Source organism: Lolium perenne, chromosome 1 (assembly GCF_019359855.2).
Source record: "Lolium perenne isolate Kyuss_39 chromosome 1, Kyuss_2.0, whole genome shotgun sequence".
Classification (NCBI taxonomy): domain Eukaryota; kingdom Viridiplantae; phylum Streptophyta; class Magnoliopsida; order Poales; family Poaceae; genus Lolium; species Lolium perenne.
This window is the reverse complement of record NC_067244.2, coordinates 24,706,795-24,778,883: the sequence shown is the minus strand read 5'-3', so window position 1 is coordinate 24,778,883 and position 72,089 is coordinate 24,706,795. Positions and strand designations below refer to the sequence as shown.

General features: G+C 44.0%; 2 protein-coding genes and 1 long non-coding RNA gene across 3 annotated transcripts in view; 2 read left to right on the top strand and 1 right to left on the bottom strand.

The window, feature by feature from the left end:
• The first annotated feature begins 47,398 nt into the window (after positions 1-47,398).
• Positions 47,399-47,905, top strand: LOC127330676 (uncharacterized). Its single transcript, XM_051356832.1, has one exon. The coding sequence runs from the start codon at positions 47,436-47,438 to the stop codon at positions 47,676-47,678; it is 243 nt and encodes an 80-aa protein (XP_051212792.1). The 5' UTR covers positions 47,399-47,435; the 3' UTR covers positions 47,679-47,905.
• A 2,297-nt stretch (positions 47,906-50,202) lies between these two features.
• On the bottom strand, positions 50,203-54,319 carry LOC127344564 (protein IQ-DOMAIN 2). The gene is made up of 6 exons (XM_051370866.2): positions 54,003-54,319; positions 53,760-53,870; positions 52,850-53,134; positions 51,823-52,038; positions 51,318-51,437; positions 50,203-51,215 (listed from the first exon to the last, which is right to left on the bottom strand). The coding sequence occupies exons 2-6, from the start codon at positions 53,832-53,834 to the stop codon at positions 50,493-50,495; spliced, it is 1,419 nt and encodes a 472-aa protein (XP_051226826.1). The 5' UTR covers positions 53,835-53,870; positions 54,003-54,319; the 3' UTR covers positions 50,203-50,492.
• A 17,639-nt stretch (positions 54,320-71,958) lies between these two features.
• LOC127330585 (uncharacterized) overlaps positions 71,959-72,089 on the top strand; it is a 1,153-nt gene continuing 1,022 nt past the window's right edge. Inside the window, exon 1 of the long non-coding RNA XR_011752247.1 lies at positions 71,959-72,089. This exon is cut by the window's right edge and continues 578 nt beyond it. This is a non-coding gene — a long non-coding RNA (uncharacterized lncRNA).

Sequence of the window (72,089 nt, the reverse complement as noted above, 5' to 3'; positions counted from 1 at the left end):
TCAAGTAATGAGATAACCAACTCCCAAAGAAAGCAAGGTTCCAAATAAACCAAACCCTCAACACTTTTCATGATGGCACAAAAGTACCGAAAAGAAAAGGTTTGTCTTCCAAAGTCAAATTCTTGAAACAAGAGAGTGTTCTAACAAACATAGGAGAGCTCCCGCAAGATTAGTGCACTATTTAGGATTTTGCATTTGAATACAAAATGCAAAAATGTGGGATCATCGCTCTACCGATATTTATCAAGACACTAAAAAGGTTAAAGTAAGATAAAGGTGTCCATAAGAAGCAAGGAAGACACATGGGAGTCTAGCCCACAAGGCAAATTCTCGTCAAGCAATAAATCAATAAAGCACATGAGCCAAGTGTGAGGATGATCCAAAGACATACCACATAATATGTTATCAATTGTCCAAGGACAGGAGATATATAGGAACTATTTCCTTATAGTGGTTTGAGGATATATCCAAGATAATATTCACAACTAAGGAAGCATATGGTAAAGGATAAGAGTTAACCATAATGCAAATGGAGATTCTTGAGAGCTTCAATTAGTTACACCAACATGCAAGGCAATGAATAGCATAACATGAAGCGCATGATTTTACAAAGAGTATATAGAGCTAGCAACACAAAGTGGAAAACCATGTCAAGAAAAACACTCACAAACAAAATCCAAGAGAATAGCAATAAGAGCATTTTAGGCAAAATGGGATTTGTTTGAGCACACATGTCACATAGGAACAAGATAATCTATAATATCAATTATATGTGACACAAACTCAAATGTTCACATTTTCTAAGTTTATAATATGCACAAGGAATAATACTCCCCCATAATGTGATAAAGGCATTTTTCATACAAGAGGCAAATAAGAACCACGTGAGATAATTAATGGATATTATAGAATTTTAATTCATCATGTCGCACATTTTAAGATTGTGAAATGCACAAAGCATATCACTCTCTCAAAATGGGATAGTCCATTAATTTCTCACACGAGCCAACAACTAAGATATCAATAAGATGCAATAGGCTCAACATAAGAACAATTGTACATGATGTGCCACCCAACATATATAAGCATGAAAGCAAGATAACCAAGTAGGAGGTGCAACATACACAACCACATGCAAGGTACAAAACCAACACATTTAAAGGGGGACGAGTAACTTTCAATGTAAAGGAGTTGAGAACTCGTTACCGCAAGGAGGAGCATGGGTAAAATATGAAAGGAATAATACTAGACTTGAGGAAATAAAAATAATGAAGATCCCCTAAGTCTTCATGAACTAGTCAAGTCTCCATGCCCTCCAATCATACCTATTGATCAAATTTTGGCTTGTTGGTCCCCAACCAAGTTGGGTCCTAAGAAGTTAGTCACAATAGGCTTTGCAACCCAAATGGTTCTTTTTACGAAACCACTTTGAGTGCCAACATATTTGGCAAACACATTGCCAACCTTATCCTTACAAAGAGAATAAGCACCATCGATCAAGATAGGGTTGGATGAGTTAGCAATAGTGCATAAGGAGGAGATGTGGCCCTTCTCACGGCATATTCTTATCTTCTCCTTCTTATCACTTGATTTCTCCACAACGGGAGCCTTGGCTTGATCATTCTTGGGTAGCGGCCTTTCTTCAAGTTGAGGTAGACCATGAGCTCCATATTGAGGTATAACTTGAGCTTAACCTTGAGGTAGACCATGAGCTCCATCTTGAGGCCGCTTCCCTTGTTTCTTCTCGCCAAGTGGCTTCTTCTTCAAGGGGAACGATCTAACAGGATTCCCTTGAATCTTGCACTTGAAGCACACAATCTCGGTGGGATCCTTCACATGCCCTTGGCCCTTCTTATGCTTGTGCATGGTGGACTTCTTCTTGTTGTTGGAGTTGAATCCAAGTCCACTCTTGTCATTGGGGGATTGCTTCCCTTCATGACCCTTTACCAAGTTCTTCTTCAAAGAAGTGACTTGGACCTCGAGCTCTTCGATTTCCTCTACATGGTTAGTAACAACACAAGTACTAGAGGAAGTGGAAGCTTCATTGTTAGAGCAACAAGGCAAGGTAGGTAATTCACCACAAGATATAGCAATAGCATGGGTGGGTGAATTACTAGCACTAGCACATGGATTGTTAGAGCAACAAGGCATAGAAGGTAGTTCACCCCAAGATATATCAATAGCATGAGTGGGTGAACTACAAGCACTAGCACATGGCAAAATAGAATTTTGAGAGGTGGTATTAGTACTCACATGAGGCTCACAAGATGTTACCTTTGACATGATAGCCTTATGAGCTAACTTTAGAAAATCATGAGAGACTAGAAGATCATCATGGGAGCTAGAAAGCTTTCCATGACTTTCTTCCAATTTCTCATAATTGCTTGTTGGCAAAGCAAGTTGAGCTCTTAGATCAAAATTCTCCTTTATGATGGATGCTTCACAAGAGGTAGAGTTAGTAGCACAAGAATCATCAATAATAGCACAAGGAGAAGGCAACTTAGAAAGATCTATTAGGTTGGAAGCCTTAAGTTGCTCATGTGACTCGGTGAGTTTGATGAGCTTACTCTCAATGGCCATAGAGCTATTTTTGAGAAGCTCAAAATCCTCAAGGAGTTTAGCATGAGCAACTACTAACTCATAATTTTTAGTTTCAAAATCATGTGCCACCTCTAAAGCTCCATCACAAGATTCCTTTACTTTAGATAGCTCTAGAGTAAATGTCTCCTCAAGAGATTCATTGGTGGTTTGTTGTTCTTCAATAGCTTCACTAAGAGTTGCAATCTCATTTGCATACTCGTGCTCATGCTCTTCCATTTTCTCAATAATTTTTGTGCTCTCAATGGCAAAAGCCAAGATTTTCATAAAGTTAGAGCAAGCAAATTTCTTCTTATGAAGAGCATGAAAAACCAACTCATCCATCATGTTTAAGGAAGCAACATTAAGTTCTTCCATATCATCATCCTCATCATCGTAAGATAAATAGGGTTCCAAGGAAGGAGATACCTTAGACGCCTTAGCCATAAGGCAAGTGTAAGAACCGTGAGATGATGAAGAGGATGAAGTAATTGAAGCTCCATCCAAGATCTTGTCTTGGACCATAGTATCTTCAGTTTCCTCTACATTGTTAGTCACACAAATACTAGAGGAAAGCAAAGTATTTTCATTATGACAACAAGACAAGGCAAACATATTATCATGGAATGAAGATATGCAAGGACTACCAACACTAGCATGTAAAGCATTTATAGTGCTATAAGCGTTCAGGTCCAAAGATGAAACATTGCAATGGGTGACAAGGTATTAACTTGTCAATGCCTACAAGTTGTAGACTAGGGTTTCGCGGAAAGTAGAGGGCAAGTAGATCTCGAAGGTTTCAGCCGAAAAGGTGCTCGACTGCTAAAAACTAGGGTTTGTGTTGACAATGAATTGATCCTCTCTTTCTCCCTCGAATCCCCTTTATATAGGAGGCGGAGCCGAGGGTTTCGTGCCGTACAAGTTACAAAAAGCGAGAGGCACTTTGAGTCCGTCTCGTACAATTACAAGTCTCTTTATTCCTAATCTATCTCCATCTTTCGTGTCGAAGCTTTATTGGGCTTCCGGCCTTTATAATATTTGGATCATGGGCCTTCAGTAAACCCCGGGTACCTTCTTTGGCAGGCCCATTCGGGATGCCTATGTCAGTAGCCCCCGAGATTTTGCTTGAATCGCAGAGTCGAGTAAAATCTCCACCGTACAGTTAATCCATAAATTCTTCGGATCGTGATGACAATTTTATTCGGGACATACATATTTTGTACATGGATAATGGTAAATGGGGCTGGTTCATTTGACGGATCAGGTACCTGTTAACTGCTCTCGTGGCAAACCCGCAAAAACCTACTTCAAGGTCAAGTCCCTGGACATGACCCCGGAATACTGGCGTAATTCGACATGTGCCGCTTCAGGACTTACTCATGAATCGAATTCCAATCGTTTTTATAAGATCCATAGCGCGTCCGCTAGGAATTTTTCTTCGCGTCTGTTGACACAGAAAAAAGTAGCAGAGCGCATTCGGGTGCGATACCATGCCACACAGAACAGAACCTGGGGACTTACCTTCGTAAAATATTACGGCATCCAAAGGTTTTACCGTGGCGGACGCGCTCTGGCAATATATTGTTGAGTACCTTTATCGGCTGTTGGAATTACCAATTTTCTCGAGTCATTCAATGATAATATCTTGTCTTCCCGATGGGAGCACATGACGAGTTATATGTAACTCGAAGATGTACGACGATAATTATTCGCCTCGTATTTTGTCTTGTCACTCTTTTCCTCCGTATATCTTATCGGGTGCGCGACCAGTGCTCCCGATGGGAGTAGCCCCCCGAGGCTACAGTCGAGTATTTATACTTGGTTGTAGGCTCAACTTTTAGTATTCTCGAACAATTTCATGTTTTGTCATCCACATTATTCTCTTATCAGAAGTGTTGATGATACTTCTGATAAGAGTAGCCCCCGAGCATATGAACAAATACTTGTATTTGAACATAGGCTCCCGAAGTTTCTTTATTGGGATACTCGATACTTTTCTGTCTCTATCTTTGATAAAACCACTCGAAATTCCTTGTCTGACGATGTCATTGCTGATGATGGCCACGACCCTTGCCTTGGAAAGCCGCGACTCCTGTCACTTCACTGTTCCGTGGGTCCAAGATCCTGCACCGTCGACACGTCGCGCAAGCTAGTGGGGTACACGTCCTCCGTAATTTCCGGCACGCGCTGATACGCGTACAGCACGCGTCCGTTGGGAACCCCAAGAGGAAGGTGTGATGCGTACAGTGGCAAGTTTTCCCTCAGTATGAAACCAAGGTTTATCGAACCAGTAGGAGCCAAGAAGCACGTTGAAGGTTGATGGCGGCGGGATGTAGTGCGGCGCAACACCAGAGATTCCGGCGCCAACGTGGAACCTGCACAACACAACCAAAGTACTTTGCCCCAACGAAACAGCGAGGTTGTCAATCTCACCGGCTTGCTGTAACAAAGGATTAGATGTATAGTGTGGATGATGATTGTTTGCAGAGAACAGTAGAACAAGATTGCAAGATGATTGTATTTCAGTATAGAGAATTGGACCGGGGTCCACAGTTCACTAGAGGTGTCTCTCCCATAAGATAAATAGCATGTTGGGTGAACAAATTACAGTTGGGCAATTGACAAATAAAGAGGGCATGACCATGCACATACATATTATGATGAGTATAGTGAGATTTAATTGGGCATTACGACAAAGTACATAGACCGCTATCCAGCATGCATCTATGCCTAAAAAGTCCACCTTCAGGTTATCATCCGAACCCCTTCCAGTATTAAGTTGCTAACAACAGACAATTGCATTAAGTATTGCGCGTAATGTAATCAGTAACTACATCCTTGAACATAGCACCAATGTTTTATCCCTAGTGGCAACAGCACATCCATAATCTTAGAGATTTCTGTCACTTCCCCAGATTCACGGAGACATGAACCCACTATCGAGCATAAATACTCCCTCTTGGAGTTACAAGCATCTACTTGGCTAGAGCATCTACTAGTAACGGAGAGCATGCAAGATCATAAACAACACATAGACATAACTTTGATAATCAACATAACAAGTATTCTCTATTCATCGGATCCCAACAAACGCAACATATAGAATTACAGATAGATGATCTTGATCATGTTATGCAGCTCACAAGACCCGACAATGAAGCACAATGGGGAGAAACCAACCATCTAGCTACTGCTATGGACCCATAGTCCAGGGGTAGACTACTCACACATCACTCCGGAGGCGACCATGGTGGCGTAGAGTCCTCCGGGAGATGAATCCCCTCTCCGGCAGGGTGCCGGAGGCGATCTCCTGAATCCCCCGAGATGGGATTGGCGGCGGCGGCGTCTCAGTAAGGTTTTCCATATCGTGGCTCTCGGTACTGGGGGTTTCGTGACGGAGGCTTTAAGTAGGCGGAAGGGCAGGTCAGGGGGCCACACGAGGGCCCCACACCACAGGTCGGCGCGGCCAAGGGGCAGGCCGCGCCGCCCTAGGGTTTGGGCACCTCGTGGCCCCACTTCGTCTCCTCTTCGGTCTTCTGGAAGCTTCGTGGCAAAATAGGACCCTGGGCGTTGATTTCGTCCAATTCCGAGAATATTTCTTTACTAGGATTTCTGAAACCAAAAACAGCAGAAAACAACAACTGGCACTTCGGCATCTTGTTAATAGGTTAGTTCCAGAAAATGCACGAATATGACATAAAGTGTGCATAAAACATGTAGATAACATCAATAATGTGGCATGGAACACAAGAAATTATCGATACGTCGGAGACGTATCAGCATCCCCAAGCTTAGTTCTGCTCGTCCCGAGCAGGTAAAACGATAACAAAGATAATTTCTGGAGTGACATGCCATCATAACCTTGATCATACTATTTGTAAAGCATATGTAGTGAATGCAGCGATCAAAACAATGTATATGACATGAGTAAACAAGTGAATCATAAAGCAAAGACTTTTCATGAATAGTACTTCAAGACAAGCATCAATAAGTCTTGCATAAGAGTTAACTCATAAAGCAATAATTCATAGTAAAAGCATTGAAGCAACACAAAGGAAGATTAAGTTTCAGCGGTTGCTTTCAACTTGTAACATGTATATCTCATGGATATTGTCAACATAGAGTAATATAATAAGTGCAATATGCAAGTATGTAGGAATCAATGCACAGTTCACAAGTGTTTGCTTCTTGAGGTGGAGAGAAATAGGTGAACTGACTCAACAATGAAAGTAAAAGAATGGTCCTCCATAGAGGAAAAGCATCGATTGCTATATTTGTGCTAAAGCTTTGATTTTGAAAACATGAAACAATTTTGTCAACGGTAGTAATAGAGCATATGTATCATGTAAATTATATCTTACAAGTTGCAAGCCTCATGCATAGCATACTAATAGTGCCCGCACCTTGTCCTAATTAGCTTGGACTACCGGATCATCGCAATGCACATGTTTTAACCAAGTGTCACAAAGGGGTACCTCTATGCCGCCTGTACAAAGGTCTAAGGAGAAAGCTCGCATTGGATTTCTCGCTATTGATTATTCTCAACTTAGACATCCATACCGGGACAACATAGACAACAGATAATGGACTCCTCTTTTATGCATAAACATGTAACAACAATTAATAATTTTCTCATATGAGATTGAGGATATTGTCCAAAACTGAAACTTCCACCATGGATCATGGCTTTAGTTAGCGGCCCAATGTTCTTCTCTAACAATATGCATGCTTAACCATAAGGTGGTAGATCTCCCTTACTTCAGACAAGACGAACATGCATAGCAACTCACATGATATTCAACAAAGAGTAGTTGATGGCGTCCCCAGTGAACATGGTTATCGCACAACAAGCAACTTAATAAGAGATAAAGTGCATAAGTACATATTCAATACCACAATAGTTTTTAAGCTATTTGTCCCATGAGCTATATATTGCAAAGGTGAATAATGGAATTTTAAAGGTAGCACTCAAGCAATTTACTTTGGAATGGCGGAGAAATACCATGTAGTAGGTAGGTATGGTGGACACAAATGGCATAGTGGTTGGCTCAAGGATTTTGGATGCATGAGAAGTATTCCCTCTCGATACAAGGTTTAGGCTAGCAAGGCTATTTGAAACAAACACAAGGATGAACCGGTGCAGCAAAACTCACATAAAAGACATATTGAAAACATTATAAGACTCTACACCGTCTTCCTTGTTGTTCAAACTCAATACTAGAAATTATCTAGACCTTAGAGAGACCAAATATGCAAACCAAATTTTAGCATGCTCTATGTATTTCTTCATTAATGGGTGCAAAGTATATGATGCAAGAGCTTAAACATGAGCACAACAATTGCCAAGTATCACATTACCCAAGACATTTTAGCAATTTACTACATGTATCATTTTCCAATTCCAACCATATAACAATTTAACGAAGAAGAAACTTCGCCATGAATACTATGAGTAGAGCCTAAGGACATACTTGTCCATATGCTACAGCGGAGCGTGTCTCTCTCCCACAAAGTGAATGCTAGGATCCATTTTATTCAAACAAAACAAAAAAACAAAAACAAACCGACGCTCCAAGAAAAGCACATAAGATGTGATGGAATAAAAATATAGTTTCAGGGGAGGAACCTGATAATGTTGTCGATGAAGAAGGGGATGCCTTGGGCATCCCCAAGCTTAGACGCTTGAGTCTTCTTAGAATATGCAGGGGTGAACCACCGGGGCATCCCCAAGCTTAGAGCTTTCACTCTCCTTGATCATGTTGCATCATACTCCTCTCTTGATCCTTGAAAACTTCCTCCACACCAAACTTAGAACAACTCATTAGAGGGTTAGTGCACAATAAAAATTAACATGTTCAGAGGTGACATAATCATTCTTAACACTTCTGGACATTGCATAAAGCTACTGGACATTAATGGATCAAAGAAATTCATCCAACATAGCAAAAGAGGCAATGCGAAATAAAAGGCAGAATCTGTCAAAACAGAACAGTTCGTATTGACGAATTTTATCGAGGCACCAGACTTGCTCAAATGAAAATGCTCAAATTAAATGAAAGTTGCGTACATATCTGAGGATTACTCACGTAAATTGGCATAATTTTCTGAGTTACCTACAGAGAATTTTGCCCAGATTCGTGACAGCAAAGAAATCTGAAACTGCGCAGTAATCCAAATCTAGTATGAATTTTACTATCAAAGACTTTACTTGGCACAACAAAACACTAAACTAAGATAAGGAGAGGTTGCTATAGTAGTAAACAACTTCCAAGACACAAAATAAAAACAAAGTATTGTAGTAAAAACATGGGTTGTCTCCCATAAGCGCTTTTCTTTAACGCCTTTCAGCTAGGCGCAGAAAGTGTGTATCAAGTGTTATCGAAGGGTGGTACTTCTACAGCGGGGTGTGAATTTTTCTCAACCAAGCATAGTATATTGGATACATAAGTTTTAGCGTCTCCCTTTTCATTAGTCTTGGGCTTGCTACTCTCATCAAACAAATTTTCGGGAACAAGCCAAGCATAGTTATTTTCTAGTGCATCATTCATAGCTAGGAGTTTACATGGTATTGGTGCTTCGATCTCCCCTCCATCATCAATATTATTAGTGTATCTTATTCTATCCATGTCCATCTTTTCAAGGAGACTAACAAAATTAGTATGAGAACCAAGCATATTAAATTTAGCAAAGACCTTTCTAGCTTCTCTTGCTAGACCATCAAATTCTCTAAGAAGGGTTTCTAAAACAAAATCTTTCTTTTCCCCCTCTTCCATATCACCAAGTGTAAGGAACATGTGTTGGATTATAGGATTGAGATTAACAAATTTAGTTTCCAACAGGCGAACTAAATGCGCAGCAGCAATTTCATAAGTGGGAGCAAGGTCTACCAAGTGTCTATCTTCAAAATCTTCAATGGTACTAACATGATTGAAAAATTCTTCTATATTATTTCTCCCAACTATAGACCCACGTCCTACCGGTATGTCTTTTGTGGTAAAATTAAAAGGAAGCATGATGAATCAAGTAAAGTAAATGCAAGTAACTAATTTTTTTTTGTGTTTTTGATATAGTAAACAAGATAGCAAATAAAGTAAAACTAGCAACTAATTTTTTTGTATTTTGATTTAGTGCAGCAAACAAAGTAGTAAATAAAACTAAGCAAGACAAAAACAAAGTAAAGAGATTGGGAAGTGGAGACTCCCCTTGCAGCGTGTCTTGATCTCCCCGGCAACGGCGCCAGAAAAAGAGCTTGATACGCGTACAGCACGCGTCCGTTGGGAACCCCAAGAGGAAGGTGTGATGCGTACAGCGGCAAGTTTTCTCTCAGTATGAAACCAAGGTTTATCGAACCAGTAGGAGCCAAGAAGCACGTTGAAGGTTGATGGCGGCAGGATGTAGTGCGGCGCAACACCAGAGATTCCGGCGCCAACGTGGAACCTGCACAACACAACCAAAGTACTTTGCCCCAACGAAACAGCGAGGTTGTCAATCTCACCGGCTTGCTGTAACAAAGGATTAGATGTATAGTGTGGATGATGATTGTTTACAGAGAACAGTAGAACAGTATTGCAGTAGATTGTATTTCAGTATAGAGAATTGGACCGGGGTCCACAGTTCACTAGAGGTGTCTCTCCCATAAGATAAACAGCATGTTGGGTGAACAAATTACAGTTGGGCAATTGACAAATAAAGAGGGCATGACCATGCACATACATATTATGATGAGTATAGTGAGATTTAATTGGGCATTACGACAAAGTACATAGACCGCTATCCAGCATGCATCTATGCCTAAAAAGTCCACCTTCAGGTTATCATCCGAACCCCTTCCAGTATTAAGTTGCTAACAACAGACAATTGCATTAAGTATTGCGCGTAATGTAATCAGTAACTACATCCTTGAACATAGCACCAATGTTTTATCCCTAGTGGTAACAGCACATTCATAATCTTAGAGATTTCTGTCACTTCCCCAGATTCACGGAGACATGAACCCACTATCGAGCATAAATACTCCCTCTTGGAGTTACAAGCATCTACTTGGCCAGAGCATCTACTAGTAACGGAGAGCATGCAAGATCATAAACAACACATAGACATAACTTTGATAATCAACATAACAAGTATTCTCTATTCATCGGATCCCAACAAACGCAACATATAGAATTACAGATAGATGATCTTGATCATGTTATGCAGCTCACAAGACCCGACAATGAAGCACAATGGGGAGAAAACAACCATCTAGCTACTGCTATGGACCCATAGTCCAGGGGTAGACTACTCACACATCACTCTGGAGGCGACCATGGCGGCGTAGAGTCCTCCGGGAGATGAATCCCCTCTCCGGCACGGTGCCGGAGGCGATCTCCTGAATCCCCCGAGATGGGATTGGCGGCGGCGGCGTCTCGATGGGTTTTCCGTATCGTGGCTCTCGATGCGGGGGTTTCGTGACGGAGGCTTTAAGTAGGCGGAAGGGCAGGTCAGGGGGCCACACGAGGGCCCCACACCACAGGTCGGCGCGGCCAAGGGGCAGGCCGCGCCGCCCTAGGGTTTGGGCGCCTCGTGGCCCCACTTCGTCTCCTCTTCGGTCTTCTGGAAGCTTCGTGGCAAAATAGGACCCTGGGCGTTGATTTCGTCCAATTCCGAGAATATTTCTTTACTAGGATTTCTGAAACCAAAAACAGCAGAAAACAGCAACTAGCACTTCGGCATCTTGTTAATAGGTTAGTTCCAGAAAATGCACGAATATGACATAAAGTGTGCATAAAACATGTAGATAACATCAATAATGTGGCATGGAACACAAGAAATTATCGATACGTCGGAGACGTATCACGCGCGTAGTAACTCCCACCAGTAATTTTGAAATGAAAATACTAGCTTACCCCTTGGAACACGTGTAAGGCTAAAACCCTTCATCTTTTCATCCAACGGCGCGGCGGGTCAGCTTCCTTCTATAAAATTACCTCATCGTCCTCATTCTCCCCCTTCGCCGCGCCTCACATCGTATTCCTCTCTATGCCTCTGCCATTGTCGTTCCTCTAAGCTCCTCAAACCCTTGCTCTCTTTCGCGTCATTGCTCCACCAAAACGCTCCCCTATGCCGCCGCGCACGAAGCTGACTAGGCACATAGCTCCATGCACCAACGCTCTGATGGACGAGGTCGAGGTCTCTGGGTGGGAGCGGTCCAAGATCTCCAACCAGGACACGAGGATGCTCAAGAAACTTGGCCTGCTGAAGAAGCAGGACTCGTTGATCTTCCCTGGCGACGAAAGCTTCCTGCGCCCTCCAATCGGATACCGGGTAACTTTCATTGACCATCTCATCCGCGGCCTTTCCACCCCTGTCCACGAATTTCTCCGTGGTCTTCTCTCTATCTACGGGATCTAGCTACACCAGCTGACCCCGAACTCCATCCTCCCCGAACTCCATCCTCCACATCTCCATTTTCATTACTTTGTGCGAGTGTTTCCTCGACACCCATCCTCATTGGGGCCTATGGAAACGCATTTTCTACCTCCAGTGCAACAACTCCCGAAACGTCGTCTACAACGTAGGTGGCGTTTGCATCTGTGTTCGTCCTGATGTCGACTACTTCGACGTCAAATTCCTCGACTCCGGCCAAGGGTGGCGCAAGAGATGGTTATACATCCAGGACGAGTACAAAAACTCCCAGGAGTATGTCATCACTCCCTTCGAAGCTGCCGAAGAAATTCTCAGGTGCCGATCTTGGGACGCAGAGGCCACTGCCGAAGGAAGGACGGCCACTGAAGCCCTGATGAAGCACATCCACCAGCTCTATAACACCAACGGAGAGGAACTTTCCGGTGTTCAGATAACTGCTTACTTCCTTAGGATCAGGGTGCAGCCTCTGCAGGCTCGCAAAAAACCCCTTTAGATGTACTCTGGCGAGAAAGATGTTGATCGTTTGTCCAAGGACCTCTCTGTGAAAGACTTGGAGAAACTCATCCGATGTTTTTCCTCCTTGAGCAAGAAACACGAAGTTCCATCCTCTTGCCGCGTGGAGCCATACAGTGCCTCCCACGCTCTTCCCAATGTAAGTATCTCTTTTTGGTTTAAACTAGCCATGTTTATTGACTGCTGTTGCATTTTCTCATGTCCTTACTCTCCTGCCTTTACTTAATGCTACACAGAACCACCCAATTATCTCTTCTCTTCCTCCACTCCCTCAAGGTGGAGAGGTAGATGAACGAGCCGTTGTTACTGACGACTCGCAAGAAACCTCTCATCCTGAGAGTGAAATCGCGGGTTCTCAAAAATCAGTGGCGTCCTTCGAAAAAGAGACTGATTCAGAACATTCTGACTCTGGCCGCTCCCTCTCTCCTCCTCTCGCTGTTTCTCCTGGGCGCAAGAGAAAGAGAGATGATGTCGAAGATTCCGGCACGTCCAAACCTACTGACTCGGCTGCCGAAGAAACTTCGCCTGAAGACGAGGGTGCCTTTGACACCTACGATGATGCTGGCGCCGTTAGCTCGTAAGTCCCTTTGTTTTCATGTTTTGTCTAACTTCTTGTTTCTTCGGAATGCTTATTTTTCTATATTGACAGCTCTCAAGAGGAAGAAGAAAAGGAAGAAACCGCGGTTCATGGTACGGCTCCGACAAGCACGTCCAATACCATGGTCCTTTCTGAAGAGCGCCGCACTGCTGCGGAATCTTCGCCTCCTCCTCAACAGAACGCGGAAACATCGACTCCTATGGCCAGCCCCTGTGCCCCTTCGCCGAAGAGATCAAGGGGTGGGGCTTGCGATAGTCATGAGATTATTGCGGGGAGTTCCTCGACTCCTTCTTTGGACGATGTAAGTCTTCTTTTTCGTGACTCGTTGTTTTGTATTACTCATCTATTTTTCTCTTGCTATCGATGTTTTTGACCGTTTGGCGAGTTCTACCTCTTCTGAACTTGCTTCCCTCCATTTACTCTTTATAGCCTCTGATGAAGCATCTCATCAAACTTGGAACCCAGTTTATTGGGTTCCGTGATGAAGCCGGCGATTTGAGAGGTAAAGCCTACCTTATCTTTGTTGACTCACTTTCTTCGCCTATCACATGTTACTGATTTTTTGATTATTGGTCTTTGCTCACTATCTTTTCAGTGGCGCTCCACCGAGCCGAAGAACGCGATGATGCTCTTGCGGCTAAGCTAGAGCTCAGTGAAAAGGATCGCGAGAAACCCGAAGAAGAGGCCGCTACAGTTGGGGACCTTCGCCAGAGACTTCAAAATGCTAAGCATGCTTTGATCGACAAGATTGCTCAGCAGATCGAGCGCGAGAACGCCATAGTAGATCGGTTCGACACCCAGAATCGGAGATTCGTTAGTAAGTATTTTTCCTTCGCCTGTATTTGTGTTTATGTTGATTTGCTTCTCTAAATATTGATGAACCCATTCTTTTCTCCAGCAGGAAGGATGGGTGAAGATTTTACCTTGCACGAGGGGATCAAGGATCGTCTTCTCGACACTCTTTCAATCCTCGAGTTGCATGGCGATCTGGCGTGCACTAATATTTCCAATGCCCGTGTTGCGTTTAAGCGACTCTTTCCACACTTCTTTCCTAAGGAAACGCAACCTGAGATTTTCTCTGAACTTGTCCATCCCTTCCTTGGTAAGGAAGATCATGCCTCGCTTTATCGGCAGGAAAACCTGAAGGTTGGAATCAAAGGAACCATCGCCTTGGTAGCCGACAGCTAGCAGGACGTTGATGCGTGCAGTTGACACACGTCCGTTGGGAACCCCAAGAGGAAGGTGTGATGCGCACAGTAGCAAGTTTTCCCTCAGTAAGAAACCAAGGTTATCGAACCAGTAGGACTCAAGGAACACGTGAAGGTTGTTGGTGACGGAGTGTAGTGCGGTGCAACACCAGGGATTCCGGCGCCAACGTGGAACCTGCACAACACAATCAAAGTACTTTGCCCCAACGTAACAGTGAGGTTGTCAATCTCACCGGCTTGCTGAAAACAAAGGATTAACCGTATAGTGTGGAAGATGATGTTTGTTTGCGAAGAACAGTAAAGAACAATTGCAGTAAATTGTATTTCAGATGTAAAGAATGGACCGGGGTCCACAGTTCACTAGTGGTGTCTCTCCCATAAGATAAATAGCATGTTGGGTGAACGAATTACAGTTGGGCAATTGACAAATAAAGAAGGCATAATAATGCACATACATATATCATGATGAGTACTATGAGATTTAATCAGGGCATTACGACAAAATACATAGACCGCTATCCAGCATGCATCTATGCCTAAAAAGTTCACTTTCAGGTTATCATCCGAACCCCTTCCAGTATTAAGTTGCAAACAACAGACAATTGCATTAAGTATGGTGCGTAATGTAATCAACACAAATATCCTTAGACAAAGCATTGATGTTTTATCCCTAGTGGCAACAACACATCCATAACCTTAGAACTTTCTGTCACTGTCCCAGATTCAATGGAGGCATGAACCCACTATCGAGCATAAATACTCCCTCTTGGAGTTACAAGTATTAACTTGGCCAGAGCCTCTACTAGCAACGGAGAGCATGCAAGAACATAAACAACATATATGATAGATTGATAATCAACTTGACATAGTATTCAATATTCATCGGATCCCAACAAACACAACACGTAGCATTACAAATAGATGATCTTGATCATGATAGGCAGCTCACAAGATCTAACATGATAGCACAATGAGGAGAAGACAACCATCTAGCTACTGCTATGGACCCATAGTCCAGGGGTGAACTACTCACACATCGATCCGGAGGCGATCATGGCGATGAAGAGCCCTCCGGGAGATGGTTCCCCTCTCCGGCAGGGTGCCGGAGGCGATCTCCTGAATCCCCCGATATGGGATTGGCGGCGGCTGCGTCTCTGGAAGGTTTTCCGTATCGTGGCTCTCGGTACTGGGGGTTTCGCAACGAAGGCTTTAAGTAGGCGGAAGGGTAGGTTTAGGGGCGACACGAGGGGGGCACACGCTAGGGCGGCGCGGGCCCACCCTGGCCGCGCGGCCCTGGCGTGGCGTCGCCTCGTCGCCCCACTTCGTAATCCTTTCGGTCTTCTGGAAGCTTCGTGGAAAAATAAGACCCTGGGCGTTGATTTCGTCCAATTCCGAGAATATTTCCTTTGTAGGATTTCTGAAACCAAAAACAATAAAAACAAGAAGCGGCTCTTCGGCATCTCGTCAATAGGTTAGTGCCGGAAAATGCATAATAATGACATAAAGTGTGTATAAAACATGTGAGTATCATCATAAAAGTAGCATGGAACATAAGAAATTATAGATACGTTTGAGACGTATCAAGCATCCCCATGCTTAGTTCCTACTCGCCCTCGAGTAGGTAAACGATAACAAGGATAATTTCTGAAGTGACATGCTATCATGATCTTGATCAATACTATTGTAAAGCACATGAGATGAATGCAGCGATTCAAAGCAATGGTAAAGACAATGAGTAAACAACTGAATCATATAGCAAAGCCTTTTCATGAATAGTACTTTCAAGACAAGCATCAATAAGACTTGCATAACAGTTAACTCATAAGCAATAAATTCTTAGTAGAAAGCTTTGAAGCAACACAAAGGTAGATATAAGTTTCAGCGGTTGCTTTCAACTTCAACATGTTTATCTCATGGATAATTGTCAACACCAAGTAATATAACAAGTGCAATAGGTAAACATGTAAGAATCAATGCACACAGTTGACAAAAGTGTTTGCTTCTAAGATAGAAAGAAGTGGGTGAACTGACTCAACATAAAGTAAAAGAATGGCCCTTCGCAGAGGGAAGCATGGATTACTATTTTTGTGCTAGAGCTTTTCATTTTGAAAACATAGAAACAATTTTGTCAACGGTAGTAATAAATCATATGTGTTATGTACAAGATATCCTATAAGTTGCAAGCCTCATGCATAGTATACCAATAGTGCTCGCACCTTGTCCTAATTAGCTTGGATTAACACGGATTATCATTGCATAACATATGTTTCAACCAAGTGTCACAAAGGGGTACCTCTATGCCGCCTGTACAGAGGGCTAAGGAGAAAGTTCGCATTGGATTTCTCGCTTTTGATTATTCTCAACTTAGACATCCATACCGGGACAACATAGACAACAGATAATGGACTCCTCTTTTAATGCTTAAGCATTCAACAACAGATAATATTCTCATAAGAGATTGAGGATGTGTGTCCAAACTGAAACTTCCACCATGATTCATGGCTTTAGTTAGCGGCCCAATGTTCTTCTCTAACAATATGCATACTCAAACCATTTGATCATGAAAATTGCCCTTACTTCAGACAAGATGAACATGAATAGCAACTCACATGATATTCAACAAAGGTGTAAAAGTTGATGGCGTCCCCAGAAACATGGTTACCGCTCAACAAGCAACTTATTAAGAAATAAGATACATAAGTACATATTCTTCACCACAATAGTTTTTAAGGCTATTTTCCCATGAGCTATGTATTGTAAAGGCAAAGAATAGAATTTTAAAGGTAGCACTCAAGTAATTTACTTATGAATGGCGGAGAAATACCATGTAGTAGGTAGGTATGGTGGACACAAATGGCATAGTTTTTGGCTCAAGGATTTGGATGCACGAGAAGAATTCCTCTCAATACAAGGCTAGGCTAGCAAGGTTGTTTGAAGCAAACTCAAGTATAAAACGGTACAGCAAGACTCACATATGAACATATTGTAAGCATTATAAGACTTTACGCTGTCTCCTTGTTGTTCAAACACCTTAACCAGAAAATATCTAGACTTAGAGAGACCAATCATGCAAACCAAATTTTAACAAGCTCTATGTAGTTCTTCATTAATAGGTGCAAAGTACATGATGCAAGAGCTTAAACATGATCTATATGAGCACAACAATTGCCAAGTATCAAATTATTCAAGACATTATACCAATTACCACATGTAGCATTTTCCGTTTCCAACCATATAACAATGAACGAAGTAGTTCAACCTTCGCCATGAACATTAAAAGTAGCACTAAGAACACATGTGTTCATATGCAACAGCGGAGCATGTCTCTCTCCCACATAAAGAATGCTAGGATCCGATTTTATTCAAACAAAAACGAAAATAAAAACAAACAGACGCTCCAAGTAAAGCACATAAGATGTGACTGAATAAAAATATAGTTTCACTAGAGGTGACCTGATAAGTTGTCGATGAAGAAGGGGATGCCTTGGGCATCCCCAAGCTTAGATGCTTGAGTCTTCTTAAAATATGCAGGGATGAACCACGGGGGCATCCCCAAGCTTAGACTTTTCACTCTTCTTGATCATATTGTATCATCCTCCTCTCTTGACCCTTGAAAACTTCCTCCACACCAAACTCAAAACAAACTCATTAGAGGGTTAGTGCATAATTGAAAATTCATATATTCAGAGGTGACACAATCATTCTTAACACTTCTGGACATTGCACAAAGCTACTGAAAGTTAATGGAACAAAGAAATCCATCAAACATAGCAAAACAGGCAATGCGAAATAAAAGGCAGAATCTGTCAAAACATAACAGTCCGTAAAGACGAATTTTTCTGGGGCACTTAACTTGCTCAGATGAAAATTCTTAAATTGAATGAAAGTTGCGTACATATCTGAGAATCACGCACGTAAATTGGCAGATTTTTCTAAATTCCCTACAGAAGGGGCTGCTCAATTTCGTGACAGTAAGAAATCTGTTTCTGCGCAGTAATCCAAATCTAGTATTGACTTTACTATCAAAGACTTTACTTGGCACAACAATGTAATAAAATAAAGATAAGGAGAGGTTGCTACAGTAGTAACAACTTCCAAGACTCAAATATAAAACAAAAGTGCAGAAGTAAAATAATGGGTTGTCTCCCATAAGCGCTTTTCTTTAACACCTTTCAGCTAGGCGCAGAAAGTGTGAATCAAGTATTGTCAAGAGACGAAGCATCAACATCATAATTTGTTCTAATAATAGAATCATAAGGTAAATTCATTCTCTTTCTAGGGAAGTGTTCCATACCTTTCTTGAGAGGAAATTGATATTTAATATTACCTTCCTTCATATCAATGGTAGCACCAACAGTTCGAAGAAAAGGTCTTCCCAATATAATGGGACAAGATGCATTGCATTTAATATCCAAGACAACAAAATCAACGGGGACAAGGTTATTGTTAACCGTAATGCGAACATTATCAATCCTCCCCAAAGGTTTCTTTATAGCATTATCAGCAAGATTAACATCCAAAATAACAATTTTTCAATGATGGCAAGTCAAGCATATCATAGATTTTCTTAGGCATAACAGAAATACTTCCACCAAGATCACATAAAGCATTACAATCAAAATCATTGACCCTCATCTTAATGATGGGCTCCCAACCATCTTCTAACTTCCTAGGAATATAAGTTTCAAGTTTTAGTTTATCTTCTCTAGCTTTTATGAGAGCATTTGTAATATGTTTTGTAAAGGCCAAATTTATAGCACTAGCATTGGGACTTTTAGCAAGTTTTTGTAAGAACTTTATAACTTCAGAGATGTGACAATCATCAAAATCTAAACCATTATGATCTACAGCAATGGGATCATTGTCCCCAATATTTTGAAAAATTTCAGCAGTTTTATCACAAACAGTTTCAGCAGTTTTAGCAGTTTCAGGCAGTTTTGCACGCTTTGCACTAGGAGTAGAAACATTGCCAACACCAATTATTTTACCATTGATAGTAGGAGGTGTAGCAACATGTGAAGCATTATCATTACTAGTGGTGGTAATAGTCCAAACTTTAGCTACATTATTCTCTTTAGCAAGTTTTTCGTTTTCTTCTCTTTCCCACCTAGCATGCAATTCAGCCATCAATCTAATATTCTCATTAATTCGAACTTGTATGGAGTTTGCTGTAGTAACAATTTTATTATCATTATCCTTATTAGACATAACTTTCAATTTAAAAGATCAACATTAGAGGCAAGTCTATCAACCTTACAAGCAAGAATATCAATTTTATCAAGCTTTTCCTCAACAGATTTGTTAAAAGCTGTTTGTGTACTAATAAATTCTTTAAGCATGGCTTCAAGACCAGAGGGTGCATTCCTATTATTGTTGTAAGAATTACCATAAGAATTACCATAACCATTACTATTATTAGAAGGATATGGCCTATAGTTGTTACCAGAATTATTCCTATAAGCATTGTTGTTGAAATTATTACTTTTAATGAAGTTCACATCAATATGTTCTTCTTGAGCAACCAATGAAGCTAAAGGAACATTATTTGGATCAACATTAGATCTACCATTCACAAGCATAGACATAATAGCATCAATCTTATCACTCAAGGAGGAGGTTTCTTCAACAGAATTTACCTTCTTACCTTGTGGAGCCCTTTCCGTGTGCCATTCAGAGTAATTTATCATCATATCATCAAGAAGCTTTGTTGCCGCCCCCAAAGTAATGGACATAAAGGTACCTCCAGCAGCTGAATCCAATAGGTTCCGCGAAGAAAAACTTAATCCTGCATAAAAGGTTTGGATGATCATCCAAGTAGTTAGTCCATGGGTAGGGCAATTCTTCACCAAAGATTTCATTCTCTCCCATGCTTGGGGAACATGCTCATTATCCAATTGCTTAAAATTCATTATGCTACTCCTCAAAGATATAATTTTAGCGGGAGGATAATATCTACCAATAAAAGCATCCTTACATTTAGTCCATGAATCAATACTATTCTTAGGCAAAGACTAGCAAAAGTGCCCGTGCGTTGCACCGGGAGAAATAAATACTCAAACTTTTCAGCAAACCTTCTGTGTTGACACTTTGTCTATTTATCACCACCGTCAATTGTGGTCATGCTTATAGCTATTCATCACAATCCTAAAAAGAGTAGATTGTGAACCCTCTCTCTACCAACCTGTAATACTGCAGACTTGTAATGATGGTGGGCATCACCTTTAATATTTCCTCAATTTGTTACGTGCCATCAGGTCAGCTTGGGTTGCTACGGATTAATATTTGATTGATAATTGTTAGGCCTTGGAAAATTTTCTCAATGAAAAATGACGGCGTAAGCAACTATTTGCGTAACTCAATCTTGTCAAGTATGAAGTTTTTATTCTTATAATTAAATCTGGCTTCCTTTGCACCTGTGTGGTGTTCCTTGATCCAATGCCATATTTATCCATGCACGTGCAACCAATGTCTCAGACATTGACCAATGAAATTTTATGCTATCAAAAAAAAATCTAAAAGAAATAGAAATTAGAAGTCAGAAATCATAATTTTCACGATTGCTGCAGAGAAAAAAATGTGTAGACAAAAACATAAAAATCAGTTACATCTGAAATTTAAAAATCAAGCAGTCTATCTTGGATGTGTACTATTGCCATTCGTAAATGTCGAGTAAACTGCACACACAAATGTAGGGTAATGCATTCACATTTATTGATGCATATACTTTCATTGCATGATGAACTCCTGATTTTTGCCATCTAGAATGTACCTACAATTTTCAGAGAACTTGTAAGAAGGATTTGACCTAGCTAACGTTAACGTGATCACATCTACCATACACATTCAGCAAATAATTGCATAGACCGAGAGCATGGAGATACCAAGATTTCAGAATTACGAAGTCTACATGCATTGCTTTAGACCAGCTATCCGCTCAGCAAAACCATTTAGGACAGTGGCGATGGTGGACGCATCAGGCCGAACCTCAACAGACTTCAAATATACCTTGGTCGACCAGGCCATTACACGGCATGAAATATCTGAGCGGCGTACAATCGTAACATCTTCTGGGTTTTCTCCATGACAACCATTCCTCCATGACACGCAGCTCTGCACACAGCCTGACGAAACCAGAAACAACGCATCAGGTGTCAGCGAACACCCCGGCCGGCCTTGATAATCGTAGCTCCTTGCATAGACCAGCCGCACCGATCACAGGTTGCCACCGCACGGGGGGTTGATGGAGTACACGAACACAACCGGCTCCAGTAAGAGCCACGGCGCAGCGCGTCATCTGCAGAACCTTCGCAGCCCTTCGGGTGTCTGGCTGGCGTGACCGGCCGAGTCCGTGGCTCCGCGCCACCCCATGGATGCAAATCCTGCACGACAGCCAGTCGACGGTGGCGGCCACGGAGAGGGGTGCACCATCACCTCTAGTGCAGCCTCGGTGAGAGCTCCAACACCGCGTCCATGGCTGCCACAGAAGCGGCCTCCCCTCCATGCTCTGCTGGTCTTCGTTCTTCAGCCCCACTTTCTCCATGGCGCGCAAGGAGGAGTGCAGGCAGCGGCAGAGCAGAATTTCTACACTGCCTGGTTGGGAGTCCATGATCGGGTGGCGAAATGGCGAAACCAGGATGAGCTCTTATTCATCGTGGTAGATCTTGTCTTCTCGTTTTCGGTTTCGTCGGCAGGCAAGGCATCCCGAAAGTTAAGCGTCCCCACCATCTAAAGTCGTAGTTAGTGGCGTCGGATCGGAAAGAGTCCATGGACACAACGAATCCACGACGCACTCCTTCTATTCTCTGTGGTCTTCGTCACCGGTGGCAACGTCCTTGCGCTCCATACCCATCCTCGGAGCCGGCGGTCTGGTGGCGATCGACCATGGCAGCGCAACCCCACGATTCTAGCGCCTCCCTGTTTTCCCTTGTTCACGCGAGCCGCGCCGCCACTCCGTCGTCAAGATCGATCAATTCCTTGAGGCTCAGGCGAGCCGCGCCGCCGCTCCGTCGTTAAGATCGATGGATTCCGTGAGGCTCGGTTGAGCGGTGTATTTATATAAGCGTTTACCGTAGGTCGATATCGACTCTTTTCCTGGCCGAGGATAGAGACCAAACCTTATACGGAGGTGAAGTATACGAAAGGGAAAGAAAGAAACGCGTACGTGACAACGGACGACGGAAACACGAACAATGGACGAAGGAAACACACGGACCAAACCGCGGAAACACTTCTCCCTTTATTATTCTTAGGCAAAGATCGCAACCAATGTTTAGCTCTTCCTCTTAAGGAGAAAGGAAACAATTTCAGTTTTATAATATAACCTTCTACATCCTAATACTTTTGCATTTCACAAAGTTCAACAAAATTATTAAGATGGGCAGCAGCATCATCAGAACTAACACCAGAAAATTGCTCTCTCATGACAAGATTTAGTAAAGCAGGTTTAATTTCAAAGAATTCTGCTGTAGTAGCAGGTGGAGCAATAGGTGTGCATAGAAAATCATTATTATTTGTGCTAGTGAAGTCACACAACTTAGTATTCTCAATAGTTCCCATTTTAGCAGTAGTAAATAAAGCAAACTAAATAAAGTAAATGCAAGTAGCTAATTTTTTTTTGTGTTTTTAATATGGAGAACAAGACAGTAAATAAAGTAAAGATAGCAACTAATTTTTTTGTGTTTTTGATATAAAGAGCAAACAAAGCAGTAAATAAAATAAAGTAAAGCAAGACAAAAACAAAGTAAAGAGATTGGAAGTGGGAGACTCCCCTTGCAGCGTGTCTTGATCTCCCCGGCAACGGCGCCAGAAAAAGAGCTTGATGCGTGCAGTTGACACACGTCCGTTGGGAACCCCAAGAGGAAGGTGTGATGCGCATAGTAGCAAGTTTTCCCTCAATAAGAAACCAAGGTTATCGAACCAGTAGGAGTCAAGGAACAAGTGAAGGTTGTTGGTGACGGAGTGTAGTGCGGCGCAACACCAGGGATTCCGGCGCCAACGTCGAACCTGCACAACACAATCAAAGTACTTTGCCCCAACGTAACAGTGAGGTTGTCAATCTCACCGGCTTGCTGAAAACAAAGGATTGACCGTATAGTGTGGAAGATGATGTTTGTTTGCGAATAACAGTAAAGAACAATTGCAGTAAATTGTATTTCAGATGTAAAGAATGGACCGGGGTCCACAGTTCACTAGTGGTGTCTCTCCCATAAGATAAATAGCATGTTGGGTGAACGAATTACAGTTGGGCAATTGACAAATAAAGAAGGCATAACAATGCACATACATATATCATGATGAGTACTACGAGATTTAATCAGGGCATTACGACAAAGTACTTAGACCGCTATCCAGCATGCATCTATGCCTAAAAAGTCCACTTTCAGGTTATCATCTGAACCCCTTCCAGTATTAAGTTGCAAACAAGAGACAATTGCATTAAGTATGGTGCGTAATGTAATCAACACAAATATCCTTAGACAAAGCATTGATGTTTTATCCCTAGTGGCAACATCACATCCACAACCTTAGAACTTTCTGTCACTGTCCCAGATTCATTGGAGGCATGAACCCACTATCGAGCATAAATACTCCCTCTTGGAGTTACAAGTATTAACTTGGCCAGAGCCTCTACTAGCAACGGAGAGCATGCAAGAACATAAACAACATATATGATAGATTGATAATCAACTTGACATAGTATTCAATATTCATCGGATCCCAACAAACACAACATGTAGCATTACAAATAGATGATCTTGATCATGATAGGCAGCTCACAAGATCTAACATGATAGCACAATGAGGAGAAGACAACCATCTAGCTACTGCTATGGACCCATAGTCCAGGGGTGAACTAATCACACATCGATCCGGAGGCGATCATGGCGATGAAGAGCCCTCCGGGATATGGTTCCCCTCTCCGGCAGGGTGCCGGAGGCGATCTCCTGAATCCCCCGAGATGGGATTGGCGGCGGCTGCGTCTCTGGAAGGTTTTCCGTATCGTGGCTCTCGGTACTGGGGGTTTCGCGACGAAGGCTTTAAGTAGGCGGAAGGGTAGGTTTAGGGGCGACACGAGGGGCCACACGCTAGGGCGGCGCGGGCCCAGCCCTGGCCGCGCGGCCCTGGCGTGGCGTCGCCTCGTCGCCCCACTTCGTAATCCTTTCGGTCTTCTGGAAGCTTCGTGGAAAAATAATACCCTGGGCGTTGATTTCGTCCAATTCCGAGAATATTTCCTTTGTAGGATTTCTGAAACCAAAAACAGCAGAAAACAAAGAATCGGCTCTTCGGCATCTCGTCAATAGGTTAGTGCCGGAAAATGCATAATAATGACATAAAGTGTGTATAAAACATGTGAGTATCATCATAAAAGTAGCATGGAACATAAGAAATTATAGATACGTTTGAGACGTATCAAACATCCCCAAGCTTAGTTCCTACTCGCCCTCGAGTAGGTAAACGATAACAAGGATAATTTCTCATGTGATAGAGCTTTTTATTTTGAAAACATGGAAACAATTGTGTCAACGGTAGTAATAATTCATATGTGTTATGCATAAAACCTCCTATAAGTTGCAAGCCTCATGCATCGAATACCAATAGTGCCCGCACCTTGTCCTAATTAGCTCGGACTTCCATGGATTATCATTGCATTTCATATGTTTCAACCAAGTGTCACAAAGGGGTACCTCTATGCCACCTGTACAAAGGTCCAAGGAGATAGATCGCATTTGATTTCTCAGTTTTGATAGATCTCAACTTGAGGACATCCATACCGGGACAACATAGAAAACAGATAATGGACTCCTCTTTTATGCTTTAAGCATTCAACAACAGATAATATTCTCATAAGAGATTTGAGGATTAATGTCCAAGCTGAAACTTCCACCATGATACATGGCTTTGGTTGGCGGCCCAATGTTCTTCTCTAACAATATGCATACTCAAACCATTTAATCATGAGAAATCTCCCTTACTTCAGACAAGACGAACATGCATAGCAACTCACATGATATTCAACAAAGGTGTAACAGGTTGATGGCGTCCCCAGAAACATGGTTACCACTCAACAAGCAACTTATAAGAACTAAGATACATAAGCGACATATTCATTACCACAATAGTTTTTAGGCTACTTTCCCATGAGCTATGTATTGCAAAGACAAGGAATGAATTTTTTTTAAAGGTAGCACGCAAGCAATTTACTTGGAATGGCAGAAAAATACCACATAGTAGGTAGTTATGGTGGACACAAATGGCATAGGCTTTGGCTCAAGGTTTTGGATGCACGAGAAGCATTCCCTCTCAGTACAAGGCTTAGGCTAGCAAGGTTGTTTGCAGCAAATACAAGTATGAACCGGTACAGCAAAACTTACATAAGAACATATTGCAAGCATTATAAGACTCTACACTGTCTTCCTTGTTGTTCAAACACTTTTACCAGAAAATATCTAGACTTTAGAGATACCAATCATGCAATCCAAATTTCAACAAGCTCTACGATAGTTCTCCACTAATAGATTTAAACTACATGATGCAAGAGCTTAAACATGATCTACTTGAGAGCTCAAAACAATTGCCAAGTATCAAATTATTCAAGACAATATATCAATTACCACATGAAGCATTTTCTGTTTCCAACCAAATAGCAATAAGTGAAGCGATCAACTTTCGCCATTGAACATTAAAAGTAAAAGCGAAGAACACTAGTGTTCATATGAAAAAGCGGAGCGTGTCTCTCTCCCACACAAGGATTGCTAGGATCCGAATTTATTCAAACACAAACACAAATAAAAGCACACAGACGCTCCAAGTAAAGCACATAAGATGTGATGGAATAAAAATATAGTTTCACTAGAGGTGACCTGATAAGTTGTTGATGAAGAAGGGGATGCCTTGGGCATCCCCAAGCTAGCTTAGACGCTTGAGTCTTCTTGAAATATGCAGGGATGAACCACATGGGCATCCCCAAGCTTAGACTTTTCACTCTTCTTGATCATATCATATCATCCTCCTCTCTTGCTCCTTGAAAACTTCCTTCACACCAGACTCAAAACAATCTCATTAGGGGGTTAGTGCATAATCAAAAATTCACATGTTCAGTGAGGACACAATCATTCTTAACACTTCTGGACATTACCCAAGGTTACTGAAGGTTAATGGAACAAAGAAGTCCACTCAACACAGTAAAAGAGGCAATGCGAAATAAAAGGCAGAATCTGTCAAAACAGAACAGTCCGTAAAGACGAATTTTTTCGAGGCACTTAACAAGCTCAGATGGAAAAGCTCAAATTTAATGAAAGTTGCATACATTCTGAGGATCACGAATAAATTTTTTCAGCATTTTACGAGTTTTCTGCAGAGAGATCTACTCAAATTCGTGACAGGTAAAAATCTGTTTCTGTGCAGAAATCTAAATCTAGTATCAACTTTACTATCAAAGACTTTAATTCGCACAACAATGAAATAAACATGATAAGGAGAGGTTTCTACAGTAGTAACAACTTCCAAGACACAACAAAACAGTAGAAAAATAAAAACATGGGTTATCTCCCAATAAGTGCTTTCTTTATAGCCATTAAGATGGGCTCAGTAATTTTAATGATGCTCGCGCAAGAAATAAGAGTTGAAGCAAAAGAGAGCATCAAAAGCAAATAAGAAACACTTTTAAGTCTAACCCACTTCCTATGAAAATGAATCTTGTAAATAAACAACTCATGTAAGCATAATGCAACAAGCATAGAAAGGCAACACAAGCGCAACTTCAAGATTCTCAACATAAAGAGGGGAAACTTAATATTATTAAGATGCATATAACCATGTTTCCCTCTCTCATAATAACTTTCAGTAGCATCATGAACAAACTCAACAATATAACTATCACATAAAGCATTCTTATTCACATGCATAAAAGTATCATTACTCTCCACATAAGCATAATCAATTTTATTAGTAATAGTGGGAGTAAAACTATCACAACCATCATTGTAATTATCATAAATTGCAGGCATGGTATAATCATAATAAACTTTATCCTTTATAGTAGGTGGCACCAAAATACCACTATCATTATAATCATCATAAATGGGGGCAAAGTATCATCAAAGAAAATTTTCTCCTCAAAACTTGGGGGACTAAAAATATCACAACCAGCTTCCCCAAGCTTAAATTCTTCCATAGCATTAGCAATAATAGTATTCAAAGAGTTCATGCTAATAACATTGCTACAACTATTTTGCAAACAAAGTTCCATGGGTTTTTTAATTCTCTCTTCAAACACATCATGTCCTAATTCAATATAAAGTTCATAAAGATCTCTAATTTTTTTGTTGTTTTCCATTCAGCCTAACTAGTGAAAATAAAAACAAGAAACAAAAAGATATAATTGCAGGATCTAAAGGAAATACCTTCGAGCACTCACACACCGGCAACAATGCTAGGAAATAGCTTAGTAGTCAGAGGATGTGAATACCTTTTACCTTACCTCCCCGGCAACGGCGCCAGAAAATAGCTTGTTGCCGTGGGAGTTGGAAATCCCTGGGGTGTGACTTTTCTTCAGATCCCCGGCAACGGCGCCAGAAAATAGCTTGATGTCTACGCACGCTTCTATTCCTGTAGACAGTGTTGGGCCTCCAAGAGCAGAGGTTTGTAGAACAGCAGCAAGTTTCCCTTAAGTGAATCACCCAAGGTTTATCGAACTCAGGGAGGTAGAGGTCAGAGATATCCCTCTCAAGCAACCCTGCAATTAAGATACAAGAAGTCTCTTGTGTCCCCAACACACCTAATACACTTGTCAGATGTATAGGTGCACTAGTTCGGCGAAGAGATAGTGAAATACAAGTAATATGGATGATTGTAAGTAGCAATTGCAATCTGAAATAAAAATGGCAGCAAGCGAACATGTAACAGAACTTGTTGGAAACGGTGTTTCAATGCTTAGAAACAAGGCCTAGGGATCATACTTTCACTAGTGGACACTCTCAACAATGATCACATAATTGGATAAATAAATGCTACTCTCAAACACTCTCTTGTTGGATAACAAACACCATTCATTGTGTAGGGCTACAAGAGCACCCTCAAGCCGGAGTAAACAAGCTCCACAAATTCATAAGGGAATCACACACGATGCGCACACTGTCACCGTCACACCGTGGAGAGTTGATACGTCTCCAATGTATCGATAATTTCTTATGTTCCATGCCACATTATTGATGTTATCTACATGTTTTATGCACACTTTATGTCATATTCGTGCATTTTCTGGAACTAACCTATTAACAAGATGCCGAAGTGCCAGTTGCTGTTTTCTGCTGTTTTTGGTTTCAGAAATCCTAGTAACGAAATATTCTCGGAATTGGACGAAATCAATGCCCAGGGTTCTATTTTGCCACGAAGCTTCCAGAAGACCGAAGAGGAGACGAAGTGGGGCCACGAGGTGGCGACACCATAGGGCGGCGCGGCCCCCCCTTGGCCGCGCGGCCCTGTGGTGTGGGCCCCTCGTGCCGCCTCCTGACCTGCCCTTCCGCCTACTTAAAGCCTCCGTCGCGAAACCCCCAGTACCGAGAGCCACGATACGGAAAACCTTACTGAGACGCCGCCGCCGCCAATCCCATCTCGGGGGATTCAGGAGATCGCCTCCGGCACCCTGCCGGAGAGGGGAATCATCTCCCGGAGGACTCTACGCCGCCATGGTCGCCTCCGGAGTGATGTGTGAGTAGTCTACCCCTGGACTATGGGTCCATAGCAGTAGCTAGATGGTTGTCTTCTCCCCATTGTGCTTCATTGTCGGATCTTGTGAGCTGCATAACATGATCAAGATCATCTATCTGTAATTCTATATGTTGCGTTTGTTGGGATCCGATGAATAGAGAATACTTGTTATGTTGATTATCAAAGTTATGTCTATGTGTTGTTTATGATCTTGCATGCTCTCCGTTACTAGTAGATGCTCTGGCCAAGTAGATGCTTGTAACTCCAAGAGGGAGTATTTATGCTCGATAGTGGGTTCATGTCTCCGTGAATCTGGGGAAGTGACAGAAATCTCTAAGATTATGGATGTGCTGTTGCCACTAGGGATAAAACATTGGTGCTATGTTCAAGGATGTAGTCACTGATTACATTACGCGCAATACTTAATGCAATTGTCTGTTGTTAGCAACTTAATACTGGAGGGGGTTCGGATGATAACCTGAAGGTGGACTTTTTAGGCATAGATGCATGCTGGATAGCGGTCTATGTACTTTGTCGTAATGCCCAATTAAATCTCACAATACTCATCATAATATGTATGTGCATGGTCATGCCCTCTTTATTTGTCAATTGCCCAACTGTAATTTGTTCACCCAACATGCTGTTTATCTTATGGGAGAGACACCTCTAGTGAACTGTGGACCCCGGTCCAATTCTCTATACTGAAATACAATCTACTACAATCTTGTTCTCTTGTTTTTCTGCAAACAATCATCATCCACACTATACATCTAATCCTTTGTTACAGCAAGCCGGTGAGATTGACAACCTCACTGTTTCGTTGGGGCAAAGTACTTTGGTTGTGTTGTGCAGGTTCCACGTTGGCGCCGGAATCCCTGGTGTTGCGCCGCACTACATCTCGCCGCCTTCAACCTTCAACGTGCTTCTTGGCTCCTACTGGTTCGATAAACCTTGGTTTCATACTAAGGGAAACCTTGCCGCTGTACGCATCACACCTTCCTCTTGGGGTTCCCAACGGACGCGTGTTGTACGCGTATCAAGAGTGAATCCGGAGTTCATATTAAAGTAACTTCTAGAGTGCATAATAGACCGTTGCAATTTAGACCGAGTACTAACATAGCATACACACTGTCAACAATAGCTATGAAAGGGGGAATAGATCACATCAATACTATCATAGTAATAGTTAACTTCATAATCTACAAGAGATTACAATCATAACCTACGCCCAAGTACTACATGATGCACACACTGTCAACTTTACATCATGGAGGAGGAATAGACTACTTTAATAACATCACTAGAGTAGCACATAGATTAATAGTGATACAAAGCTCATGATCACATAAAGATCACACCATGGGAGAGAGAGATGAACCACATAGCTACCGGTAGAGCCCTCAGCCTCGGGGGAGAACTACTCCCTCCTCATCATGGGAGACAGCAACGGCGATGAAGATGGCGGTGGTGTCGATGGAGATGACTCCGGGGGAAATTCCCCGTCCCGGAGGCGTGCCGGAACAGAGACTTCTGTCCCACGAAACTTGTCTTCGCGATGGCGGCGGCTACGGAACTCTTCGTGGAATATGACTTGTTGTTTTAGGGTTTTTGCGACGGAGAGAATATATAGGCGGAAGGGCGGCCTCAGAGGATCCAGGGGGTGCCCACAGCACATGGCGGCGCGGCCAGGGGTGGGGCCGCGCCCCCCTATGGTGTGGGTCCCCTGCTGGCCGCCTCCGACTCTCCTTCGATGTTCTGGAACCCTCCGTGGAAAATAGGGCCGTGGGCTTTTGTTTCGTCCAATTCCGAGAATATTTCCCGTGTAGGATTTCTGAAACCAAAAACAGCAGAAAACAGGAACTGGCGCTTCGGCATCTTGTTAATAGGTTAGTCCCGGAAAATGCATCAAAATGATATAAAGTGTATGTAAAACATGTGAGTATTGTCATAAAACTAGCATGGAACATAAGAAATTATAGATACGTTTGAGACGTATCAGCGCGTGATACATAGAGGATCACAAATACATATACACTCAAAATAACCTCATCCGAACGGCCCTATCCCATCGACCACAACCGTTACAATACTACTACAGCCCCCATCTATGAAAAATGCCAGATGCTTGTCTAAATGTGAGGTCTCCTTTGATTCACGAGAGATAAATCATAGGAATAGGGAAAGCATATGATTGAGATGTCATGGCTAGTTGAATCCTATAGGAACATGGGTTGTGTTTAATTGTGCCAAAGGAAACTTTCCATGAGGTATGACCTAATGTTTTATTCGTGTAGGATTTGCACTTCAAGATTCTACAGGATTACTTCATGTAGGATATGTTCATGTGAAACAAATAACTAGTGTAGAATAATTGCCATAGGATCTAAAATCTCCTGCACAATTCCTATACTAATCCTATGAATCAAGCAAGCCCTAAATTTATATAGTTCCTATTGGATTTGCCTTCAAGATTCCTATAGGATTAGTTCATGTAGGATATGTTTATATGAATGAAACAACTAGTGTAGGAAAAATTCCCATAGGATATAAATCATACACAATTCATATACTAATCCTATGAATCAAAGAATCCCGAAATGCATGTAGACACTAAATAGCATCTAGATACATCTAGATTTAGACAAATCTTAGAGGTCTATTTATAGACAAAGTGATTACTCCCTCTGGTTCAAAATAATTGTCCAAAAATAGATGCATCTAGACATGTTTTAGTGTGTAGATACATCCATTTTTAGGCAATTATTTTGAATCGGAGGGAGTACTAGATTTGGGAGTATTAGATTTGGATGCAGTAGAGTCGTTGTTTTTAATAGAACATTGACCATACATTTTAAAAAATGGAATTATATGTCAAAAAAGTTAAATTGTTTGATTCATATCGAAAGTAAATTTCCAAGGTTTCTTTTTTTGTCACAGCTGGTTGACCAAATTTACGGCCAAACTCTCGAATCGATGACATAAATAAGACCAAAAATGTGGGGGGGGGGGGGGAAGGGGGGGTAGTAAACATAAATTGGTCTCAACTTCGCATGATACCTTGCTATTCATCAATGGGCATCAAACCTGAATGCGAAGTCCATGTATGCTATTTACGGAGTACTTTCTTTGTGTGGAGAAGAGGATACACATTATTTCCCGTGACACATAAAGGATAGGAGTAGTAGTAATAAATGCCTAGCTATTTTACAATACTCCGTATCTGATTTTTTGCAACATATAGAATGATGGGTCGATCATGAAAAGTACCTCCCATCGTGTGTCTAAATAAATTCAAACAAAACAATATGATATTCCCCGTGTACCCATCGCGGTACTACAAATGACCAAATTAACACGGGAAAGTGTGTGTATTTTTGGGTCGGTGAAGGGTACTTTAGGAATTGTCCTTTACCCCCTCCGCACCTCTACAGTAGTACTTTCTTGGCGTTACCCGAACTACACTCCTTCCTCACTAGCTTCTCACTCTTGTCCCTAAAAAAAGCTCTCATTCATGGGGAACCACTCCTCTCACCCACTTCCATGGCCACCGTGCCGGAATATCCCCGCCGGACTTCCACGGCGTTCTCGCCACACCACGAATCCATATGGTCCTCATCATCCAGTCTACCGTAGCCGCTTTGCTCCCATCCACCATACCGGATCTAGGGTACCGATTCCCTGGTCCATCTCACATGTCCAGATCTGCTTCATCCTCGACCAGCGGACCGGATCTAGTTTACCCACTGCCACCTCCACCCCACCGTTCCAGCCACACCGACGACGGCGTGCACTGCCCTGCATTTGCCTCACCGTCGACCACAGCACCGGATCTTGTTCACCCACGCGAACGTGTTCTGCACCGGATCCGCTTCACCGACGCTCTTGTCCACCGCGCTGTAGCCTTAATCGACCTCCCCAGATCGGCTTCACCGCCGAGGAGCTGACAGTTATCGCAACCGCTTCACCAACTTCCACCGCACCATGCCTGATGTGCTTCACCGACCTCGCCGTTCATGGCACCGGATCTACTTCTGCCACGATCTCGTCCACCGCACCGAAGCCTTCCAGTACCACCCTAGACCTGCTTCCCCGACAATGACAACCAAACCAACTTCAGCAACCTCGGCGATCTGGACGTGACCGGCATCGACAACAACGATGCTTAGATGCTGCACCTATTTAGGTAACCATATATTTGTTCCCGTTTTGTTGTGTTAGCATTGTAGCTGGTTCAAGCTTGTTGCCATGAACTGTATTTGTTTATTCGTGTTACTTACCAACTAGCAAGCCACTCCGCATGTTACCCTTTGTACTACTCCCTCTGATCCATATTAGTTGCAACCAATATAGATGTATCTAGACATATTTTAGTTGTAGGTACATCCATAGGCACTCGACATGATAGTTCTCTACGTTACATACCCAGTCATTGAACACATTTGTTTTCATTCAGTGCTCTACATGTTGACAAGTGATGCCTTTATAATTTGATTCATTCTACGCAAGTCACATCCTGCTACGATCTAATTCATGCCAAATTTTAAGTCATTGCATCTGTTGATTTGCATTCCTGCTCTACAAGTTCACAAGTGATGCCATTATTAGTTCATGCATGCTATCGATTTGTTGTCCTGCAGTACAAATTTATTTAAACTTGTCACACTAGCTACTTCGATAATAATTTTATGTGCCATCTGGGTCTTCTAAAGCTGCAGTATTAACTTGTTTCTCTTACTTAGCATGGCACTCACATATGGAATGTGAACATATTGGTTTCATTCCATGTTTACAAGTTCACAGGTGATCCCACTATATTCTGTATCTGCTCCATCCTAAGCTTCAGCATTGACTATCCTCTGTGTGTTGCTCATTACAAATTTATATCCCGAAACATATTGATTTGCATTTCCTTCTCTATTAGTTCAGGAGTGATACCATTATAAGTCCTATCTGGTTCATTCCTAGCTATTACAGTAACATCCTGATATTATTTAGTTCATGGCCAATTTTAATTAACTGCACAGGTTAGTTGCATTCCCTGCTCTATAGCTGTTGCCATCTTAACTTTTATTTGGCTCATTGATTGTTACAAAAGTAACATCCTTCCTATTACGGAGTTAATGCCAATGTTGAGGTCACTGTACATGTTACTCTGCATTCCCTGTACTAGAAGTGATACCTTTAGTATTTGTAGCTGGTTCGTCGTAAGGTACTACATTAATTGCCTGCTATTAGTTCCTGCATGCTATCGCTCTGCCATCCTGCAGTACAAATTTATTTGAACTCGTCACAGTAGCTACTTCGATCATAATTTTGTCTGCCATCTGATTCTTCAAAAGATACAATATTAACTTGTTTCTCTTACTTGGCATGGCGCTCATATATGGAATGCTGAACATATTGTTGTGCATTCTCTCTTCTACAAGTTCACAGGTGATCCCACTATGTTCTGTTTCTGTTCCATCCTAAGCCCTATCATTAACTATTCTTTATGTGCTGCTCATTACAACTTTATATCCCGAAACAAATTGATTTGCATTCCCTTATCTACAAGTTTATGAGTGATGCCATTATAACTCCTATCTGTTTTATTCCTAGCTATTATAGTAACATCTTGCTATTATTTAGTGCATGGCCAATTTTAAGTAATTGCACATGTTGGTTCGCATTCCCTGCTCTATAGCTTTTGGCATCGTAACTTCTATTTTTGGTTTACATTCCCTGCTCTGTAGATCTAGCCATCATAACTTTATCTTGCTCAGTCGTTACAAAAATTATGACCTGCTACTATGTTGTTCGTGCCAATTTTTTACTCCATGAACATCTTGGCTTGCATTCCCTGTACTACAGGTGATGCAATTGTTTTTTATCTAGTTCGTCGTAAGCTAACAAAGTAAGGACTTAGTTCGGCATGCTATCACTCTGCTATCTGGCCTGTAGTACAAATAAACTTGTCATACTACTAGATAATAATTTTGTGTGCCATCTTGTTCTTCAAAGGCTGCAATATTGACCTGTTTCTCTTACTTGGCATGATGGTCACATATGGAATGTTGAACATATTGGTTTGCATTCCCTCTTCTACAAGTTCAAGGTGATCCCACTATATTTTGTATCTGGTCCATCCTAAGCTCCAGCATTAACTATCCTCTACGTGTTGCTCATTACAAGTTTATATCCCGAAACATCTTGATTTGCATTCCCTTCACTATAAGTTCAGGAGTAGTATTTAGTTCATGGCCAATTTGAAGTAATTGCACTTGGCACATGTTGGTTCACATTCCCTCCTCTTTAGCTTTTGCCATTGTAACTTCTATTTTTTGTTTACATTCCTTGCTCTGTACATGTAGCCATCATAACTTCATCTTGCTCAGTCGTTGTTACAAAATTTATAGCTTGCTACTATGTTGTTTTTGCCAATTTTGTACTCCCTAAACATGTTGGTTTGCATTCCCTGCACTACAGGTGACACCATTGTTAATTCTGTCTAGTTCGTCGTAAGCTAACGAAGTAAGGACTTAGTTCGGCATACTATCACTCTGCTATCTGGCCTGTAGTACAAATAAACTGTTCATACTACTAGATAATAATTTTGTGTGCCATCTTGTTCTTCAAAAGCTGCAATACTGACTTATTTCTCTTAGTGTGGCGCTCACGTAGGCCTGCTCGTGTGTATATATGCATGAACACACAGTCTAGGGAGAATCATGCCACATCGCTTACTATTTTTGGTGTTCAATGCATGAATACCACCGGGACGGAGGGAGTACTTAATTCTGTTTATCATGCTGGAACTCGTATGTATAAATGATCGTGTCTTGATGTATAGTAAAAAATAACTCCCTTCAGAAATAAGGGCAACATTGGACATCTTCAAGTGCAGCAACCAGGTGAGCTGCATGGGACTCGACAGTAGTAAGTCTGCTGTTTCATTCTAGCATGCTCTGTTATATTGGCTGTTGGTATGCGGCATGCACTCTTTGTTTGCTTTTATTGGTAGTTTTTATTAGCCCCATACCGGTAGACTATCTATGCGCATTACAATGATATTGTTATAACGAGGAAATGATGAGTTCCAAATTCTTTGGCAAACAACATTGTAGTGTCTTTGCCTTTCCATTGTTGTTGTCTTAACTTGTAATGTCTTTGTTTCAGATATAGGTGGTGCACGGACAACTTAAAAGATTGCCGAATCGCTTCATTGTATTGCTAGGTTTAATTGCCATTCAATTTCTCTGGGTTCTGTAATATTTTTTCAAAGCCTTGCAGCTGATGTAATATTTAGTTAGTTTCTATAGTTCTTTCGCGCATTCTTTCTATGGTGATTGAGGTAAGTGAGGCTATCCGACAGAAATCATGTGCTGCGTAAATATTCTCAGTATCTTTTGATGTGCGGCACAATCTAAATCACAATCTCCCTTCCCTTCAATGGCCCAATTAAGCGAAATCACATATGTGCCAGCCCAAAAAATCCTAAAGCGCCTAATAGGACGACATATGAACAGTAATTAAACGGGTTGGCCCATTTACTTATAGGGCCAGCCCACTTGCTTTAAGGTGGACCCCACACACTAACTGGGCTGGCCCTGCTACAGGAAAGTGGGCCTGACGTGCTTATTGGGCCGGCCCGCCAACCTATTGGCCCAGCCCACTTGCTTTATGGTGGACCACACTTACTAACTGGGTCGGCCCGATTACAGGAAAGTGGGCCCCACATGCTTATCGGGCCGGCCCACTATCTTGTTGGGCCAACCCAGTTGCTATATGGTAGAACCCCACATACTAATTGGGTCGGCCCTTTAACAGGAAAATGGGCCCCACCTATGTTTTTGGGCCGACCCACTAGCTTGTTAAGCCGGCCCATTTGCTCTATTGTGGTCCCCACTTACTAAATGGGCCGGCCCGATAACAGGAAAGGGGGACCCACATGCTAATTGGGCCGGCCCACTAACTTCTTGGGCCGGCCCACCGACTTTATGGTGGACCCCACTTGTTAAATGGGCCGGCCCGGTAACAGGAAAATGGGCCCCACATGTCTAGTGGGCCGTCCCGTTTGCCTGTTGACCGGTCAAACGAGGGCATTCGGCCCGGCCCACATGCTTAGTGGGCCGGCCCTTTTAAGTTTTGACCAGTCAACCTTAGAGGTTAGGCTCGGCCCACGTACCTAATGGACCAGCCCAGCTATATAGTTGACCGGTCAAACAAAGTCAGCTGGCCCGGCCCGCAAACTAAATGGGCCGGCCCGCTTAAGGTGTGGTAGGCCTCGTGTGGGCCTACCATCTACCACGGGGTTTCAGCCGGTTAACGGCGTTAATTGGCAGTTAACGGCGTCTGCCACGTGTCAGTTTGCATGACGTTAGCAGTCAACGGGCTCCCGAAAACACTTCTGCAAAAGTCCGATTTTCCGTGGCAGAAGGGCGCCCGAACGCGACGAACCGAAAAAAACGTGGTAGGACTTTGCCTGACGCAGAACCCATATCGTCGGGTTAGGCCATAGGCGACGAAAAATGGGCCTTAGTGGATGATTTTCGTACGTTGTGTATTTGAATTTTTCTTGTAGTGCTACCACTAGAATCCCCTCAAACTTCACCCCACCATAGATCGGGCACATTGGATCATCTCCACCAAGGGATTTGGTCTCTTTCAAGTCACACTTGGAGATCTTGAGGATTTGGCCCTCAAGCCTTCTCTTGTTGTTCTCTTTGTTCCTTTGAGCAAGGAGGACCATGTCTTCGGGTAAATCCTCTCTTCCATTTCCTCCCTCTTTTTTTTCTCACACATTGCATATCTTTGAGGAAATTTGAGGAAAACTTAGGGTTAGGGTTAGGGTTTGTAAGTCCTCGTGCCATTAGTGTGTCTCACACCTCTACTCACATGTTCAAGTTTATGAGTTTTTGCATGATTTTGTGATTGAATTTCTGGGCAAACCTAACAAATCGACAGCACCCGGCCTCTGGCCCAGTCAACCGGCTGCTCAACCGGCCGGCCCGGCGCATGGCCCGGTCAACCGATGGCAGACCGGCCCGTCCGGTCTCTCGTTCGGTTGGACCAGACCATACGCCGGGAAGCTCAGTTCTTCGCACAATTTCGTCCAAACACTTGAATATATGCTATACTCTTGGCTTCTTTATTTCCGATGACATGTACACTTATCCCACTGCTATCCTCGCTCCATTTGCTCATTCACAGGTGATTCAAGTGGTGATGGCCGTGGCACTGTTCCCAAGCGAGCAAGGCATGAGAGGCCTCTAGGGTGCCGTACTAGCTCTCGCGTGCCTTCTAGAGCACCTCAAGATACTGGTCCAGGGAGTTCAGCTGGAGGAAGAGGCAAGAAAGTTGGCCACAAAAAGAAAGACAAGCATGCAGCTGAAGCGGATGATCTTATTGAGAGGGTGCCACAATTCAATGTGGGCACAATACATCTTGGTGATTGGAGAAGTGTTAGGGAGGAAAATCCGTATCGGTTTGAGGAACGGACTTACACTGGTGGGGACAAGTTTTTCTGGACCAACACTCAAGCAAGCATATGGGAAGATTTATACAACTCTAGAGAGTGTATGAAGAATGGTACTATTGTGATGCCCAAGGCCATCAACAAGGAAGAGCTTGCCTTGCATGAAGCCACCAAGTACCGCTTTGTGGTTGATACCTTGAAGAGTACGGGGATGTATGATCTTGTGTGCTTGAAGCCCGGTGATGAAAAGGGAGAAGGGCGCTATTGTCCAATTCTTGTCCATCAATTCCATTGCACTGTGTTCTTTCATGATGATTATGACCGCACTATGACCTGGATGACTGGGAAAGAGAAGTACTCATGCAAATATCTTGATTTTTGTGAAGCCATGGGTTTTGGTGGTGGCCGTGCTCGTGGGTTTAAGATTCATTCTCAGGATAAGTTCACTAAAGGAGACATTGCCTTCTGCTATCCCTCGGAACCTACATCTGGTCCTCTCACTATCTCTGGGATGTATTACTCCTATCTTGTGCTTGCCAAGATGTTCCGTGAGAATCTCATCAGCAAATCAGGTGACTCCAGTGAATGCCGTAACTACCACCTGAATCTGATGTACTATTGCCGTCCTGAGAACATTAGGGCAATTGATGGTTGTGATCTCATTTACCGTGAACTAAGGCGTTCTGTTCGGGGCCGCATGACTCCAAACTATGCTCAGTACATTCAGCGGCTCATCAATAAGGTGGTCCCTCCTCCCCACAATAAGCAAGATCAACTGGTCAAGATGGAACCATTCAAGTTCCCCACTCAGGACACTCTACCGGAAATCCCAGCCATGATGCCCTCTGAGCGCCGCTCCAAGGAAAGACATGATCCTACAGCTAGCTCCAGCTACTCTAGGCGCCCCAAGCGCGGTGCCTCTCGTTTCTTCACCAGCCTGTGGCAGATGTGTAGGAATACCAATGATGTTGCACATCAAAGTCTTGCCTTGAACCAGGAGACCAGGAGGCGCCAAAATGAGTTCATGGCTGCAAGGAATGCCCCTGTTCCTCCTTCTGGACCTGAGATGGAGCCTGTGATTGCACCATCTTGGGAGATGCCTCCCATTGATGATGAGATGTTCTAGAACTTTGACTTCTCTATGTATGCTCATGGTGGTCTTCCCCCTAGAACTGCTCGTACCCCTGCTGCTGCTGATGATGAAGACAATGAAGAGTTTCATGATGAAGATGATGAGGGTGATGATGGCAAGGGTGATGATGATGACTTCTACTGATGGGAGCGCTAGCATCCCTACTCTTTTCTTCGCCTTTTTGGTGTTCCGATGCCAAAGGGGGAGGAGAGAGTAGAGTCTAGGATCACGGGTTCCTTGGTTGGCACAAGCCATGGTTGATACTTTATTTGCTTCTTATTTGGCTTGTGCTTATTTGCTTTGCTTTCACAAGAACCATTTGCTACTTTGAATAATTCGTGTATGGACAAGTACTTGTATGCTTAATCACTCTATTAGGATGATCATGCTTTATGCTTATATATCTTGATATACATGTCCATACCATGCTTGTTTCCTAAAGATATTGGGGGAGCTTCTCATATTCCACAAATGGTGCACTTTGCATTCAAACGCAATTTCTCCAAGTGCACACATTATGGGGGAGCTGTCGTAATCTTATATGGAATCAAGGTTTAAAGCTTATCATAATATCTATACGTGACCCTAGCTCGGCTTGTCATCGTATACTAAAAAGGGGGAGATTGTAAAGGTATTTTACCCTTATCCATTATTTTGGTAACAATGACACCGTGCTAGAGTGTTTGGCCTAATACATGTTTATAAGGTTAATCCCAGGTATTAGCCAAAGAGGCATAAATGGTGTATCAATGGAACAAGAAGGCTAAAGGAGACCCCCCCCCCCACTTCGACAACAATCAAAAGGGGTTCTACTGCATCCTGTCGGTCACAGACCCGGTCGGACCGGCCCCAGCGCCGGCCACGCCCGGCGCAGACCGGCTCTTGTGCTGGTGCCAGCCAGGGAGTGTTCTGTAAGACACAGAGACTGCCCGGTCAGCGGCCCGGTTTGGACCGGCCGGTTCCGGTCAGGCGCCCGGTCGGACCGGGTGCTGGGCCGGGCGCCCCGGCGCCAACCGGCTCCTGTGCTGATGCCAGCCGGGGGCTCTACTGCAAGACATCGACCTTCTCTTGTCATGGTCCGGCCCCCACTCCGGTTTGGACCGGCTGGCCCGGTCCCTGGCCCGGTCTGACCGGGCCCTGCACCGGATGGCCCGGCCCCTGGTTCGGTTGACCGGGTTCCTCGAGGAAAATGCTGAGGTGGCAAGTCATCAACAGCCATGTTTCAAGTGACACTATATATACCCCTTCTTCTACCTCTGAAGGGGTAGGCACTACACTATAAGCTGTTCTTGAGCTCTCTCTCTCATACTCCATTGTTAGAAACACCAAAAGCCTCATATCTCCCTCCTCCTCCACCCAAACTCAAATCCCTCCGGGGAAACGATAGAGGAGGACCCGATCTACTGTTCTACCAAGACAAATCTTTTTTCCCCGTGTATTCATCAAGATACTTGCTCTCTAGGATTCCTTGGAAACCCTAGGTGGGCAAGAGTGGTCCGGAAGCATCTGGGCTGTGGATTTGCTCCTGACAAGATGGTGAAGGTTTGGAGGCTACCTCAAAGTCTACCACAAGTGAGTGAACTATTCCTTCGTCGGATAGGCTCCGGAGAATAGGGTGATCCTTCGTTGCGTTGGGGAATCCTTCGTGGGACCTCCACCCCTCCAAACGTGACGTACCTTCTTGCAAAGGAAGGGTACACGGGAATAAACCCTCATCTCCGCGTGCTATCAGTTATCTCTAACCGAACTCCTTACTTGTGATATAATTGCCTGTGAGAGCCTTCGTGCTTGAGTTACTCGTATCATCATATAGGTTGCTCCACCTAGTTTGCATTAGGCTCATCGTTATATTCCGCAAAGCCTAATATTGCAAAGAAATAATTAAAATTTGTAGAAACCTATTCACCCCCCCTCTAGGTTTACCATCTCTGATCTTTCACGCCCCCACCGTAGATCCTTTAGTCCCGGTTGGTATCATTAACCAGGACTAAAGGTTCCGATCGAACCGGGACTAAAGGTGGTCACACCTCTAAGCTGTTTGAACCGGACTATTGCTAACAATAGTCCCGATTCAAAACATGGTCATGACTATTGCTCTTTGCAGCCCCAAACAAAAGGCCAGTTTCTACTAGTGTTTTAGGCTAATTTTTTTAAGGTAAAAGGTGTAGCCACATTTATGACAATACATATTCTTCGGTCAGTTTTGAAATGTAGTTTCATAGTATGTCATACGACGGAAAAGCATAAACAGAGGCCGAGCTACGAAAAGCGTAAACGGAGGCCGAGCTACATGTAGCTCTTTATATTTTATAAGATTGATCAAATCTAGAGAAAGTATGACTTAGTACAGAAGCTATACTCTGTGGATGGGAGGGGAGCACATGAGAGCATCTCCAGTCCCGTCCCCCAAAGCGTCCCCCAAAGAGCGCCGGATTGAGCGTTTGGGGGACGTGTTTTGTTCGTGCCGCGTTTGGGGGACGTCGCTCCCCAGCCGCGTCCCCCAAACGCCGCCCCCAAACATTAAAAATACTTCCTTTTTAACATAAAACCATTTATCAAATATAGCATATGAATAAAAATGTTTGCGAGGATTGTTTTCAAATTAAAATACAACAAACAATAAAACAAGTAAACAAATATAACAAATAGGGCTAGATGCTAGATCAAGGTGCCACGGTATTTCCTTTGATCCTCCACAAATGCTCAACGAGATCAACTTGAAGTTGTTCATGAACATTGATGTCATGGATCTCTGCGTGCATGGTGAGGAAATCAGCAAAATCTGCAGGCAACTCATGATCAACCTCCGCAAGAGGGCCCTCAGACTCATAGGGACCAACATGTGTCCTGGCATGATTCTTGCGGTCATCCTCGATGATTATGTTGTGCATGATCACACAAGCCTGCATCACCTCCCACATTTGGTCGTGAGACCAGCTTAGAGAAGGGTACCGGACAATGGCAAATTGTGCTTGAAGCACACCAAATGCCCGCTCGACATCCTTCCTGCAAGCCTCCTGTCGCGTAGCAAAGTGGAAATTCTTCAGACCTGATGGATTCGAGATTGTTTTGACAAAAGTGGCCCATTTTGGATATATACCATCGGCTAGATAATAGCCTTTGGTATATTCGTGGCCATTGATCTCGTAGTTGCATGGTGGAGCATGCCCTTCCACTAGTCTGCTGAACACCGGAGACTGCTGCAACATGTTGATGTCATTGTGTGATCCCGCCATGCCAAAGAAAGAATGCCAAATCCACAGGTCATAATCTGCCACAGCTTCAAGCACCACACTGCAATATCCATGACGCCCTTTGTATATACCTTGCCAAGCAAACGGGCAGTTCTTCCATGCCCAGTGCATGCAATCGATGCTTCCAAGCATTCCAGGAAATCCCCTGGCAGCATTTTGTGCCATGATCCTTGCAGTCTCTTCCTCAGTTGGCCCTCTCAAGTTGTATTTGCCAAACTTTCCCACCACAGCTCGGCAAAATTTGTACATGCACTCAATGGCAGTAGACTCACTCATGCGAAGGTAGTCGTCCTGTGTATCGGCAGGTGCTCCGTATGCAAGCATCCTCATGGCAGCGGTGCACTTCTGAATCGACGAGAACCCAACAACGCCTACAACGTCGAGCTTGAGTTTGAAGTAGGGGTCGAACTCTCGAACGCCGTGGAGGATATTCATGAACAGCCCCTTGCTCATCCTGTACCGGCGCCGAAAATTGTCGGCATGTGTTGCATCGTCGGCGAAGTAGTCGTTGTGCAGCATGACATGCCCCTCCATCCTCTGCCGGGGCTTGGACTTCCTTCTCCCCGGCCTTGATCCTCTGCGGCGCGGCCTCTTCCTCTTCTCCGCCTCGGCGTCAACCATGTCCTGGAGGGACGCGATGATCAGCAAATGCTCTCGGAGGTCGTCGTCGAAGGCTTGCTCGTCCTCCAGCAGTAGGGCAACCATCTCATCGTCGCTATCCATGTCTAGAAGAAAAATCAATGGTTAAAATTGCGCCGAGGCAGACGACGCAACGAACAGCGACCAATCGCGCCTACCTGGCAAGTCGTCGAGCACCTTGTGTGCGCGGAGGTGGGGCGGATTTGACGCCGCGTTCTGGGACGCGATGGCCAAGCGGCGGCGGAACGACCGGCGGGAGCGCCAGCCGCGGCGACGGCGCCGACTCTCAGAAGAGATCAGCCGCTCAAACGGCCGGCAAATCCAGCGGCGGCGGAGGGGTATGAGGCGCGGGAAGGAAGGAGCGACGAGAAAAAGGCGTGAATCAACGGTTTATGCAACACGTCACCGACATGTGGGAGCCCGCGTCGCTAAGCATCGCTTTTCGTTGTGTCCGGCGTGCCCGGAGCGTCCCCTGTAGGACGGGGACGGGCTCGGGGCGCCGGACACCGTATCAGGGCGCGCCGGACAAAAATGGGCTTTGAAGGATGCGGCTGGAACTATTTTTTGGTCCGACGCGCCCCAAAATGCTTTGGGGGACGCGACTGGAGATGCTCTGACAACAAGTGAGCTTCGGGTGCAATTTACATGATGCTGTTGTGGATGCCGGCCGGCCAATCAAAACCAAGATATTGAACACGTTTTGTGGTGCCCATAAGTAAACGTGTAACGTGTTACACTAGGTAGGCCACGTACGTGTATCCACGTGCATATGATTGGTGAAGAGTAGAGTAGCTCGGCCAAGCAAAGACGTACACGTACGTGGCACAATCGGAAAACGAAGGGCGCGCGTGGCCATGGAACAAAGCGTGCGAAAGCGATGCTAAACCAACTACCTGGAAGCTGCCTGCAGCACGTACGCACGCGGCAGCCGACGTGGGCAGGCACAAATCAGTAGCGTGCTCCACCACCACTCCGACGGCCGGCCGGCCGGCTTATATAAGCAGACCAAGATCTCCATGAACAAGCAGCCAAGCACAGAGCCACAGAACCACAGAGCTGAAGAAACCTCGACTCCAGCGCGCGGTCCTTCTTATATTTACGACTGATCTGCCGTACAAGATACCATCATCGTCCATGGCCTCCGCCGCGAGATCCTGCGCCGTCTGCTGCTTCGCCGCCGCCGACGAGGTGGCGCCGACGGACACCCTCCGCGTCCTACGCCTGCAGCGCCTCCGCCTCCGCCGGGCAGCGACAGGCTGCCTCGACCCCATCTTCGAGGAGCAGGAGGAGGAGGACGACGACGTCCCCGCCGCCTGCTCGCCCGGCGCATACACAAGCAGTAGCTCCAGCGCCGTCGACCTTGCACAAAGTCACCGATAGGGTAGTCCAGGAGCTGGACCAGTTAGACTCTTCTGTCGCTGTAATACGCCTACTACTCCAGTTCGTGCACGCGTGCATTCTGTAATTATTCCATCGAGGCATCAATGAAGAAATGCGAGTTAATTAGGACTATGCTCTTTGTAATAAAGAAAAGAAAAAGTTGAATCTTGCTCTGCTTCCCGTCCAAGTGTTGCTCTGCTCTCCCGATATGAAACCCGTGGTCATGGTAAACTGGTAATACGTCTTCACGGACCGCTTACGGCAATACATTTTGTTCCATCTTCCACGCCCCCTGCCAGCGAGGCAGCGAGGAAGGAGTCAAGGCATCTTGTGTACACTCATAATCTTTTCCAAGACTTTTAGATACCTTAAAATTTGAATTTTGAGAACTTGTATCATGATATCGTTTAGTGGATGGTATCATCCCTACATATGTTCTGCAGTCGGAGCAAAGGCGATCAATCCCCTCCTGAATGCAGTTGAGGTGCTACTCGGTACTTCAAGTGTATATTAGGAACTTGGACCAACAATGTATTCAGTATTATGAACTCAGACTATTAGAATGTGCGGGCGATGACAACGTGGTTCAGGCATGCCCGATCTAGGATTAGATGGTCTCGGACGGGTCTCGACCTGTAGCTCACGTTTCGTTGTTCGACGTCGACACCCCGTTGATCCAGGGCTTCGTCCATGTTATGAGGAAATTGGGCATGGCGATGGTGGCATCCTCCTCTGTCGGAGGTGGTCAACCAGTTGGTTGTGGCCTGCGCTGAGTTGGAGAAGTGCAACTGCCGGTGAAAACCGAGCTCTGACTATGGTCATGGCGCTCGATGGTGGTGTCTCGTACCGTCATCTTGTTGAAGGCATCGCATTTGCCGTCAGTATCTCCTCACTCGTCCTTCTTCGGGAAAACCCATTAATATGGGATCCCGGATTGAGCGATGTCGGAGACAAGAGGTGTGAGGTTTGCATCTTCCTTGTCGTCGGCAGCGAGTTTCAGCAGCGTGGTGCATCGTGTACTCGGTGTCGGACGTGGCAAGATGATCTCGCGCATGGCAGTGGTGCAATGGGCGCCATGGATGACGGGCCTTGCAAGGTTAACACATTGATCCATATCATGAGGATGGGTCAATGCTAGCTGGGGGTGGTGACTTCTGGAGCATACATGTGCAATTGTGCATCCTCAAGATCTGCTAGACTGGATTATGCTTCCACTTGGTGTAACCTCTAGTTCTAGATGATGCGCGTAGGAACGAGGTCAAGGCAAACAGCCCTGACGTTGCCGCCCCCTTCATCAGGCTTATGGGTGTTGTGAGAATTATCGTTAATTAGATAGCTTTATGTTAATCATTGTATTATCTTTGTAAAGCTTTGTTTAAATATTTTTAATAAAAAAGCTACATGCATCATTTTGTAGCAATTCAGTTGTGAACTTGTTTTGGTTACGAAATAAGTTTGATTGAGAGTGGATGAACAACAGGCGCTACAGAGGGCGAATAGGAGAAACTATGAAGATATAACAGCAGGGAGAACAAAACAATTGTAAAGGGATGGGTAGAAAGAATATATATTTATATTCCTTACAAGCTTAAAAAGAGCCTCACTTCAACCAAATGCTAAGAGATTAGGAGTTTAGGACTGTATCCTAGGTCCTAACTTAACAAATCTGACTTCAGTATCATGAATTTATTTTGGTTTGTTGCCAACTTGTCCTACTCCTGCTTGGTTTGTTACCAATTTTTTTGGATGCCTATGCATCTCTTCTTGATTCCTTCACAAAGTACAACCAATATTTTGGCCAACCCAGGGGGCGAATGATTCCTCCGCCAAATAATTGGCAGGGCAGCTGCAGGCGTGAACCAAACACAACCTACTGCATAAATCTTGGACAAAGATTTGGTGCACATGGGGCACTAGTGATCTCATTTTTTAAATGAATAAAAAATTATATTTTTAAGTTTAAAAAAATTGTGAACAAAAAATCTGCATATAGACAATAATCTATCCCACAAACCTGCAAAATATGAATTTCAAATACTTGATATTTTAAGCTACACAAAAATGACAATAGTGCAGATCTGAGTAGTTATTTCCAAATCTCCAAAAACATGTCATATTTCATTTATTTTATCTAGCACAAAGTAAACATAATTTTGGGGTGAGATTTTGCATGATTGTGAGATATATCACTGATAATTTCTAGAATTACTTTTCAGATTTTTTGATAACTTATAATTTTTTTTTAAATGGCGAGAGCACTAGAGCTCGGGAGCCAAAAGCACTTTTCGATAAAGCTTATGCAAATTTTACGAATTAAAGGGGCCCTTAGATGTAAATTGCTGATAATGCAAAAAAAAAAACAAAGAATGAGTAATTGACTATAGATCTCGTTCTTGCTGACAGTACGCTCTATGCTCTGCTTCGGTGCTTCCCGTCACCGTGTTGCTCTGCTCTCCCAATACGAAACACGCGTTTGCAGTAATACGTTTTCACTAGCCGATTACGGGAATTCATTTGTTCCGTCTTCCACACCCCGTGCCATTGACGAAGCTGTCGAGGCGAGATGGTGTGGCTGCAGTATGCTGCGACCCGGAGGCAGCGCGCCGCCACAGCGGGCCTCTTCCTCACCGGCGCCCTGCTCATCGCCGTCGCCGCGCGCCTCTCCTACGCCAACATCGAGCCCCAGCGCGCCAAGGCCGCCGAGCGGCGCAAGGTCCTCGAGGCGTTCATCGCCCGCAAGCGCGCCGCCGTCGCGGGAGCAGGCGACTCTCACTCCCACTCCCCGCCAGATCCACCGAAAGCCTAGCCGGATCGCGCGCTCCAAATGCAACTGCCAGTATCCCCGGCATTCAGTCGGCAGTCGGAGCAAAGGGGATCGTTCTCCTCCTCACCTGGATCGCAGGTGTCACCTCAGTTGGATAGGATAGCGATGCTACTTTCATTGTGTATTTAGGAACTTGGCCCAACACTGTATTCTGAACTCAGATTATTTTTCCTACCTCGGTGGCAGACTCATAGTGCAGTGTTCTTGTACTCAGCTACGCAATTCGCACGAGCATGTCTGCTCTGCGCTACTAGATTTTGCTGTGCACAGTATTATGTTCTGCAAATCTGAATCTCTCTCCCCTCTTCATAACTGTTTCGCTTGTGCTTCAGTGTTTTCCAACAGGGAATAACAAATAAAGAACAGATTTTTGCTCTATTAACAATTCCCTTTCTTTGCTGCGCACAGTATATGTTCTGCAATTCTGAATATCTCTCCCCCTCTTCATAATTGTTTGACTGTAGTGATTAGGACAAAGCAGATATCCTCAAGAACTGAAACTTGGTATCTACATTTTGTCAGAAATGATATCACTTCTCACCTTTATACATTATTAACTCCTCCTGCTAAATAATTATGTTCATCCAACCATGCAAATATGTATCAAACTAGTCCTTAATATGAGCTCTTGGAAAACCTAGCCAGCCAAAACCTAGCCGGACCGCGTCCCGTGGAAGCCCGGGCATTCTTCATCTGTTGGAGCGAAGGGGATCTCCTCCTCCTCGGTGCAGTCAGTTGAATAGAGATGCTACTTTGATTGTATACTAGGAACTTGCGGAAATGCAATGTGGCTCCCGGGTGCATTGTATTCTCAACTCAGATTATTTTTCCTACCACAGTGGCAGACTGATACTGCAGTGTTCCTGTACTCAGCTAAGCATTTCGTGCACCGCACATACGATTAAATCTGTTGAGTTGTACAGTTACCCTTCCATTCGATTACCGCGAGCTTGCCTGCTCTTCACTACTAGATTCTGCACGGCCCAGTATGTTCTGCTGATCTAAATTTCTGTCCCCTCTTGATAATTGTTTGCTTGTGCTTCAGTATTTTCAAACAGGGATTTCAAATAAATAAACCGATTGAAGCATTATTTTTCTTGTGGCTGAAGTTATGTAGACTAGGACGAAGTAGAAATACTGAAGAAACTGAAACTCAATGTCAAAAATGCTAGTATTACTTCTCAGCCGCCACTTATTCCTTCTGCTGAATAACTTTGTTTTCATCCAACCATCCAAATATGTATCTAACTCGTCCTTGATGTGAGCTCTTGGAATGATCTGTCCTTTGTCAGTCAGGACGATTATAGTTCAGAGGTTGAAGATAATCCGAACTCAGATGCAAGTACAAAGGTGATTTGTGACAAAGAGCGAACTATTTAGTGCACCGAAGGTCCTGTGAATTCTTCAGTAGGGATCTGTTTCTTATTTTGTCTTATGTTAAGTCACCATTCTATCTTTAAACCTGTGTTTGGTCATGATGGCTACATTGCTCAACTGATAAACAGTAGAGAGGCATGTCTGGCGACATCTATGAGGTGGACCAAGGAGAAATGTATACATATTTTCATTTATGTTGAATCTCTTGTTGTGCACCAATGGACGTACCCATGCAAGTGTAGTTCGATCAAGACACTAGTTATGACTCATGAACCCCCTTGCCCCTGACTTGTACTACTTGCATATGTGGTCTGATTCGGTTAGAAGTCGAGTATTGATGTCCTGTGTGAGCAATGTATGTGGGCCTTACTGTTTTTGTTCTGAACTGATAAAGCTATAATTATCTCATACATGCATGCATTTTTTACTGCTTGCCAATTGATGTAAACTAATTCATTCTTCTTTTATAATTTTCTTTGAGATTCTTTATGCTCTTGTGTTTAGGAAATTCAAGAAATCGAGTTCCCGGCATGAATTGGTGTACTGCAATTTTGCTGCAGCTACTAGCTACGACGTGATGAGAAACATATAGTCCTATCATCCGTTAGCAACTTAACATGCATAACGATTAACCAGCAACGTTTTTCCTTTTTTGTTTCATATGCGGAGAGGAAAAACATGCAACCTGTCATGGTTGTTTATTCGGCCTGGCCCAATTCCTTGCATCTGGATGTTCTTGTCAACACGCAGGTTTAAGTCCCAAATGATGCACAATTTGTGCCGAACAATTTCCAGGAACTCAGGATTTTCAGTCATATGCACTACAAAATATAGCCTTGCTTGTGTGAAGTGCTAGTTGATTAAGTAGACATCCCTTGTTTGCTGGTTGTTGCTGGAGAATTTCTACCTAATCTTAGTGGGAATTAGAATAATATAGCCAGATTAAGAGTGGCCAGCCTGACGAAATAGTACATTTTGATCATTGTTGTAATACCAGAATTTGATATGCTGTTGTGTTGAACATGAAGGATTACGGGTACGCAAGAGCACAATATAATACAGTACTGATGATTAGAGCAGAGTGGTACATTGACAAGCTCATTGGGGAATTTAGGACGTTTACAAGACATGGAAGAAATATATTGCTCGCATAAATATAAGACCTCTTACGTACAAACATCAGCATCAAAGGTTCCGGTGACAAACCCATATAGTTTTACACAAGCAACAAATGGAATGAACTGACAGACACCGAGAATCTTCTCCTAATGAAGCCAACAATGCAGCCATCATAACCGGACAAAAGAAAAATGCCAATAATCCATACATCTGATTGAACTTTAAACCTTTGTTCATGAGTGGAATCTGTATATCTGCATAACCATAGCCTCCTCTTGCCACGTGTGTGAATTACTTGTTTCAGCCATTGATCGCCAGGGCCTCCAGCTGTGGTGCCTCAGCAATGTCCTTCACCACACTCTCTGCCACCTTGGGAGGACCAGAATGCCTCCTCATTGGCAACGGAGACGCTGAACCAGCTGGGAAGGACAGCCTCTTCTTGACAGACGCAACAGGGCTTACTTTCTCTGGTGTCTCTGCAGCATCGACCAATGGCGACCCTTGGAGGCGGGACTTGGCCCTTGCGGATTTCGTGGCGGCCATGTAACTTGGGACTGATGGAGAGCTTGCGAGACTCTCGTCATCCCGTACAGTTGAGGTGGCTATACTGTGCCGCCTTGGTCGCTCGGACTGCACGCTGAGGACACTCCTCGCATCGTCATCCACCTGCGGAAGCCTGTTCTTTGGTGTAGCAGGTTTCTTCTTCTCAACAATTGGTGTTACTTTCGCAGAGGGTGTTGAAGGGGATAGCCGGGAGGCTGGGCGGGTCAGCTTTGGAGTCGTTGGTGACGACTTGTCTGGCTTGATGCTCCGACTTTTGAAGGCTTTTGTGATCTCACCCTCTCCGAGGTTCAAACTTATACTCTTCACAGATATGTTGTCACCGTTGCTTTCCTTGTTAGTCCCAGTGCGGCCACCGTCAGAAGGCTTTGCTGCCATCCAGCGCTCCAACCAGCTCCAGCCCCAGTGCGGGTTGTTTGGGTCTACAAACATTGGGTTGGAGGACCTTGAACTGCTCTTCCACTGCAAAGTACAAATTTTGAAACAATTTTAAGAATGCTATTGTCAAATGATAGGAAAAAAATGTAGACTGGATCTGTCCTCAAGAATCAGGAAGCCCCCTACCTGATGGGAAAATGCATATGCAAGTGCTCTCTCTCTTCTAATTGCAGCCTCTTGCTTGCTTACTAGACTTGCCTCAATCTTCTCCTTGGATTGGGTGCTGTCATCCCAGTGCTCTCCCATCTGGTATCGACAAAATAGACTATGTTTAATGTTCACAATGAGAAGTTGTGATTAGCTGCAATATTTTGAGAAAAAAATAAATCACTACTGCTGGATAATATTTGTTTGTCAGGATACTTCTGGATACTGAAGTTGCTCATCAAGCAAAATTTTATCGTGCAATAATTAGAAACAGTAGCTATACTTGCGAGTTTAATGCGCAACAGTGGCGCATCATTTTTAATTACTTCAATATTGTTTTGCTTCACATACTGTTTTTGTTTTATTGTATTTTTTCTTTTCTTTTGGACCTCTAGTAGTATGTTGTTTCCATTACAGGAACCGGGGAAACCCTTCCTAAAAAAATGAAATATTTTTACTGAAGACTTTGAGATGGTTTGCCTACCCTCAAACTCTCCAGTTCCTGTTTCAGCAGGAGCTGGCGCTGAAGGGCCTGGTTCTCCTCAGACATCTTCAGCCTTCTTGAACGTATCTGTGACTGCACCCGAGCTAGAGTCTGCATACAGCGCAGAGTGCTTGCAGCTTGACGCTTAACTGAATTACCATCGACCAATAACCTCAATCTAACAAGGCCTCGCAAGGCTCGTAATGCTCTTCTTGCCTGCATTAGTACGATGATAGAAACACTATCAGCAAAAAGTCTTATTCTGTAAGTCAAATCTCCATAAAATTTGGTGTATAGTGTTTTCCCAAGGAAATATACTGCTACAAAGTGAAGTTCGAGCAATGCTACCTTTGTATCAAGGCTACACTACTAAGCAAGACAGCCAAAGACATCGACATCAGACACATAATTAAAGAATCAAAATTAATAATGAAAGGTGGCTGCCACCAACTGCCAGAGGTGCATGAAATGTTTTCTAATATTTTATATTTGGCAAGATTGATTTGTTGGCCATCTCAGCAAAAATATCTGGAACAATTAGCATTAGATGGTAAGAGTCAGAAAGGGGGAATGACTGCATGGAAGGAGTATGTATGAGAATTCCACCTGGCAACAATATTTTCTTCTTGAACCATCAAAGCTCATTTACTAAAAACTTGTTAAACAAATACATGAACTGCCAAAAGCAACTAAATAGCAACTAATTACTAGTTGGGGTGAGCTGCCAATACCTCTACCTTAGAAAAAGGATAAGAGAACATGTTCAGGATGGCAACCAGCAGACTTTTGCTTGCATGTTCAATCGTGTCAATACCAAGGGATAATCATAAAAAAAAAATCAAAGAATGGTTCATCCGACACAAAAAGCAAGGACCAGATGAGCGGCCAGCCGAAATAGACGCTCAACGCAATCATCTTTAAAATATTTCACAACTATGACGACGAGTTCTCTAGACATTTCAAAAAATGGACATGCATCACATAGTTCCAAATGGCGCAAACTAGATAAGAGCTGATGTAACATTACCAGATAACCACGGAACGCGGTCTGGATCTTGATTGCCGAGAGCTCTTCGCTCGATATGCCAGGTGGCAATACCGACGATGTCTGCGCCGGAGTTTCAGGGGCTGCCTCAACAGTAACATGCTTGCTCTGCTCCTGCTCAGCTTCAGGGACCTTGAAATCCTCAGTTTGGCGAGGAACTGGAAGAGCAGGAGGTGGCGGCGGCATCGAGGCATTGACTTCCAAGGAAGTAGAAGGGGTTAGATCTGTTGGAGTTGGGTCGCTTGCAGCCAATTTCTTCCTCAGTTTCTGTCCATTTCAAAGGCAGACTTTCGGTTGTTATCACAATTCATTTCGAATTTTTTTTTTTTTTTTGACTTGAATTCATTTCGAATTATAGTATGACAGCACAATTGCAAGCGAAAAGACAAGGCTATTTTTGTTACAAATGTTTGAAATTACTGTACAATCCAATTGCAAGTGGAAAGATGGCATCTCCTATTACAGTTATTGATGGCAAGTAAAAAATGTAATTTTTTTTAGATTCCAAACATGACAACCAAACTGAAAGTCTGAAACCATGACCCCGTGTGAAATTTATATAGAAATTCTAAATCAGTGTGAAGTAGAGAGTGAAAATGCTATCAAAATATAAAAATCTCTGAAACAAATGCTGTTGTGAACAAAACAAGATGCCAATTCAAGACACACGCTGCCTGTCCATTTGAGCTCAGATTCTGCTACCTAAAAAAATCCCTTTTTGAGATAACAATAAACAGAAAGAATTGTGCAATTCAGGGAGGAAAACAGCAAGCCCTGATCAGGCCCACGACACCAAATTACACAGCCACTAAAAATCTAAGGAAAAAAAATCCAACACATAGAACTCCATAAAAAGAGAGAATCCCAAGCAAAGAAGTGCAGTTAGTTATACCTCCTCCTTCTTCTCTTTGGATTCAGGGCTGAACACCTTCTTGACGGCGCCGAGCCACTTGCCCTTCTTCCCCATGGCCGGCCCCGAATTCTTGGCCAAGAAAACTAATCACTGGCGAGAAAGAAACAAAACACCGGTCAGATCTGCAGCACCCAGATCTACCTATCTATCTATCCCACACAATCGCAATGGATGGATGGATGGGATGCCGGAAGGAGAAGGCAAAGCGCACGGCGCACATACAGAAAGGCAGAAAGGAGGATGAGTGACTGCTGCAGGAAGCACCAAAGAAACCCAGGATCTTCCTGCAGAAGCGAGTGAAGGAAATAGCCTCTTCCGGTGCGGTGGCGGTGGCGGTGAGGGCAAGTAGCAACTAACTAACAGGAAGGTGTGTCAGGTTGGCGTGGTGAGGTGAGGTGAGAGGACAGCCGAGTTGCTGCTGCAGGTATCTGCAATCATGTGGGAGGTGGTGGAGCGGAGCTGGGAATTTCAGCTGGAGCTAGTAGTAGGACTGACAGGAGGGCACAGCACAGCGTACAGACTACAGAGAAAGATGGAGGTTTTGGAAGGTTTTGTGGCCTTTGTCTTTGGTGTAGGGTGAGAAGAAGAGTAGATGGAGCTGGACAGGTTGGACACAGAAGAGGAAAGAATTTTCGACGAAGAGAAGAGCAACGAAAGGGAGTGGAATCTCCACTTGACAATTCTTTACATTCTGGGATTAGGTGCTGGTGTGTTCCTAGCTGTTAGCTGCACTGATAGGATCAGCTACATGAGCCACCGAAGATAACTAACTGACCATAGATCCAAAATGAGGGTGTAAATAATTGTGGAGCAAATTTCACTTTTTACCAGTATCTAGTTACACCTTTGTGACACTAATTATCCGTTGAGTGAAAATTCGTCTAGATTACGGCTTCTACAAGCTTTAGACCTCGTTTCCTAACGTGGGTACATTGGACAAGCTGTGAGGTGATGAGCGGGATTCCAATATATCACGACATGATTGTAGATGATGACTTCCAGCCTTTACACATTTTGTTGTGCCACATCGATATTGTTAGATGTATATATCTGTATTTTGTAGTTTCTTCATGTGTTAGGGGGCTTTCTGCATATGTGCACCTGTACATGTACTATATATTGTGGCCTTTGGCCCCCTGGTAATACAACAAGCATATTGCCCTAACATGGTATCAGAGCCCCAGGTCTTGAGTTCAAATCCTGGCTTTCACGTGGTTTCGCAATTAAGCCTAAAAATTGCTGTTGCCCCCCTCTTTAGCCACCGCTGTTTCGGTGTGCTCTTCTTCTTTCACGTGTTGACTTTCTCTTCTCCCGTCACACGCGAGTGGGGGTGTTGTGAAGTGTATATGTGGATTGCCTAGCCCTTTCCATCAGTTCGGACTTTTGGTTCAAGTGGCTAGTGCATGAAGCTTAACATGGTACCCGCCCGCGCGAGGCCGCCTCTGCTGCTCTTCGATCTCCCGATTCCTCTGCTGCTCGCGCCGCCCGACTCTCCCACGCCTCGATCGAGCCCGCCTCCCGCCAGGAGATCGAGCCCGCCTCCCGCCAGGAGCTCGTTCGCCCGCCAGGCCTCCCGGCAGGAGCTCGTTCGCCCGCCAGGCCTCCCTCTGCTCTCCGCGTGCCCCGTTCGCCCGCCAGGCCGTCGTCCGCCAGGTCGTCGCCCGCCTCCTGCCAGGCCGTCGCCCGCCAGGCCGCGGTCGTTCCCTGCTGGCCCGTGCTGCCAGGCTGCCGATCTCCCTAGTCTGTTTGACTTCCGTCTGAGAAAAAAAAAAGCAAAAAAAAAGCAAAAAAAAAACGAAAAAAAACTATGTCTTCCTCGGGCTATGTTGCGATCCCTCGCTGCCCGGTGACCTTTGATGGCGCGAATTATTCAGATTTCGCTGCCTTCATGCGAGTCCACATGCGCGGTCTTCGTCTTTGGGGTGTTCTTTCTGGCGAGGTCTCCTGTCCGCCGCGCCCCGTTGCTCCTACGGCGCCTGTTGCACCGCCACCTGTTGCCCTTGCCCCTGATGCTACTCAGGCGGATAAGGATGCAGCCAAGAGTGCTGACGACACTGCTCTGGCTGATTATGACCGGAAGGTCCAGGACCACTCTACTGCCATTGCGACTTACCGACTGGATCTGACCGAGTACACTCAGTGGATAGATGAGGATGCTCGTCTTCTTCTTGTTCTCACCTCCGGTGTTACGCCTCGGTATCTTTGCTGAGTTTATGGGTCTTCCCACCGCTGCCGCTCGTTGGGATTTTCTTCGTCGGCGCTATCAGCCGTCTGGGATGCTCTCTACCCGTCGTGGTCCGCCAGAGCATGCCCTTCAGCAGGTGATTCTACTATTGATGAGTTCTACACTCGAGTGCTGCTATTTGGCGTCGGCTTGATTCTCTCCGTACATTTGTGTGTGCCACCTGTCCTCGCTTGTCGGCGTGCGCGCCGATCTGGAGTTTCAGCGCATTTTTGAGTTCTTGTCGCGGCTCCGTAAGGAGTTTGAGCCGCGCCGGGCCCAGCTGATTGCCCGTGGTCGTGTTTCGCTCTCTGAGGTACTTGCTGAGCTTCGTGCTGAGGAGACTCGTCTTCGTGGTGCTGGTCTTCTTGAGGTTCCCTCTGTTCTTGCTGCTCGTGGCCCTCCTGTGCCGTCTGCTCGTGGACCTCCTATGCCGCCGGCTTCGTTGCGGCCTCCGGCACAACCGATACTTCCTACTCCTCCATTCCAGGGTCAGCGTCAGTCCCAGCAGCCTCGTGGTTCGACGTCACCTCCTTGCACCTACTGTGGCAGGCCTGGCCACACTATCTCTACTTGCTGGCAGAGGGATCCCAGCTTACGCCCGCCGCATCTTACTCGTCGTCAGGCTGGTTCTTCAGGATCTTCTGCTGTTGCGCTATCTGATCAGGACATTATCCGTGGTCTTCGTGGTCTACTCGCTGGTACATGCTCTTCCTCGACGGGTACTGCTGGTTCTGTGCCTGGCTCTTCTGGCACCGCGCGACCACCACCTTCCACACAGTCAGGTACGTCATCCCCGTGGTATCTGGATTCTGGAGCTTCTTTTCATATGACCTCTGCGTCTTCTATTCTTTCTGCTCTTCGCTCTCTTGTTTCGCATGTTCGTGTTATCACGGCTGATGGTACCTCTCTCCCTGTTTCCAGTCGAGGCACCCTTTCTAGTACCTCTTTCTCTGTTCCTGATGTTTCTCATGTTCCTAGTCTTAAGATGAACCTGTTTTCCGCTAGTCAGCCTTCTGCGATTACGGTTGTCGCGTCATTCTTGACGCTGATTCTTGTGATGTTCAGACCGCCGTAAAAAGGCCCCGGTTGGATCTAGCCATCGCAGCCTTGAGTCCCAGGGGCTCGGGAGTTAGGACTGCTTCGCGTTCCTTCTGCTGCCACTTCATCTGCCGATTCTCCTTCGGTGTCTTTGCCATCCTTGGATCTTTTCAGCAGTGGCATCATTGGCTGGGTCACCTCTGTGGCTCCCGTTTATCGTCATTAGTTCGTCGTGGTCTTCTGGGGTCTGTCTCAGGAGACGTGTCTTTGCATTCGTGTCAGGGTTGTAGGCTAGGCAAACAGATTCAGCTAGCCTATCCTACTAGTGCGTTTGTATCTCAGCGACCTTTTGATTTAGTTCATTCGGATGTTTGGGGTCCGGCTCCCTTTCCTTCGAAAGGGGGTCATCGATACTATATTTTGTTTATTGATGATTTTTCGCGATACACCTGGTTGTTTCTTATGCACTCTCGTAGTGAGGTGCTTTCTATTTATCAGCGTTTTGCAGCCATGGTTCGTACTCAGTATTCCACGCCTATTCGTGTGTTTCGTGCTGACTCTGCAGGAGAGTATATCTCCCAGCACCTGCGTGGTGTTCTTGCTGAGCAGGGCACCCTTGCCCAGTTCTCATGTCCCGGCGCCCATGCTCAAAATGGTGTCGCCGAGCGTAAGCATCGTCACATTCTTGAGACTACCCGTGTTATGATGATTGCTTCCTCTCTTCCGCCGCATTTTTGTGCTGAGGCTGTCGCTACGTCGACTTACCTCATTAACATTCAGCCTTCTGCTGCCCTTCAAGGTGGCATTCCTCTCGAGCGTCTTTCTGGTTGCTCTCCAGATTACTCGACACTTCGTTTATTTGGTTGCGTTTGCTATGTTCTTCTCCCTCCTCGCGATCGCACCAAGCTGACCGCTCAGTCTGTTGAGTGTGTTTTTCTCGAATACTGTGATGAGCATAAGGGCTATCGCTGTTGGGACCCCGTTGGTCGTCGGATGCGCATCTCTCGTGATGTCACGTTTGATGAGACGCGTCCCTTCTATCCTCGTCCCACCTTGGGTACTTACCCGGTGGATGATATCTCTTTTCTTCTTTTTCCGGATGCACCCCCTGCTATCCCGTCTCCTCCCCCTCCTAGTCCTGATGCGCCCTCTTCGGCGCCATCCTCTCCTCCGTCTAGTCCACCTAGTACTCCTCGTTCTCCGGCTTCGGATCCTTCTGATGTTGTCCCTTCTCCCGCTTCTTCTGATGAGTTGTCCTCTGCTGATGACCTTCCCCCTTCACGGCTTGTCCGTCAGCGTCGTGCTCCAGCTCGTTACTCTCCTAGTCAGTATGGTCTCTCTATCGTTTCCGAGCCGACTTCTTATCGGGATGCCGAGCGTCATCCTGAATGGCAGCTTGCCATGGCTGAGGAGATCGCTGCGCTTGAGCGCACTGGCACTTGGGATCTTGTTTCTCCACCTTCTGGTGTTCGTCCTATCACGTGTAAGTGGGTCTATAAAATTAAGACTCGCTCTGATGGATCTCTTGAGCGCTATAAAGCGCGTCTTGTGGCTCGTGGCTTTCAGCAGGAGCACGGCCGTGACTATGATGAGACTTTTGCCCCTGTGGCTCATATGACTACTGTGCGTACCCTTCTTGCTGTTGCTTCTGTTCGCCGCTGGTCTGTCTCCCAGCTTGATGTTCAGAATGCTTTTCTTAATGGCGAGTTGAGTGAGGAGGTTTACATGCAGCCACCTCCTGGGTATTCTGTTCCCGATGGGATGGTTTGTCGTCTTCGACGTTCTCTCTATGGTCTCAAACAGGCCACTCGTGCCTGGTTTGAGCGCTTCGCCTTTGTGGTGACTGCTGCTGGTTTCTCTCCTAGTCTTCATGATCCAGCACTTTTCGTTCACACTTCTCCTCGTGGACGTACTCTTCTTCTTCTCTATGTTGATGATATGATCATTACTGGTGATGATCCTGAGTATATTGCCTTCGTCAAGGCTCGTCTTCGTGATCAGTTTCTGTCGTTGCCTAATCGACGGTACCTCGGAGGAGGGATCCTCGCGAGGGGGAGAAGAAGTAGGGGCCATAGGGCGGAGTGCACACGGGACGGTGGTACGCGAGTTACCCAGCTTCGGAACACCTGCACGATGACAGGGCCTACTGCTGCTTGTCTGGAATTATCTCGGCGCTTTCGTGTTGTTACAATGAGTTGTGGTTGTTCTGAACGTGCACGTGAACGTGAACGTGAACGTGCCTCTAGGGCTCCCAGGATCCGGCTTATAAAGGCGCACGGATCTAGGGTTTACATGGAGAGTCCTAGCCGGATTACAGGTCGCCTAACTACGGTACAAGGTCTTGCCGTGTACGTCAAGGATCTGCCTTCCTCCCTACGTCGTACTGGATCCGGGTTCCACATGGGCCTCCATGGATCCGGGTTACTCCTGGGCCTCCATGGATCCGGGTTACTCCTGGGCTTCCATGGATCCGGGTTACTCCTGGGCCTCCATGGATCCGGGTTACTCCTGGGCCTCCATGGATCCGGGTTACTCCTGGGCCTCCATGGATCCGGGTTCCACATGGACCTTCACGGATCCGACTTCCTCCGATGGTCGGCTGGGATCCGGCTTCCCTATCTGGTGGACTTCATCCTTTAGGATCAACGAATCGGGCTGCCCGGTGGGGCAGAAGCCATCACCACCATCTGTGAGCCACCCGGGCTTGCCGGAATCGGACCATGTCGATGGTATACCTATGAAGTATATCCACAACAGTAGCCCCCGGAGTTCTCCAAGATTCACCGTTCTTCCATCCAGCTCAGCTTGCGCATGTATCTTCATCCTTTGGCTGGAACGAATAATAGAGAATCTTGAAGGACTCCAAACTTCGTATCTCCAACCAAGTATTGGTCGGAAACTTCATGATCCAATGGTCAGATTCTTCGGAGACACCATCCAACGTAATCTTCGGTATGGATCCGACTAGCCAAATGTAGGTTCGGATCTGACTAGCCAAAATATAGGTGTGGATCCGACTACCCAAAATATAGGTGCGGATCCGACTAACAAAAGATTAGGTGCGGATCCGGCTACCGAAAATTGAGGTGCGGATCCGACTACCAAAAATTAGGTGCGGATCCGGCTACCAAAAAATAGTTGCGGATCCAGCTACCAAATATATAGGTGCGGATCCGGCTACCGAAAAATTAGGTGCGGATCCGACTAGTTAGCCAGATTTTCGCCATCTTTGAAATTTTTCTTGACATAACCATATGTATGTAGCCCCCGAGCGTTGAGTCGGCTTGCTCCAAGGAGACTCGATGCTCAGAAACTTAGCCCCCAAGCGTCAAGGTGGAAAATTTCCGGCCTATTGCTCCAAAGAGAACTTCGTCGGTGTAGCCCCCGAGCGCCAAGGTGAATTTACTTGAAAATCCGGCTTGGTGCTCTTAGAGTAGCTTTATCTTTATATGTGACTTAGGAATAGCGTAAATCCCAAGCATCTAGGCGAAAATTTCCAGCACTGATACCCGAAAGGAAACACACTTTTCACCTAAGATCAAACCGCAGCCCCCGAGGGTTGGTTCCGGCAAAGCATAGCGGAATCAAGACTCAAGTTGCTTTTCCAGCTGTGCACGCCATGGATCCGCCTAACCTCGGGAGACTGTTGTACGTCCAAGTGTCATGTACCTGATACATAAACATAAAAACATATTTGTATTAAATTGTTTCTTTGATCATGTTCAACGAACAAATGTAAGGCGGAACAAAAACGGCCTTTGAACAAATGTTTTAAAGCTGAAACTATGCAGCAGTTGAACAACATAAAACTGTCAAGGCGGAAACAACTCGACTATCTTGAACAGTTAATGTAATTTATATGTTTTAAGCAAGTGCTGGTTTATCCGTTCTTCTGGTTTATATGCTTGACTTTTCGCGAGACGGCAAACTTTAAACACAGAACATCTGCTGAGGCGATAGCGCTTAATAGCGAAACAATCAAGAACCTCAAAAACAGAGGCCGGCTTTAAGTACCGAGATGTCACTACTAAGGAATCCACACATAAAACAACAGAAAACGTGTAGGCCAGAAAACTCAAGCTAACGCCCGAAGGCGGAAATTTTGCAGCGTACTGGAGCCTTTAAGCGGCAAAAACAGTACAAAGTTTTTCACGAGCGCAAGGCAAATCGTGGGAAAGATATGACCAACAGCGAAAGCGGTAAAAGACTCAGGATATGAGTGAACCAATCTTAATCTCATGATCATAAAATATTAAAATATTAAATATAAATAGGCACTTAGCTGTTTGGAGCGGAGTCAACGTCGGTCGTGGTGGTTTTTCTTCAGCGTTCCGTCGAGCCGGTGCGAGATTGATTGTCGCAGTGGTGCAGATCCACCTACCAAAATTTAGGTGTGGATCCGACTTCCAAAAATTTAGGTGCGGATCCACATACCAAAATTTTGGTATGGATCCGGCTACAAAAATATAGGTGCGGATCCGACTACCAAAATAGGTATGGATCCGACTACCAAAAATTGAGGTGCGGATCCGGCTACCCAAAAATTGAGGTGCGGATCCGGCTACCCAAAAATTGAGGTGCGGATCCGGTTACCCAAAAATATAGGTGCGGATCCGAGTACCAAAAACGTAGGCGCGGATCCGGCAACCAAAAACATAGGTGCGGATCCGTCTACCAAAAACGTAGGTGCGGATCCGGCAACCAAAAACATAGGTGCGGATCCGAGTACCAAAAACGTAGGCGCGGATCCGGCAACCAAAAACATAGGTACGGATCCGACTACCAAAAACGTAGGCGCGGATCCGACTACCAAAAACGTAGGCGCGGATCCGGCAACCAAAAACATAGGTGCGGATCCGAGTACCAAAAACGTAGGCGCGGATCCGGCAACCAAAAACATAGGTGCGGATCCGACTACCAAAAACGTAGGCGCGGATCCGGCTACCAAAACCAGAATTTGAAATTTCCGGGTCTAAGGCGGATTCTTCCGTGGAAAGCTCCAGCGACTCGGATCGGATCTTTGCAGCTGCGTCCTGCTCGGCGGCGGTCGTAGCTACATTACTTACTAGTGCGTTTCCGTCGAAATCAACGGTCTCGCAGATGAAGATGTGGAACCCTCCCGGTTCCGGCCTCCAGACGCCGCTGGCCCCACGGTGGGCGCCAACTGTCGTTGCCTAATCGACGGTACCTCGGAGGAGGGATCCTCGCGAGGGGGAGAAGAAGTAGGGGCCATAGGGCGGAGTGCACACGGGACGGTGGTACGCGAGTTACCCAGCTTCGGAACACCTGCACGATGACAGGGCCTACTGCTGCTTGTCTGGAATTATCTCGGCGCTTTCACGTTGTTACAATGAGTTGTGGTTGTTCTGAACGTGCACGTGAACGTGAACGTGAACGTGCCTCTAGGGCTCCCAGGATCCGGCTTATAAAGGCGCACGGATCTAGGGTTTACATGGAGAGTCCTAGCCGGATTACAGGTCGCCTAACTACGGTACAAGGTCTTGCCGTGTACGTCAAGGATCTGCCTTCCTCCCTACGTCGTACTGGATCCGGGTTCCACATGGGCCTCCATGGATCCGGGTTACTCCTGGGCCTCCATGGATCCGGGTTACTCCTGGGCTTCCATGGATCCGGGTTACTCCTGGGCCTCCATGGATCCGGGTTACTCCTGGGCCTCCATGGATCCGGGTTCCACATGGACCTTCACGGATCCGACTTCCTCCGATGGTCGGCTGGGATCCGGCTTCCCTATCCTGGGCTGGACTTCATCCTTTAGGATCAACAGCAACTGGGCTGCCCGGTGGGTCATAAGCCATCACCACCATCTGTGAGCCACCCGGGCTTGCCGGAATCGGACCATGTCGATGGTATACCTATGAAGTATATCCACAACAGTTTCTTATGACTGATCTTGGTCCTCTTCGCTATTTTCTTGGCATTGAGGTTTCCTCCACTTCTGATGGCTTTTCTATCTCTCAGGAAAAGTACATTCAGGATCTTCTTACTCGTGCTGCTCTTGGGGATGAGCGCATAGTCGATACTCCTATGGAGCTTAATGTTAAGCTTCGTCCTACTGATGGTGATCCTCTTCCTGATCCCACCCGTTATCGCCATCTTGTTGGGAGTCTTGTTTATCTTGCTGTCACTCGTCCTGATATTTCTTATCCTGTTCATATTCTGAGTCAGTTTGTCTCATCTCCTACCACTGTTCACTATAGTCATCTCCTCCGTGTTCTTCGTTATCTTCGTGGCACGATCACTCGTCGCCTTTTCTTTCCCCGCTCCAGCTCTCTCCAGCTCCAGTGCTATTCGGATGCTACGTGGGCGAGTGATCCTACGGATCGTCGTTCTCTTTCTGCTTACTGTGTGTTTCTTGGTGGTTCGCTTGTTGCTTGGAAGACGAAGAAACAGGTCGCAGTTTCTCGTTCGAGTGTTGAGGCTGAGTTGCGGGCTATGGCTTTGTTGATTGCTGAGGTGACTTGGTTACGGTGGTTGTTTGCAGATTTTGGGGTCTCTGTTACGACACCCACTCCACTTTTGTCTGACAGTACATGTGCTATCAGTATTGCACGTGATCCGGTCAAGCATGAGCTGACCAAGCATATCGGTGTTGATGCTTTTTACACACGTGCACAGGTACAGGGTGGTGTTGTTGCGGTTCATTATGTGCCTTCAGATTTGCAGTTGGCGGATTTCTTTACGAAGGCACAGACTCGAGCGCAGCATGATTTCTTACTCTCCAAACTCAGTGTTGTGGATCCACCATGAGTTTGAGGGGGGTGTTAGATGTATATATCTGTATTTTGTAGTTTCCCCATGTGTTAGGGGGCTTTCTGCATATGTGCACCTGTACATGTACTATATATTGTGGCCTTTGGCCCCCTGGTAATACAACAAGCATATTGCCCTAACAGATATAACATGTCATTCCTATCTAACAAAACAAGCAAAAAAGCTGAACTGGAGTAAAATCATGTTCAAACTCTCGTAGATGGAGAAGTTCCACTAAACGGGGTAATATGTGTCAAATGCACAATTGCAGGTAAATAGTGAAATTCATTGAGTAAATTCAATTTTTAGATGAAAGGCATTGTGCCCTCGTTTGAACTAATAAAGCCTCAAAGGATCAAACAGATAGACAACGACGAGGACAACTACAACTATAACAACCAAACAACAAATAAATAAAGGCATTGCAAACAATATAGTATCCAAATATCGGAGCACTCGTTAACCAAGGTTGATGTAGACACAATGCCAAGAGGTGGAAGAAGGCACAGTGTCGGGAGAACATACCATCTTTTTTTTTTGAACAAAAGTGTACCTTGTCATGGTACCATCCGTCAATTGCCAAAGATCGCCCTAAGCCACCTCACCTTGGCTAGAAGTGTGCCGACCTGCCGAACCACAAGCTCGCATGGCAACCATAAACCGGACCGTTAAATAGAAAGAGAACATGACCATTACCTTCGGGGCGAGCTCCTGATGCCGTGAGCAGCCCATCCACGAACCACACTCACGACAATAAGCTAAAACTGACAAAGTATATTCGGTTGGAAAATGCATATCCTACAGCAACAAAACAAAACGTAAATAAGAAAATGGACGCTTGCATTACACAAAAAGTATAGGGGCCCATATAAGCCATGTGGCATATAAAAATTTCCTTACTCAAACTATGTGATGTACAACGTTAAAATAGTTTATAGGTACTAAAATGGTGGTTAAAGATATAATTGTGTGTGCAAGGAGCTACTGTACCACGGTACCGTGCATCTAGCCTCTTCAAGAAAAAGTTGGAAATGTAGGCAATGCTGAATTGCTGATGCACAAAATGAAATCCCTATCGCCCAAGTGGTAGTGAATTATTTGGCGGATCATCTTTCAACATTATGCCAACTCATCAAGAACTGTTCGTATCTCCCTTTCTTGTTCATACTCTGGCTCCCACATGCGCATGTATTGTGCGCTGGCAGAAACTTTACATTTTAAATCAGCTTTTTGTATCATAAATTCTCTAGCTTGTTACAGGCACACACATCAGATAATCCTCTCTGGCCTTCACTGGGTCCCAAATAATATTGCAAACATATCCAAATACGGCCTGTCGAACTGTAGATATTCTATGCTTATCGCTATCATGTACTCTAGCTAGGAAAAAAATAGCTATCCTGCCAAGGGGCAAGATATCTATAGACATGAAAGATAGGCAGATGAAGTACATGTATGCATGTTCAGTGATATCAACCTGAGGTTTGTCTCTTTGTTATCTAACCATATTGAATACTGAATCACAATTCATGGTTATTTTTTCAATGACCTGCAGACACATTAACTACAGGTCAAGCACTGCAATCATGGTCAAACTGACGCTAAATATTGTAATGATACGTACTGAATATACAAGTGAGTGCCATTCGTTGTGTTCCCGGATCAGCGATTACAAAATGTCACGAGTTGCAAAGCGACAGCCTAACGCGTGATTATAGTATGCACTGTATTCATACGTTGTACTATATGTCGATTATTCTTAAGTGATCTCCTTGATGAAAACAATCGAGGCTGTTTGGTTTTCTGCAACAACTGCCATCGGGCTTAGGTGCACATCAAAAGAGCACCTAGGACCATCTCTGCATTGGATCCGTGTGCCCATTTCTTAGTCTCAGACAATTTTTCATGTTTCTAACTTCTTTCGAGGCTATCTTTCGTAATAAACCACCATGAAAACTCCAACCACATTTGACCTCTAGATTTGATGTCACATTTCAGTGGTGCCGAGCTCGCAAATCTCGGGGCTACAAGATGACAAGAAACCCGTAGTGGTGGTGTCGATATATGTTCGCTCGGTACCATAGGGTGTGACGCCGACAAGGATGTGGGATGACATTTAAGTTTTGAATGTGGTCCATGTTCAAACATGATTTCAAGACGTGTTAAAATCAGCTTACCTGGGTTCCCACCTAGTACATAATTAACTTGGAGTTGCCTAAGAAAAATCATTAAATTTTCAAATTGCTTTGAGGCAAATTTTTTGTCCGGTGAAGTTATCTACTACCTCTGTTTTGAAGAAAAGAGCCGCACACACATTTTAATATGAACTTTGACTAAAAAATTAAGAAACAAAATATTAATTATATTGTACATAATTAATATTGTTGGATTCATATTGAAGAACACTTTCTAATAATATTAACTTTATACCAATAATCTTTATATATTCGGAGTCATTCTTGGCCAAAGAAAAATACAAAAAACAAGAGTATCTTATTTATTGAAATGGAGGGGTTTCATCTAACCTGGCGGGCTCATGGATCGGTGAAGCACCCATGGCTTAGCTAGCTATCTAGTCGACTCCAATGGAATGATGCATAGTACTAGTTTTTGCACGTATTATAGAACTTCATTCTGGATAGCTAGGTCTAACCACACCCATGATTCATGAATTTAAAACTATAGTTAGTAGTGTTACTAACAATAATAATGGTGTTGGTTTAGTGCATGAGAAGATTGCACGCATGATGAAAAGGGCATTTAGGAAATGAAAAGTATTCTCCAGTGCCGTGTTCATGACCTTTGCATTGTTTGAAGCAGGAGGATCCTTGCCTCATCTTTGTAACGGAAACAAATATCCATCCATGTGAAGAGGGAGAACTTACAGGATGGGATAGAACAAAACGAGTACTTTTTTCTTCAATCATACTCCATCTACGACCAAAGAAGGGGAATATCATTCCGAAAGGCGAATGCAGATTTGAATTTGAAATGTCCAAAAAGGTAATTGCACATCGGTAGAGTGGAAAATTGGCAACACTTCTTTGACATAGAATTTTAAAAAATATCTTCTAAATAAAACTTTTTATAAGTTTAACCAAGTCTATAGAAAAATACGTCAATGTGATCTATAAGGGAAACACTATTTGACCTCACTGTGCAGAATAGTTACTCTACATCCATCATCTATCTTTGCAACCATACATGATTTTTACATCATGTAAATTTTGCCTTACTTTGGTAGTCAAGTAGAACACGAGGAAAAAATTGACATGACGTAATGGCATACAAAATACGGAATAAAATACATATTTTTTATATTTTACATTGCAACGACATATACAATGCGTTTTTATGCCATAATTTTCATTGTACGTCAATATGAACATAGATATTAGTATACAAAACATAAATCTATGTATGTAACAATGTTAAAAGGGAGTACTCAAGTTTCCTACTTAGTGCGGGCTACAAAATAGCTTTTAGTTTAGTTATGTTCATATTTTCATACTACATATATTTGGTGCTGTAGATTTTGGCATATTGTACTATATACTTCTTCAAGTATAGGCAAGTTTGACTTCGGATGAATATGACACTTCAATCAATTTAGAATGAAAGGAGTACTCAAGTTTCCTATATCTTGAGATTGTGGGGTGATCTTAAACTTCTTCCAATCCAAGCAACGAGAAATATGGGTGTATGTCAAATACATTCACTCATACTCCATACAAACAATTTAACATTTATAGTGCTACTTAGTGCGGGCTAGAAAATATGTTTAATATTGAAGATAAAAAAATATAAAAACTAATACCTTACTCATTTATTTTGCCTGCAGTTTGCTAGATCGGGTGGTATTTGGTCGCGCGCACCCATGTTTTTATTCCGACCGTTTGGTTCCGGAGGGAGCGCCGCGAAGCTATATTCTGTGTTGACATCTGGTGACTTTTTGGTCCATGGTGAAGTCAGAAGAAGGAATATCATGAAGGTCGGATTGGTGGACTGACTAAAGGAGGTTCGAGTCAACGTGATGTTGAGGGATCTGCTTGGCGTTCCGGGCTTGCAGCAGCGGTATGCATGTGGGAGCGGCAGCACAGGGAAAGTTCGGAGTCTTACCTCTCAGGGTGAAAACCCAAGGTCTGGCCTTAACTGGTTGTGCCTGGCAATGTTCTTGTTGGAGGCATTGTTTTGAGAGTTGGGACTATCTTCAGGGAGAAATCCTAAGACCTTTGGTCGGGCGACGACGGCGCTGGTGCACTGTTTTCTTCTTGGAGGCGTCGCTTTTGGAGAGTCTGTACTTCAGGTGTTGTCACGGTGGTGGTTGTATTACTGTTGCTATGTCTAGAAGGCTATAGCGGGACTTTTATTTCTTAGTTTTTTTTCTCTTTTTTGGCTGTGTGCATCCGTACTGCCATTAGGGTGGGGCGTTGTTTTGCAGAGGCTGGGTGTAATTGGTATCTTTTGATATTAATACATTCCCTTTATCGAAAAAAACTCATTTATTTTCCAAGAAAAACTCCAGCCACAAATATAGAGACGGCAACGGCACACGTCGACGACTTCCTTTAAAACATGCTTGTAATTTTTTATTTTTTAATGCATTATTTTAAGGTTTCTTTTTTTTGCGGGGATATATTGTAAGGTTTTGACTTAGTTAAATATGGCTTCTAGAATTCACCAAAGAGAAAAACAACACTGATCTCTTGTAAAACGTGACATGCCAAGCCACTACGTGCCATCATGTTCATATCTCTTCATTGATGGGAATGGACAGCTCGTTTACAAAAAGAGATGGTTCTTCTCCAGCGGTAACAAATTAACCTTAATTCCTCAAGTCCTATCGGGATGCGATGGTGATAGCTAGCATGATGCAAATTTTGTACCTCTCTAGAATGAAAAGGCTTGGCATATCCGCCAGACTGTCGGTCATGCATGAAGGGAAAATTAAACAATGAACGGGACATACTAGTATGACATATATTAAGCACGAAATCCGACCGAACAAGTGTCGTGTCTATGATGTATGTTTTGTAGGTAGGCAGCCGTTTTCACCTTTGATAAAGCGTAGCCAAGTGGCTGCTTAATCGAGCAAGGTTAACTGCTTGATGCTAGCGAGCTAGGACGTTTCCTTCCCTCCTTTAGTTTGCCTTTCTCTTTCCCCTTGGAGACGAAAGGCATATCCATGATGTTTTTTTTTCCTACGATGGTTGATGCCCATCTGAGACAGAGAGACACACACACATACACCGTGTGTATTCATGGATGGTACTGTATATGCATATATGGAACTCACGAGCATTTGTACGTTCATGAACATGTAGCATGCATGAATATTAATGTACGTGCTTGCGCGCGCAAGTGTAAGTGTAAATATCTTCCCCACGTGAACTGCTTTAATCCACTACATATAGTGGAATATAGTTGATCTGAACCTCTATCTTCACCAAAAGAGAAAAACGAGAGATGCAAGCTGTTGTTAGTATACCCTCTAACCTCTACCCTCTTTAGTTTAAAAGAGTGAACCAACTTTTTCAAAATGATAATTTCATTACAAAAAAATAAGCTCATTTTTCAAAACTAAAGAGGGTGAAGGGCAATCTACAACAAAACATCTCCGAAACATAAATGCAAAATCTTTTGGTTCGGGAAAAAAATTAGTTGACAACTTGACAAATGAGCATGTGGCATACCGTAAAAACTCGATTCTTACCGGTAGCTTTGACCCGCTTATTTATCTGAAATAAGCACGTGCATAAATTTAGCCTTTTATTTCGAACAAAAGATGGATTTTAAAATTTAAAATACAGGTAATCTTCGTGGAGAAAGGGCTACCTACAATTTAGCCTTTTATTTCGAACAAAAGATGGATTTTAAAATTTAAAATACAGGTAATCATGGTACCAACGGCTAGCTTAATCACAAAGGGCCATGGAAGCCAACCCAAGCCCGGTGCCAAACTTCCACGCGGGCCTCCCTTGATGTAGGGGCAACGCTGACGATACATTCTAAAAATATCCAAAATCCAAAGCCCTTCTAGAGACGTCTCGGGTGACAAATTAATTTCTAATTTACTTTGGATTTCCCACCGAAAAACTTCTCTATGTCAACTTGTCTTATATTGTTCTTATAACTTGCGGGATACCATGGGAATAGTAGTAATTTCGGGACAAATGATGTACGGAGTACTACCTCAACTCAAAAAACGTGGATACAATTTCAGTCAAACATGCATACAGGTTGACCATTTAAAAAAAATTGTGTGCATCTACACTACCAAATCAACATATACGATATCGATTCTTCATAGTGTATGTATTCAAAACACTAAGCCTGAACTGAATCCTATACAACGATGTAAATATAGGTTTTTATTCATTTAATTATTTTCATATTCTATAGATTTTAAGCTTATTTCTGGTAAAAACAAATAGATTTTATGCATTTAGGGGTTTTTGTAGTTATTTCGGTAGTACGCCATAGCCCGAGCTCGGCCTGGCCCTTCGTATCTTGGGCTTGACGCTTCGGCGCACCAGCTAGGATGTCTATGTCGGGGACTTATAGGACATGACGCCACAAAATATAGATCACATGGAGGAGTGCTATAGTCTATGGTGGGTTTGGGGAGCCGCCGAGAGGCTATATGAAGATGTCGTAGCCCGAATTATGTTCACGAGTTCCAAAAAACCATACACATATATACACAAAAAATTAGGTGTTGGAAAATGTTCTTGGTTTTGAAAAAAGTATACATCTTGAAGAAGATGTTCATGTTTTCAAAAATTATCCATGGGTTAAAATAGGAATCTTCATGAGTTTTAACAAAATATATGCGTGAGGTTTTCAAAAAATTTGTGGATTCAAAACATATTTCTATGTTTTACAAAATAAATTGATCACATGCATGTTCAAAAAGAATATGTTCCCATTTCAAAAAAAAGTTCATGGGTCTAAACAAAAGTTTCTAATTTGAAAAATATAATCACATGTTAAAAAAAGTTTGCGGGTTCAAAAAGTATTTATGAATTACCTGAAAGGCAAAAAAAAAATAGAACGATAAACCATATATATATATAAAAAGGAAAGAGAGAAACAAAAATAAAAAAAAACAGAAAAAAAGAGAAAAAAAACAAAAAATGGGACAAGTCTATTTGCATGTGGGTTATCTATAAGCTCAGCTGAATAAGACTTTCCTGGTTGAAGTTGATCTCAGACCCCCCCCCTATAGCTCGCTTCAAGCGAGTCACACGATCGCTCGCCCACGACTGGGTGCACCTATACCCCGCCTGAGTTCCCTCTTGCCCATCCGTGTTGGGGTAGCCCAGCCGCACAAGAAGAGATTCTTGTACGTTTTTTCTATTGTTTTTTATAAAAAAAAAATTAGATTTCAAACTTTGCATTACAAAAAATGGTCAAAGTTGAAAAGGTTCAAATTTGAAGAAATTATTCAAATTCTAAATTTGTTCAAATGTTAAATATCTTCAAAATTTTAAAATTACTCAAATTTGAAATTTGCTCGAATTTAAAATTTATCCAATTCAAAATTTGCTTGAATTTAAAACTTGTTCGAATTTAAATTTTCTCGAAATTTAACATTGCTCCAATTCAAAATTTTCTCTTGAAATTTTCTCGAATTTAAAAATATGTTCAAAACTGAAAAGGAAAACCGAAAAAAGAAAATTTAACCGATCAAACCAGAAAAGAACCAACAAAAAAAATGAAAAAGCGAAAAACAGAACAAGATGGGCCGCAGACCGCTCGCTCTCCCACGCGGATGGGCGTTAATCCGTTCCACAGCTAGGCGGGAAAAAGGTTGTTTCCCCCACGGCTAGATAGCTTAGTCTGAAAGTTCTCAAAAAAAAAAAAAAAAAAGATAGCTTAGTCTGAATTGGTCCTGGCCCAACGAGCACGCACAGTAAGCGAGTTGCAGCGAACACCTAGGCTACAGGAAAAGGTATTGGAGCATCGCTCGAGTTTTTCTTTCCTCGTTCTAATATTTGAATATTGTTCATGACTTAAAAAATAATAAAATTTCGAAAATGTTCAGTATTTAAAAATGATTATAATTTTATAATGTTGGGTTTTTAAATTGTTCATGATTTAAAACTGGTTCAAATTTGAAAAAGGTATGTAGGTACTCAATTCGAGAGCTGGAGGCGGTTGCCCAGGCCGGCGGCGGTATTAGGCGAAGGAGTAGGCTGCGGCAGTTGATGCAGGCCGTGGGTGCTGAAGAGGTTCGCGGATGGAGGTGCGGGCCGTGGGTGCTGGAGAGGTTC

Bases quoted from the DNA above. Each gene is read 5' to 3' on its own strand.
- LOC127330676 (XM_051356832.1), top strand. From the start codon at position 47,436: ATGGTGTGGCTGCAGTATGCTGCGACCCGGAGGCAGCGCGCCGCCACA.
- LOC127344564 (XM_051370866.2), bottom strand. From the start codon at position 53,834: ATGGGGAAGAAGGGCAAGTGGCTCGGCGCCGTCAAGAAGGTGTTCAGC. The intron at 53,135-53,759 runs GTATAACTAACT...TGAAATGGACAG, and splicing joins CCAAAGAGAAGAAGGAGGAG to AAACTGAGGAAGAAATTGGC. The intron at 52,039-52,849 runs GTAATGTTACAT...GTACTAATGCAG, and splicing joins CCGCGTTCCGTGGTTATCTG to GCAAGAAGAGCATTACGAGC.